Source organism: Peromyscus maniculatus, chromosome 22 (genome assembly GCF_049852395.1).
Source record: "Peromyscus maniculatus bairdii isolate BWxNUB_F1_BW_parent chromosome 22, HU_Pman_BW_mat_3.1, whole genome shotgun sequence".
NCBI classification, from domain to species: Eukaryota; Metazoa; Chordata; class Mammalia; order Rodentia; family Cricetidae; genus Peromyscus; species Peromyscus maniculatus.
The window spans coordinates 56209043-56280329 of NC_134873.1; the positions used below are offsets into that span (position 1 = coordinate 56209043).

The 71287-nt window shown below is 45.6% G+C and overlaps 2 protein-coding genes, 1 non-coding gene and 1 pseudogene across 6 annotated transcripts in view; 1 reads left to right on the forward strand and 3 right to left on the reverse strand.

Moving 5' to 3' along the window:
* Positions 1-2784: 2784 nt before the first annotated feature.
* On the reverse strand, positions 2785-58667 carry Stpg4 (sperm-tail PG-rich repeat containing 4). 2 transcript variants are annotated; one of them, XM_006986487.4, is made up of 7 exons: positions 58157-58667; positions 51215-51274; positions 48508-48765; positions 36191-36255; positions 35903-35957; positions 7119-7223; positions 2785-2927 (listed from the first exon to the last, which is right to left on the reverse strand). In XM_006986487.4, exons 1-7 carry the CDS (start codon positions 58238-58240, stop codon positions 2811-2813), a joined length of 744 nt encoding a protein of 247 aa, XP_006986549.1. In that variant the 5' UTR covers positions 58241-58667; the 3' UTR covers positions 2785-2810. The 2 variants fall into 2 exon arrangements, with proteins under 2 accessions (XP_006986549.1, XP_015860540.1); XM_016005054.3 differs by lacking the exon at positions 51215-51274 and having other exon boundaries at positions 58157-58653.
* On the reverse strand, positions 10599-10783 carry LOC121825212 (U2 spliceosomal RNA). The gene has a single exon (XR_006067342.1). It is a non-coding gene; the product is annotated as a U2 spliceosomal RNA (small nuclear RNA).
* LOC102921781 (large ribosomal subunit protein uL6 pseudogene) lies at positions 42074-42643 on the forward strand (annotated as a pseudogene).
* A 4771-nt stretch (positions 58668-63438) lies between the features above and the next one.
* Calm2 (calmodulin 2) overlaps positions 63439-71287 on the reverse strand; it is a 12608-nt gene continuing 4759 nt past the window's right edge. For all 3 annotated transcript variants that reach the window (XM_006986486.4, XM_042267440.2, XM_076559194.1), the window contains exons 2-6: positions 70897-70927; positions 65591-65734; positions 65407-65513; positions 64859-64994; positions 63439-64045 (exon numbers count right to left, since the gene is read on the reverse strand). In XM_006986486.4, coding sequence (XP_006986548.1) covers positions 64017-64045; positions 64859-64994; positions 65407-65513; positions 65591-65734; positions 70897-70927 — 447 coding nt within the window. In that variant the 3' untranslated portion in view covers positions 63439-64016. The remainder of the gene's footprint in view (positions 64046-64858; positions 64995-65406; positions 65514-65590; positions 65735-70896; positions 70928-71287) is intronic.

The window sequence follows — 71287 nt, forward strand, 5'->3', positions numbered from 1 at the left end:
GCACCCCCTCCATGCCCTCTCCCCCCACTTCAGAGCCACATTTCCTCGGCTCCCTCCCTCAACAAATGTCTGTCCCTGCCTTGGCCCTTTACCCGGATGGTGGTCCTTGCTCCTGACCAGCCTCCCCTTCCTCCCTGCTCATCTCAGCCTGGGTCCCTTGGGTGCTGGACAGGCTTCCCGTCTGCATGTCTTGGCGCTTGACTCTGCTGTCTTCTCCCTCCACTGGACACGTGAGGCAGGTCGCGGTCCTCTGCTGGGCACTGGCAGTGATCTGACGTCTTTCCAAGACTAGAGTTGGTCTTTATATTAGAGCCATCACCTGCATGCGGACATTCTTGGAGCCCCAGACCTCAGAGACCTGCTGGACCTTCTTGGCATAGCTCCTAGACTCCTTCTCAGGCCTGGTTTCCCTTCCTGCCCTGCCAAATTCAATCCCAAGACCCTTCATCTCTGATCCAAGCCTTTCAACCCCAGCACAGCACCCAGCACATAGAAGATACTTAAGGTTTCCGTTGACCTGGAGTCAAAAATGTAGTCATGGGCACTTCATGGGAACATACACACTCATTAATTGATTTTACTATTGGATGCAAACATAAACCTAGATGTCATATGTTATATGATATGTATGTGTGCATATATATGGAACACCCATGTGATTGGTATAGTTTATGCTTCTATAGCCATGATGAACAAAATATGAGATTCAATTAAATACAAGAAAATGATACAATCAAGAGTGAACATGAGATGCCTGAGGTTGCTATAGGTATAACATTGTACACTGGGGTGTTTGTGTATGTGTGTGATATTTGTGCATGTGTGCACACCAGTGTGTACTGACCCACAGGCCCATGCCTGCGTGTGAGGCCATAGGTCAACTTTGAGTGTCTTCCTCTGTCATTCTCTATAGTATTTTTTGAGACAATACTTCTCACTGAGTCTGGAGGTTGCCATTCAGCTAGACTGGCCAGTGAACCCTGGGATCTTCCTGTCCCAGCCTCTTGGCTCTCTCCCCCAGCACCAGAGTTATACACGCACTATCATGTTCAGCTTTTTTATGTGGTTCTGGCACTTTAACCTACTGAGCCATCTCCCTATCCCATAATATGCTGTTTTACTGTGAACTTGCTTTTTTCCTTTTTTTCTTTTTTAATAAGTAAAAGGCATACACTCTAAACTAATGGTAAATGAGCCGAGCTGAGGCTTGGTGATAAAACCCATGCTTATCATACATAAGACCCTGTGTGTGACTCCCAACACATACGCACACGCACACACGCACACGCACATGCACGCGCACACATACACTAGTGCACATACACAAGTTAAACATATAGAAAAATTATACTTGGCAAGAGAAGGGGTAAAGTTGTAATACAATAATCAAACCAGTAATATAGCCATCCATTACCAAGCATTTTGCTCTGTACAATAGCTGTAATGTATCTATGGATAAAATTCCTTCCTGAGGAAGACACAAACAATGTCTACCCCGCCCCTCCTAAGGTCCCAATGACTTTATAATTCTAAAGTTCACGCTGGGAAACCAATGAGTTTATTAGGCTGGCTTACAGAGTAATGGGTGAGGATGGCTGTGGAACAATCCTTTCTACACTATGAACATATATTACTCTCACTGGTTAATAAAAGGCTGATTGGCTGGTAGCTGGGCTGGAAATTAGGTGAGAAAACCAAACAGAATGCTGGGAAGGAGAAGGGTGGGGTCAGGAGTCACCAGCCAGATGCAGAGGAAGCAAGATGAGAGTGTCATACTGAGAAAAGGTACCAAGCCATGTGACTAAACATAGATGAGAATTATGGGCTAATTTAAGTGTAGGAGTTAGTTAGTAATTAGCCTGAGCTATCGGCCGAACATTTATAAGTAATATAAGCCTCTGTGTGGTAATTTGGGAAGCAGCTGCTGGGTATTTGGGAGTTGTTAGCAGGACAGAAACTTCCATGTACAGAGGATTTATGGAGTGAAAGGAGCATGGGTAGCCTTAAGGCAGCCACGCTGGACGGTCTGCAATCAGCATGGATGATGGCTCCTCACTGAGGCCATGTACAACCAGGACCGAGTTGATATAACAACCAGAGTGGCACGGCTGGACACTCGGGTGGCCCACGACCAGGCCTGCCCTTTTAAGGGGACACCAGTAGTCACCAAGCAGATGGTGAAGATGGTGGCCGTTTGTCCAGGAGAATGGTCCTGTGGAACAGTGTCATGCTTGCACATGACAGGCAGGCTAATGGCTTCGTCACCACAAACTTACACTACCTTGTACTACAATGTCATTAGGCCATGGAGGTTTTTCTGCTACACTGTAGTGTCCAGAGGCCTCTGTCATATATGTATCCATCAGTGACCAGGATGTTAGCTGTGATGTGACACATGGCTGAGTCAAACTGTTCTTTTCAGGAGGCTGAAAAAGAAAAAAAGTGCCACCTTTTGGGAGGCTGCCAAGTCTACCTGTGGCTTGAAGCAACCGACCCATAGACGCCTTCAAGGGGATCTGGAGGTCTTCCGACGTTAGTATGATGGAGAAGGCCACGCACCACATAGCCTGGACAGATCGGCCATGCACACTGCTTCAAGGCACAGCCTGGGCCAGCCTCTGGGACAGCTGTCCTCTTGGATTAAGCAGGGCAACTGATGGTTCAGACTAGGACCCTACAGGGTGGTCACCCAGGCAACTGATCTGGGGCCAACCCCCACAAGAAACGGGCAAGATTACAATAGGCAAGATCTTTCTGGACAAAAGAACTTGTTAAAGCTCAAAGTAGCATGGCACCAATATTCTTTTATTTTAAAAGCCAATTGTGTTATTGAAGAAAAGGCTGTGTTCTCTACCCATTTTGGCAATGGTTGGGGACTGCTTAGGGAATTGTCTTGAAGCTGTGTATGCTCCTGGACCCGGTGTTTTCTGAAACAGACAAAAAGAGGGGGTGGAGGTGAATTGACAGTCTCAACTCCCGGTCCGGCTGGTGGATGAGCTAGGGCTGACCCATCCCCTGCGGAGAGAGATGAGGAGTGTGTCTTGGGAACTGAAGGGGCTCCTGTTGGAGTCACTGCGAGGCCGTGACAAGGGCAGGGAAGCCAGAGACCACTGACACCTGTTGGGGGTGAGGGAATGGCCACTCTCTCCAGATACCTCAAAGCGTGATTTCTCCCCGCGGCACTGGCCCAGGCAGTTCCTGTCATAGAGGACGCCATCTCCCCTCTGACTGCTATCCCTGGTCTAGCAGCAAGTGGCTGGGGAGACTGGATTCTGCAACTACATGTCTAAGTCCATAGCCCAGATCGCTTCCCTTGTTCCCACCACGGGCAGTATGATGGAGTGAGGTGTATCTTAGGCCCCTCTATGGACACCATGAGCTCCCATAATTGCCTTCTTTTAACTGTGTGTATGTTTGTGGACATATGCACCAAGGTATGGTTGTGAGCCTCTTAACATGAGTCCTCTGCAAGGAACAGCAAGGGCTCTTAGCCTGAGCCATCTCTCCAGCCTAAGTGCTTGTTTTCAGACATCATGTGTTTGTTTTGTTGAAATTCTTTTTGTTGTTGTTGTTGTTTTGTTTTGTGTTTGAGACAGGGTTTCTCTGTGTAACAGTCCCAGGTGTCCTAGAACTCGCTTTGTAAACCTGGCTGGCCTCGAATTCACAGAGATCCGCCTGCTTCTGCCTCCCGAGTGCTGGGATTAATGGCGTGTACCACCGCCACCTGGCTGTTGAAATTCTTGAACAAAACATTTTATCAAGTATTTAGTCAAAGTCTGTCTTTAAAGCAGAAATGAATATCCTTCCCTCAGACTGAGACCAGTTCTTGGTCTTTGATTCTCATGCTGAAGATACACACACACACACACACACACACACACACACACACACACACACACATTCTTAAAAGCCACAGAGTCATAATCATGGGCCCTTTGAAAGAACATCAGTGTGGTGGCCAAGGGCAGGGCTTTCTGGGCACAGTGGTACACACTTGTAATCCTAGCACTTAGGTGGAGGCAGGAAGGTCATGAGTTCAAGACCCAACTGGACTATACAGTAAGACCTTGTCTTTTTAAAAAAATGAGGAAGAAAGGGGCTTCAGAGGAAGCTCAGTAGTCAAGAAGACTTCCTGTGCAACCAGAAGGGACTGAGATCCCAGCGCGCATGGAACAAGGCGATCATGAGCTTGAATGTGCTCATAACTCCAGAGAGAGAAGGACTTCTGGACTTGCTGGCTGCCTTCTTAGCTGAAAAATGTGAGCTCTACATTCAGGGAGAGACTCTGCTTCAAAAGAATAAGGCAGGGAATGATAGAAACAGACAATGTCCTCTTCCGCCCGCCCCCCATACAGACACACACACACACACACACACACACACACACACACACACACACAAAGAATGAGGAAGGAGGATAGGACAACGATAAGGTTTCCACATCCAGCAGGCCTGGGTTGGAATCCTGGTGCCAATCCCCAGTATGGCCCCAAACCACCAACTCGTCCGGTGGTTTTGCCTGGTAGGGGGACAGAAGGCCCACAGGAGCCCTGCCAAATCAGACAGCGCTCTGCCCGGCCAGCACTCGGCGTCTTGGCTCCATCACTGCTATTCCCTGACCTCACTCCTGGTCACGCCTGCCCTTCCTTGCCGTTCATCCTCTTCCTCTGGGAGGCAGAGGGTGGAAACAGCCTCACCCCTGAGCACGGAGCAGAGCAGTCCGCCTGGTGGGTGACGTCAGCTGCCGGCAAAAGCTGCCTTTTAGAGGCAGGATGTTTGCTCGGCCAAAAGCAAAGGAGCGGCCTGGAAATCTAATCAAGTCCTGGCCACACGTCAAGGGAAGCGGAAGCCTTTATTAGCGCTATTAATGGGGATGCAGTGAGAGTGTGCAGTCCTGGAAGGCCGGCCCACAGAATGCGCACGCGCGCGCGCACACACACACACACACACACACACACACACACACACACACACTCACACACACACACACACACACATACACACACACACACACACACACTCACACTCACACACACACACACACTCACACACAAAACCACACCTCGGAAGGCTGACAGTTGTGGCTCTGTCACCTTGTCTCACACACACACACACACACACACACACACACACACACACACACACCCAGAGATCATCCAATAGGATCCCTTGGCTCTAATTTCACGGTCACCAGGTGACCTTGAAATTTCCCTCTAAGAGGAAGCAGCAGCCCCAGACACCAGCCCCTGCTTGCTGGACACTGTAGTTTCTGGTAATTTTCTCAGTGTTCTTGGCAGTTAGGTTATCATGGGAAAGGTCTGCCCTATAGACCCGGTCGGATGTCTGTTTTGGATTGTGCTGATGCCGCTGAAGTATGGAAGCTCTCCAGCCACTTGTCCATCTGTCTGTAATTACACTGTCTGTCCGCATCACTTCTCCAAGGGTCCCTCTACCAAGTGTGTAGTCCAGCTGCTCTGCAGTTGACAGTCTGAAGGCGACAGCCCTTGCCTTAGGGTCACCTACTCAGCCCCAAATCATGAGTCCATAGCTGAGAGACAGGGCGCAGCTTTGGGGGTGATGGCCCAGCTCAAAGGCACCTCTCCTCAGCCTGTAGGATACCTAAGTAAAGAATCAGGTCAGGAGGCAAAGGGCTAGCCTGGGTGCCTATGGGCAGTGGCTGCCATTGGACTCCTAATTCCTGAAGCCCAAAAGTTGACTCTTGGCTGTCCCCTGAAGGTCCATAAACCTCATCACGTAACAAACATTCTAATTCCAAGGGAAACCTCTGGCTGGCTGGTAACAGACTTCACATATACCAGGAGAGGAAAGGGAGCCTGCCCACTCTTGTGAGAAGGTCCTCATGGATGGTTATACAGCTCATCCCGATCTCTCAGACCAACCATGGGCAAACCCTGACTTGGTCCTCTATACAGACAAAGTCCTTGTAAAAGAGGGACTCCGATATGCAGAATATGCAATAGTCGTTGACCTCGAGGTGCCTGAATCAGGACAGACACCTAGAAACTCAAGGACTCAGTTAGCAGAGCCGATATAGCTCTCACTCAGGCTCTAGATCGGTCCCAAAGAAACAGAGTTAACGTTTACACAGACTCCAGATATGCCTTCCTTGTCCTCCACGCCCATGACACTATTTGGAAGCAAAGAGACCTCCCAAGTACAGCTGGGACCCGACCCCTGTAAAACATCCCCAAGAAATTGTCAGGCGTCTGGATGCAGTCCTCTTACCCACCCAAGTGGCTGTGATGCAGTGCCCTGAGCACCAGGGAGGGATGGCCCAACACCAGATGGAACTAGACAGCTGATTCTGAGGCCAGGAGAGCTGCACGAGACACCTAGAGAGCCCCACCCTTCAGGAAGGGTCCCTGCTGCCTCTCGGGAGAGCCGAATATCCCTCAGAGGAAGTGGCCTTTGCTTGTGTGACAGGGTGGCATCCAGACCCCAGGGGTCCTACAAAGGAACGTCGTGGAGTCCCTACATCAGATCTATCACCCGAGACAGGAAAACACATTATTTTGAGAGGGAGAAACATGTTTCTAGGACAAGGCTTAAGTGAGACAATCCAGCAGGCAGTGCAAGGTGTGAGGTGTGTCAGAAAAGTAATCCCCTGAGCAGATGCCTGCAGCCTCAGGTACCCAGAGACAGAGCATTTTCCCTGGAAAAAACTGACAAGCAGACCCCTCTGCGCCTGGTGGGTCTAACTCCAAACATCTCCCAGCCTTGGTGGACACTTTCACAGCGGGGAAACTTTCCCATGTAAAACAGAAAAGGCCACTGAGGTAATTACAATGTTATTTTCTGGAATAACTCCCAGGCGTGGCCTACCTAAGAGCCTTCAGTGGCCTGCCCTTAAGACAGAAGTAACTAGAGGTTTGACTGAAGCCTTGTGTGACAATCCCCACCTACACAGGTGGAATCCTAAGACCGCCCATCCCCCCCTCACCCCCCCATTCCACCCCCACCCCACAGTGGGGTCCTAAGACCGCCCATCCCCCTCCCCCCCATTCCACCCCCACCACACAGGTGGGATCCTAAGACCGCCCATCCCCCCTCACCCCCCCATTCCCCCCCCAACACACATTCTGTTTTGGAATACTTACTGAGCCGACAGGCAAGAATCGGGGAACCTTAGATCGAAAACAAGAAGTGATGCAGCCCACTGAGGGTGCTTTTAAGTTATATTCACCTGGTCCAGGGCCTTCGTGCTGAAAAATAGTTTAAAAAGGAATGGGGAGAGAGGGGAGAGAGAGGAGAGAGAGAGAGAGAGAGAGAGAGAGAGAGAGAGAGAGAGAGAGAGAGAGAGAGTTCATTTTCACTAACATTTGCTGTATTTTAAAGCATTATTTGCCTTCTACAAATAAACACATGATCAATGATGTGATAGAAAGTTCCCAGCCTGGGGATTGCAGGATTTTGCTGTGGAATCATCCTCTTGTACACTGTTAAAGATTTGTCACTCAAATTGGTTTAATAAAATGCTGATTGATCAGAAGCTGGGCAAGAAGTATAGGTGGGGTGACCAAACTAAGGATGATGGGAAGGAGAAGGGTGGAGTCAGGAGAAACACCAGCCAGCCACCAAGCAAGCAGGATGTGTAGAAAATGAGGTAACAAGCCATGAGACATGTGGCAAAGCATAGAAATATGGGTTAATTTAGGTGCAACAGTTAGCCAGTAACAAGCCTGAGCTATTGGCCAAGCATTTATAAATAATATTAAGTCTCTGTGTGGTAATTTGGAAGAAGCTGCCTGGACGGGGAGTGGGTGGTCAGGATAGGAAAATTCTAACTACAGGATCTTACATGAGTGTGACCTAAAATCATGAGAAACTGGAGTAGCATCAGGCGGTGGTGGCGCACGCCTTTAATCCCAGCACTCGTGAGGCAGAGCCAGGCGGATCTCTGTGAGTTCGAAGCCAGCCTGGGCTACAGAGTGAGTTCCAGGAAAGGTGCCAAAGCTACACAGAGAAACCCTGTCTCTAAAAACCAAAAAAAGAAAAAGAAAAAATAAGAACCCAGAGTAGTAAAGGCAGTAGCTATCTGTCTTACCTACCCCAGGTATATAACCATGAGAGAAGGGAGAGAGACTGAGTGACCTGGGGGTGTGTCTGAGTTAGGGCTTCTATTGCTGTGATGAAAACCCCTGACCTAAAGCCAGTTGGGGAGGAAAGGATTTATTTGGCTTACACTTCTATATCATTGTTCATTATTGAAAGAAGTCAGGACAGGAACTCACACAAGGCAGGAACCTAGAGGCAGGAACTGATGCGGAGGCCATGGAGAGGTGCTGCTTACTGGCTTGATCACCATGGCTTACTCAGTCTGCTTTCCTATAGAACCCAGGACCACCAGCCCAGGGATGGCACCACAGTCTGAGCCCTCCCCCATTGATCACTAATAAAGAAAATGCCGTACAGCCAGATCTTAGGGAGACATTCTCTCAGTCGAGGCTCCCTCCTTTCAGATGACTCTAGCTTGTGTCAAGCTGACGTAAACTGGTCATGCAGGGTGTTTCTCCATGTCCCTGCTAGGATCTCCAGGGCCTGCAGACTCCTGTCCCACACTTAGTCCCCCGTGCATGCGCCCACCTCCAGCCAGTCTGCCCTGCCTGTTGGTCTGACTGTGAGCTGTGAATTGCGGATCAGCTGTTGGCTTTAGAAAGCAAACTGACTCTCCTATGAAGGCATATATCTGTGACTGTGAGTCTGAAAAAGTAGCCCCGGCAATTCACTGGTGCAAGCACAACGCTATTGGGTAAACCCAAATGGCAATCTCAAAAACAGCAAACACTCAGCAGGAAAATTAACAGAAGACAATTCACAAAGGAGGAAATGCAAATATTCAATGAGAGAACTCATTCATAACCGGGTAACTCCCAACGGTAACAGGTAACAGTGGTATTCTTCCCAAATGAAAATGAGGACTGAGTTAGGCTTTCTATTGCTGTGAAGAGACACCATGACCACGGCGACTCTTATCAAGGAAAACATTTAATTGGGGTGGCTCGCTTACAGTTTCAGAGGTTCAGTTCATTATCATCACGGTGGCATGTAGGCAGACGGGGTACTGGAGATGAGAGTCCTTACATCTGGACTCAGAGGCAACAGGAAGTCAACTGACTGTCACACTGAGTGAAGCTTGAGACAAGAGACCTCAAAGCCCGCCCCCATCATCACACACTTCCTCCAGCAAGACCACACCCACTCCAACAAGGCCACGCCTCCTCACAGTGCCACTCCCTTTGAGGGCCATTTTCTTTCAAAACACCACAGAGGTGTTCAAGGACAGAACACTTACATCGCTTGTGTTCTACGAAAAAGAACTGAAAAAGGAGAGGGGATGGGTGTAGAGAAGCCAAGAGGAGAGGAGGAAAATGACCTGAGGGTTAGCAAGCCTGGGCACTCCTGGGGATGGTGGCAGAAGAATAATTTGATCAAAGTCTCTGCAGGGGGCTGGCAGGATCTGCTTTAAAATGCACTCGCTGGTTCAGAGGTGGGGAGGGAGGCAAAGAGGAAGCTGGGGTGGGAGAGCAAGAACCTCTCTCCCACTTTCAAGTAGCTCATCGCCTCAAGGGTGGAGCAGGATCAAAAGCAGAAGTGATTCTTTCTGGCAGAATGTCTTGGCTCTGCTCCTAAAACAAATGAAGGAATGCGTTGACGATGGGAGTGGGGAAATGTCCAGAAGCTAATCGCTGTTGAGCGGGCAGAGGAGGACTCTCCGTAACGTTCAGCCTCACATGTCCACGTATGGATGCTGTTTGGGTTTGGGTTTTTTTTTTGTGTGTGTGGCGCGGGGATCAAACCCAGGGCCTCGTGGCACTGGGTAAGCATCCTGTCACAGCCCTGTTTCCCAAATTATAGGCTGTGAGTTCACAGTATGAAGTTAAAAACAGAATCAAGGGGCTGGAGGGATAGCCCAGTGGTTAGGAGTGCATACTGCAAAGAGATGAGGCAGGAAGAGGAGGAGGGAGAGGAGGAGGAAGAGGAGGAAGAGGAAGAATAATAAAATAAAATAACAGTAAGGAAGAAAGTTCATACTGCCCTTGCAGAAAACCCAGGTTGGGTTCCCAGCCTCAGCATAGGAACTAAGAACTAACTGCCTGTAATTCCAGTTCCAGGGGATCTGATGTCCTCTTCTGGTCTCTCAGGGCACTTGCGCATGTGTGCGCGCACACACAACACACACACACACACACACACACACACACACACACACACGCCTTTCAAAAGGTAAAAATAAATCTTTTAGAAAACGTGTATTCTTTTGACCTAGCCATTCCACAATTAGGTATTTGTCCCAAGAAAGAAAGAATGTGAATTGGATAAATTCCAGCCAGAGATGTTCACAGTGACTTTACTTCCAAAAGCAAAAAAATGGAACTAAACTAAGTGACTAGTGATGTGTTCCTGGTTAAGTAATTTGACTCAGTGTTGTTATGAGTATAAAATAGCTTTTTGTTTTGTTTTTCAAGACAGGTTCTCCATATGTAGACCATGCTTATTTCAAATTCACAGCCCTCTGCCGGCCTCTGAGTGATAAGCATGAGCTACCATGTCCAGTGTTTAAGTTTTCAAGTCCCAGGAAGGAGTACACCATTCTTGGAATCACTGATATGACAGACCAAAGTGTGGGGTGGGCAAACTAGTTCCTATTCCATTCCCCAGCTCCAAGAGTCCAATTACTATATTATCTTCAGGTAGAGGGTACATCAGATATTAAACTGATGTGAACAGATGTTAGACTTGATCTTAGTTAGCTAGAAGGTTTTTCAAGAACAGGATTTCACTGCATAGCCCTGGCTGTCCTGGAACTCGATCTCTAGACCAGGCTGGCCTCGAACTCACAGAGATCCACCTGCCTCTGCCTCCTGAGTCCTGGGATTAAAGGCGTGCATTGCCGCCACCTGGCAATGAGCTAGATTTTCTCATTTCTCTACAACGAACAAAAACACTCTCAAAATAGGAAGACAAAGCATAGCTAGTATGTAGCTAGGTGACTATGAAACTGGATAAAGGAAAGGAGAGAACAGAAGAGCTAAGTCAGTGTGAGGTCAGAATACGGATATGCCGGGTAGAGCCTGCTGTTCAGCAGGACTCTTCCAGGCGGGCCCCGGGGATTTGGCAGAACAGGTGCCTGGACCACAGATCCTCAAGGGATTTATGAGCCAGGCTCCCGTGCCGCTGGTGGGTACAACAGCCGTGCAATTAGGGCTGCCACTCTTAATCATTCTGCCCTGAGAGCAGTCTGTTGCTAACAGCCAGGGACAAGTCTGATCAACAAGGGACAGATGACGGAGGCACTCATTGCCATCAATCACCGCCGAGACGAAACCGCTAACGTCTCAAACTGATGCACGCAGGTGGCAGAGGTCATCTTAGGGAGAAGGCCTCTACATGGTGTCAACTCTGCCTGGGCCTGCGTCGAGGGGCCATGAGCAAAGAAGTAAAAGTCGTGAGAATTTTGCGGTGACCATTTCTTCAACCTTTTCTTTTCCCACTGTGACAATGGAGACTTTCAAGCCAGTTGAGCAGCCGGCCAAAGATGATGCTGCGTGTGGCATCCGTTCTACACCCAGGGCCCTGCCTTTGGCATGAACGGAAATGCGGCATCCTGCCCACTTTTCCCTAAGTGATTTTCTTTCCCTGGGTTGCCAAGTCAGGAATCCCGTGGGAGTCTGAGTGTCAACCCCGATGAGCACTGATGTGTTCCTGTGGCCACCCGGCAGCTGCCCTGCATGGGCGGTCCTCTGAATCACAGGGACTAAGGCTTGAAACGGGAAGAAATTACCGCCACATGTGACAGATGGAATCGTCCAGTGGTAATATTAGGGAAGTGGATATGGTCCCCAAAGCGTATTCCAAAGCCACAGGAATGCCAGGGAAAGCCGTAACTGTGCCAGGTGAGATTGGTCCTGCAACAGCCAGAAAGCAGTTTCAGCGGAGTGCCCCGTCCACCTCCCTCCCATGGGGACAGCAAAGTGCACAGGTGGCTGGAGATGCCATTTCTCAACTGAGTTCAAAGAGGAGGCTTTGAAAGCAAACGTTTGCATTGTGCCCGCCCTTCTAACGTTGAGATTTCTGACGCCTCCCACACTGAGGACTGCCAGATCACCGCATCATAGAAAGCGTCCTGGAGCTTTGGCTTCCCTGGTGTGTGATGTGGTCAGGAAAGGAGGGATGTGCCTCGGCAGAAGCCATCAGCCCCTCTCAGATAGTCAAGAGAAATGGTCCCTAAGCCTTGCTTTCCTTAGGGCCATGCTTTGGGATCTCTGAGTTTCCCAGAACTGACCACTGCAGAGATGTCTTTCTTAGGGTTACTACTGCTGTGATGGAACACATCCACATCACAGTTCACCATCAAAGGAAGTCAGGACAGGAACTCACACAGGGCAGGAACCTGGAGGCAGGAGCTGATGCTGAGGCCATGGTGGAATGCTACTGAACTGGCTTTCTCCCCATGGCTTGCTCAGCCTGCTTTCTTATAGAACCCAGGACCAGCAGCCCAGGGATGGCGCTCTCAGCGAGCAGCACAGGGAACAGCCTGGCTTGAACTGGCCACTAAAGGGCCTCTTACAGCGCAGAAACAAATCCCTGCCTTCTTAATCATACTGCAACTTAAATCCGCTGTTCCAGCCGGGCAGTGGTGGCGCATGCCCTTAGTCCCAGCACTCAGGAGGCAGAGGCAGGTGAATTTCCCTGAGTTCGAGGCCAGCCTGGTCTACAGAGTGAGTTCCAGGACAACTAGGGCTATGCAGAGTAACCCTGTCTTGAAAACAAACAAACAAAAAAAAAATCACTGCTCTTCTTATTAGGAGAACTGAGTCCTAGTTGGCAAGAAAGACATACATTTCTTATTTTCATAGCTTATATTTTAGTGGGGAACATCTGTCTCACTAGAAAAAATATAAAATATTATATATAGTGTATATGTCATGTAAAGGGATGGATGTGATGTCAGAGGACACACTGATATGGTCTCAGGGTCCCCAAGAAGCCCCTTGGAGAGCTGTATCTGATCTGGGATGGACAGAAGGAAGAGGAAGCATTTGTGAGGCCAGACAGCTGCGTTGGCCCAGGAAGGTCAAGGCAGGCCCAAAGGGACAGAGAGGGTATACCGTTCATTTCAACTCTGGCGGATAATCGCCGCATCCGAAAAGTAAATGAAAGCAGTAGCTGCTCTGTGCTAATCTAATTCATGGAAAAGTCCAAAAAACTAGAGGATTAGCAGGCCCGGAAGAGCTTACCTGTGCAAGTTAACCGCTCTCTTCCATTTACCTTTCTGATTCATGTATTGTCCCCAGTGGTTGGAACTGATGCATACATCAAACCCTGGCCAAAGGAAGCTGAGTGGTTAAATCCCCACACACATTCACTATAGCCTGCTGTGTACAAGGTGTTACAGTGAGGGATTCTGGGAGATATCAGAAACGTTAGCGTAGGAACATTGACAACAGGATGCTGTGATCTCATTGCAAGCATGAGACTGATTCCAAGTAAGAGAATAAGAACCAAAGAGCCACAGCAAAGCCAGCTGTGGTGGAAAAGGAGCATACAGACTGAAGAGCCTGCTCAGTCGTGAGAGCACTCGCCACACAATCGTGAGGACTAGAGTTCAGCTTCCCGAATCCCAAATAAATGCTGGTCGGTGTGGCAGACTGCCTGTCATTTCAGCTTCCAAGGGCAGAGATAGGGGATCCCCAGAAGACGCTGGCTAGTGAGACCAGCCACACTGGAGAGCTCTGGATTTCGTGGAGAGACACTGCCTCAATCGATAGGGTGGAAGAATGATCAAAGGAGATGCTTGTCATCCATCTCAGACCTCCACACTGCACACACACGCAAACATATGCACTGCACACACACACACACACACACACACACACACACACGTACACACGCACATGAAAATGGGGGTGGGGAGACACAAAATTTAAAAAAGGAATTGAGAGATAGCATCATGAGACGTTTGTAGGGAGAGGCCATGGAGATGGGGTGGGGCACACAGCAAACTCCATGTGACAGGGGTCTGGGGTTACACCCTGAAGGAAGCAGACTATGGATAGACAGTGAGATAAGGACACAGGAGGAGAGAAAGCTATGCGTCAGTAAAGCAGAGTCTAGTGTTCGAGGCTGGACGGGGCACACCCATGCTAAAATGCAAGAATTTTAATCCTTTTCTTCTACCCAGTGCATCTGTCTCCACAGACCGCACACGCACAGAGTCAGCCAACGGCGGGTCAGAAAGACTGTTTCAAATGTGTCTGCACTGAGCACACGGACTTTTGTCCTTGTGCCCTGAGCGGCACAGGGTCACTGTTCTGGCAGCGTTGCCATTGTCGCAAAGACTCTGGAGATGATTCTCAGGACTGGAGATGGCTTGCAAGTGAGGCGCAGGCATTGTGTTATTTTATACCAGCGGCTTAAGCGTCCACGGAGTCTCATGTCCAAGGTGCTCCAGGAAGAGCAAGAAATAACTGTGTTACATTATACAATTTGATATTTTACTTAAAAATTTAAGGCACATGAGATTATATAATAAATACAGAAGGAAAATAAACTATATGACAAAGTACTTTTGTTTTGTCTTTTGAGACAGGGCTTCTCTGTGTAGCCCTGGCTGTCCTGGAAATTGCTCTGTAGACCAGGCTGGCCTCGAACTCAGAGATCCACCTGCCTCTGCCTCCTGAGTGCTGGGATTAAAGACTTGAGACACCTCTGGCAGGCTACAAAACTTCTAATATAAGATAAATAGCTAAATCTTCCTCTATAATAATCAGTGTGACTTCGTTAAATCCACTTTCGCGACGTCGTCTTTTTACAGAGAGCAGACACATTTCACATCTCGGGTGAGAACTCTCTTTGCCACGACACAGAAGGTGCACATTAATAGACACTTGCATATGCTCCTGTCGGGAGAGACGGTGAGAAAGCAAACAGTCAGCTTCCTCCGTCACAGCTCTGCTGCTTTTTTTGTGTGTGTGCATATGAGCATTGAGAAGGGTATTTACAATTGGATAGCGGATACAAATGCTTAATATCACTGTGGATTGCCAGTCTCTGCCCATCGGCCACTGTGAAGTCTTCTCTTCTGCAGGCGGGTGGGGTTTCTCTCCAGCCTGTTCAGCAGACCCTGTTCCCTATCCCTGCTGCCGCCCCTCCCTGCCAGAGCCTCCTCACATATCTGCTCCCATCTGACCCTCACAACAGCCTGGAGCAGGCGGTACAGTTCCCTCCACCGACCCAGTGAGGAGAGGCTCTGAAAGGCTGGAGCTAGTGACTTAGGACCCAGGCCTAGGAGCACAGCACTGGAAATACAAGCACTTAGATCTAAGCTTCTCCTCTTTAAACTCAAAAGAGCTCAAGCAGCTGGGTGGTGGTGGTGGTGGTGGTGGCGCAAGTCTTTAATCCCAGCGCTTAGGTGGCAGAGGCAGGCAGATCTCTGAGTTCGAGGCCAGCCTGGTCTACAGAGGGAGTTCCAGGACAGCCAGGGCTGCACAGAGAAACTCTGTCCCAAACAAAACAAAACAAAACAAAACCAAAATAAATAAATAAAATGAAAAATAAAAAGAGCTCAAGCCAAGCATGGCAGTGAGTGCCTGTAACCCCAGCATTCAGGAAGCTAAGACAGGTTTTGCCAAGAGTCTGAGGCCAGGCTGGGCTACGTGATGAGTACTAGGTCTGCTAGCGTGGCATAGCGAAAGAAAAATCATTTTTAAAAGCACACAGCCTGTCCTGGTCAGCACTAACTTGGCCCAGCCAAGAGTCTCAACTGAGTAGCTGTCTTTATCCGGTTAGTCTGTGGACCTGTCTACAGAGGACTGTCTTGTCATCATTGATACAGGCCAGCCCAGGCCACTGTAAACAGTGCCACTTCCTGGGCAGGTGGTCCCGGGTTGTATAAGAAAGCTGGCGAGGCCCGAGTCTGAGAGTGAGCCAGCCAGTGGCACCCTCCATAACCTGGAAGTTTCCAACCAATAAATCCTTTCCTCACCTAAGTTGTTTTTGGTCTGAGCGTTTGTTTTATCACAGCAGAAAGGAAGTGAATACGTCATCAGTCCCTGTCTTCCTGGGCACAGGCAACTTTCAGATGTGGCAGGGAGCGGGGAGCGAGATGCTGGGATTCTATAGATTCTGATGGACAAGCTCAGAGGGAGGAGATGTGCCTGCTGGCGGCGGGACTGAAGCAAACCTGCCAGAGGCCAAACACATTTTTTAAAATTAGAATCTGACCGCAGCTCTGAGGTCTGCCTGGGTGATACAGCTTTCGGAACAAGACAGGAAGTGAGGAGGCCTGAGCTTCCGGTTAGGCAGGTAAGCTAAGCTATGCCAGGGGATCACACACCTGGGCAGCCTTAGCAGAGACTGTGAGTTCCAGGCCAGCATGAGATCTGCGATGATAAAACAAGCAGGAGCCACAGGGTTGCTCCAACGACCGCCTTGGTTTGTTTCTCTGGTTATAACTGAAAAGCGCAGACAGCGTAATTTGAGAAAAAAAGGTTTATCTAGCACAACCCTTCCTTGTTTCTAGGGGAACGAGGCAGCCGGAGGGATCTCACTGGTAACTGGGATCTGAATTGGTACTTCTGTCCTGGAACTTTTTCTGCTGGGGTTGGCTGCGGGCAGAAACCATCTCCGCCTGCTGATGCCGTTATCACAGACAAGGCTAACTTCACAGACTCCGCATCGGCAGCAGTGGCATTGGGAGGCCACACACATCTCTCCACGCTGCTGAACTAAGTAGAAAACGACTTCATACAAGTGAAACAGAAGGGAGCCAGAGACCTCAAAAATCTGGAAAAGCCCCTTCCTAGTTTCCATGGCTCTGGCAGGTGTGGATTCCTTTTCTCTGAGAGCACAGAAGCCGTCTGTTTTGTTTCAGTGGTGTGGTAGGAGGGCCAGCATCCCTGGCCCATCCTAAACACGGTCCCTTGTCTTGGGCAAGATGGAGCCTCCCTCTCCACCACCAGCTTACAGATGGACAACTGAGGCAGTCTGGTAGAGAATCCTCTGTTCCTTGGTCATGGTAATTGACCCAAGGGCAGTCACGTGCCCTAATCTGGCCAATCAGAAGAGCCTGCCTTTTCACATCCCCCTGGTTGAGGAGGCAAGATGTGGATGTGGGTCTCCTGTGGCTGTCTTAGCTCCAGAAGGAAAGACGTCTGAAGGATGGGTATGGAGATAAAGCCACACCCAGGCACTGTTCTGGGTACATGCACCAATAAATGCCACCACGGAGTGTCCCCTTTTAAGTTTATGTTGGGATCTCGTCACCACTGCGAGATGTTAATCTATGATATTTGGGGTTTATTAAGGTTTAAATAAGGCCATCAGCATTAAGTCCTCATCCAATGTGACTGCCATTTCCTAAGGGAAAGAGGCTCCTTAGCAAGGATGTCCTCACCAGGTCATGGCCTGAGCTACCTAATGACAGCAGAGACCACATCAGCAACAAGTGCCACCTGACCTTGAACCTCCCAGCCTAAAGAACCGTGATGGGAGGAGGGGACAACCCCACCAGTGAAACCTCGTGTGCTGGCTAGTTTTATGTCAACTTGACACAAGCTAAAGTCACCTGAGAGGCGGGAGCCTCAGTGAAGTTGGTACCAGGATGTTGCTGTGACAGACCCGACCATGTTTTGACGAGGATGTGGAAAGACTTTGGAACTCTGAGCTAGAAGAGCCACTGAGTGCTAAGAGCTCAGTGAGTTGTTCTGTCGGAGCTTTGAGGACAAGAATGCTCTCAGCCGTGCAGACGATGGAGGCCTGGCTTGTGAAACTTCGACAGGAAGCAAAGACCCTACCGGGCCATGTGTGTGGAGAATCTGTGGTGTCTGGTCAGCTGGAGCTGAAGAATCGGCTGTGATGAACAAGAGACCAGAACCAATAAAGTAAGACCTTTGTTTTTCTACTGGGCCATGTGTATGAAGAATCTGTGGTGTCTGGTCAGCTGGAGCCGAAGAGCCAACTGTGATGAACAAGAGACCAGAACCAATAAAGTAAATCTTTTGTTTTCCTGGGACAATTGAGGCTGGTCGGCTGGAGCTGAGAAATTAGTGTCGATTAAGAAGAGACCAGCATCACTGGGGTGAAATCTTCTGGGAAGTTATTTCCTGAAAGTCAGCACACAGAAGCTGTGTGCCAGAGGTGGCCAAGGTTGTATCTCGAGCTGGCAGCTGAACTTGGTAGTGTAAGAGTCACCCAGGTGGTACTGGTTCTGAGGGCATGAAGGGGTCATGGAGAGCAGCTGAGGCTTGGCACCGTGAGAGGCCAGGAGAGGCCATTGGTGAAGGTGCAGCCTCAGTGGCAGTTGAAGACCCAGGATTGAAGGGCCATGCAGGGAGGTTGAGCCTTGGCACCATGAGGAGAGCCTATGAGAAGCTATTGGTGAAAGTGTAGCCCAGCTGCAGCAGAGACCCCAGTATTTTGGAGATGCCAGCACCATGCGATGACCACCAAGAACAGCAGCAGCCATGGAGGGGGGCAGCTAGAGCCTAAAAGACAAGCTGTGTGTGCTGCAGAGTGCTGGGCCAGAGACCTGACCAAGCCCTTTGGAGAAGTCTAGAAGATCGTGAGTGAATCCCAGATAATTGGACAGCGAGTTTTTTACACTGTTGGTAGTTTGGCTTTTCTTTATTCAGATTGTCATTGTGCCCTGCTTCTTCCCTCTTGAAGAAAGTATTTAACTTGATTTTTGGTTTTCACAAGATCCCACAGCTGAAAGGCTTTGAAGTTTTTTTTTCTTTTTTCTTTTGGTTTTTCAAGACAGGGTTTCTCTGTGTAGCTTTGCGCCTTTCCTGGAGCTCACTTGGTAGCCCAGGCTGGCCTCGAACTCACAGAGATCCGCCTGGCTCTGCCTCCCGAGTGCTGGGATTAAAGGCGTGCGCCACCACCGCCCAGCAAGATTGGGTATTTTTAAAAGACAGAACTTTTAATGTGTTTCAATTTGTCAAGACTTTGGACTTTAAAGTTATTCATGTTTTTTAATGTGAGATCTTGGGGATAAATGAGAAGGGAAAGGTTGTGGCTTAACAGTGATGTGTTGGCGTGTCAACTTGACAGGGGGTCAATTGTGCAGCATAGTTCTCTATAAACTTGACAGGAGCTAAAGCCATCTGAGAGAAGGGAGCCTCAATTAAAACAGCGCCTCCACAACAAAGATGCCTCTAACCTGTAAAGCTCCACTTGCCCAAGGGCAGATAAATTCCTGGAATGTGAGGAGGGGGGTGAGGGGGATGGTGAGGGCGGGGATGAGGCGGCGGGGGGGGGGGGGGGGGGGGGGGGGGGAGGTGCTGTTCATGTAAGATAACCAACTGAGTGTTTTCACTTCTGTGAACAGGCTTGGTTACCCTAACTGCACAGGTTAGGTAGGAGGTATGTTACAGGTAGGACGTATGCTTGCCCCTGACTGAAGGACGGTGGGAAGTACATAGCCTTGTGCGGTTGGTCTTTATAAGTCCCTGACTAATGCAATTCGGCGCCATGCTCTGGGAAATTCTGAACATGAACCTGGCCAATCAGTAATTAATAGAGATTGCTTCAAATTTGGCTCCAAAAAAATAAATAAACAAGTAAATGTCTCCATGTGATAGGAGCCTGTAGGCAATTTTCTTAATGATTGATGGAAGAGGGCCCAGCCCATGGTGGGTAGTGCCATCCCTGGGTTGGTGATCCTGGGTTGGTTCTATAAAAAAGCAGGCTGAGCAAGGCAGGGGAAGCCAGCCAGCAAGCAGTACCCTCCATGGCCTCTGCATCAGCTCCTGCCTCCAGGTTCCTACCCTGTGTGAGTTCCTGCCCTCACTGCTTTTGATGATGAACTGTTATATGGAACTGTGAGTGAAATAAGCCCTTGCCTCCCCAAGTTGCTTTTGGACATGTGTGTCATCCCAGCAACAGTACGCCTAAGACCAGTTTCTACCTAACCTTTCCAGTGGTGCTTAGTTCAGCACTAGAAAACAGACCTAGACACCAACTGACCTTTACATTATTTTAGTTTTTGCTCAGGCTAGTTTGGGATGGTTTCTGTCACTTGCAATGAGAAAAAAAGTCCTGTTTCATTCTTCATCTTCTCTCTCCCTATTTTAATCAGATAGTATTATAGGAAAATCACTCAGGAAATGCTTCACACTCACAGCTGGACAGGAAAACACAGCTCTGTGAGGTTAACACCATGGGAAAAGTTGCACAGACTACATTTTCAAGAAAAAAAAATGCCAGCATAGACATTTTATTTTTAAATCCTAGTAGATTTGTGGCTATATTTGAAAATTATTTTTTTCAAAATACGTTATCCACAAGTATGGCTCATCCATGAGCAGCCTGAACTGGGATCTGCCTTAATCACCCTAATTTCCAAGTTCCATCCAAGCAGAAATCAATTTTCTGCTTTATTCAATTGGACCATGTTTATTAATTACTTTCTGTTCCCCGTGGAATTTCAAGCTGTCAGCCTAGTTTTTAACTGAACCCATCCCTTAAATCCAGGAACAGCTGGGAGGAGCCAGCTTTCCTCAATACGGAGGAGGCCACACTCTGAAACTCGCATCCAGGGCATTTTCTCCTAAATGTGGTCAACACAAACAACACAAAACTATCACTTGTCTCTGTGCTCTTCCTGGCTCCCTGATGCTTTCCTTATTCCTCATCAGGCTGTCAGGTTAAATAAAGAAATACAGAAAGGATTGGAAACATGTTTGACATCAAATAGAAAAACCATGGTCCTTGGGCTTCAAATTTGTTTCCACTAACAAGATGTTATCTACTTTCTGTCTTCAAAAATTGTATTCTGAGAAACTGTGAGATATTAGAAAAGAAATAACTACCCCCCAGGCACAGCCTCTCCACAATGCCATCAAAGTAACCAACCACCTTACCAAGTCATAGTATTTCCGCCATGCCAATGAGAGCAGTTTGGCTCATATTTCCTGGTTTTTCATATACATGATCTCTCCCACACTGATCATAATTTATATATTATCTGTATGTTGCATTTTTCTTTTATAAAAAAATTTATTCATTTATTTCTTTAATGTTTGCATGTGTGCTTGAGTGTATGTGTGTGTGCCATGTGCATGTGGTGCTTCTGAAGGCCAGGAGAGGGCATCGGGTCTTCTGGAACCAGAGTTGACAGACAGTTGTAAGTCGCTATGTGGGCGCTAGGAGCCAAACTCTGGTCCTCTGGAAGAGCATCCAGTGCTCTTCATAGCCAAGGCGCCAACTCACCAGGCCTGCCTATTGCATTTGTTTGTTTGTTTGTTTGTTTGTTTGTTTGTTTGTTTGTTTAGAGACAGGGTCTCACTACAAAACCCTGGCTGGCCTGGTACTCACTATGTAGACCAGGCTGGCCTTGAACTCACAGAGATCTGACTCCTGAATGCTGGAATTACTGTCTGCTGCATTTTAACTATACATTGTCATCCAAGTTTGAGACACCATTTTGTAATGTTTACAGTAATCATTTTAATGACTACAAATAGTCTTTTGGGTGGATATGTAAAATTCTTTAAAGGTCAATTCTAAACTAAACTTACTATTATTAGAAACAATTCCTTGATGGTGTATTTGGGTGTTTGGTTTTATTTTCATTTGAGATAGGGTCTTACTTAGATTAGGATGGTCTGGGACTTTTGATGTAGCCAGTGATGGCCTGAAATCTTGACAGCCTGCCCTCCAACTCCCAGGTGCTGAGGTTACAGGCATGAACCTCCATGCCTGGCTCATTTGATGAAATACTTGTATGATTGGCTATTTCTGTATCTGAAAGGAGGATTGTCTCAACATGGAATTAGTGAGGTTGTTTTGGTGTGGGTTTTGGTGCTAGGAATCAAACTCGAGGCCTCCCACATGCCATTGAACTAAACCAGAAGTTCCCGACCTGTGTGTCATCACCCCTTTGGACTGTCAGATGACCCTTTTGCCAGGGTTGTATATCATATCAGATATTTACATTACAATTCATAACAGTAGCAAGATTATAGTTATGAAGTGGCAATGAAATAATTGTATGGTTGGGGCCACCACAACATGGGGAACTGTATTAAAGGGTCTCAGCGTTAGGAAGGTTGAGAACCACTGCTTTAAACCCTGGTTCTCATAGGATGTTTGTTTGTGTATGTGGGGGGGGGTGGTACGAGTGTCTGCATTTATGTACATGTACAACATGCGTGCCTGGTGCTTGCAGGTGCTAGAAAACTGTGTGGATCCCCTGGAACTGGAGTTATAAGCAGTTATGAGCTGCTGTGTGGGTACTGGGAACTGAACCTGGGTCCTCTGCGAGAGCAGCAGGTGCTTTTAGCCACTGAGTCTAGCACTGGTCACATAGCATTTGTTGTTGTTTTGTTTGTTTTCAAGGCAGGGTTTCTCTGTGTAACAGCCCTGGTTGTCCTGGAACCTGCCCTGTAGACCGGGTTGGCCTTGAACTCACAGAGATCCACCTCCCTCTGCCTCCCGAGTGCTGAGATTAAAGGCATGAGTTACCACTACCCAGCTTGGTCATGTAGTTTTTTAAAGCTCAACCCTCAATGCCCAACTGCTTTGCAAAGGGTTGCACTTATGTTCCCTCCTACCAGTGGCAGAGAAGAAAAACTCTGGGTTTCTACATAATAAGGATTTTTTAAAAAAAAAAAAAGAAAATTGGAAGTTTCCTTACCCCCAATTTCCCTAACAGGAATACTAAATAAAACCACCAGTAGTTCCCACATGCCCCAAACAGTTGGACTGAATATCTGGTATGTTTCATGTCCCCATTCTGAAACACAGTCAGGATGGAATACAATTATGATTTTTTTTTTTTTTTTTAAGATCAAGAGTCTTCCTTAGGTCGTTTGCAAAGCCAATGAAATGGTTAAAGAGAAGAAGCTTCCCCGGAGGCCAACAGTGGCCTCACTGGGGTCCCTGATCGGAGTGACGTGGCCTTGGTTCTGGGTGTCTCTCTCTAGCTGCCTTGGTCAGGAGCTGCACTAGCCCTGGGTGTGTGGCGTTTGGTCTTTATCACGGTGCTGAAGCAAATGGTGGCTGCTGAACTTCAGATATGGTCATCTTTCCGAGGGTGGAAAAAGACCCTTTCCTCACGGTACAGCATGTCCGCCGGCATCTACCCAAAAATGCACCTAAAGACCCTCTTTACCTCGGACAAGAGCAGTCGTTCTCACTGCGCCCACACGTGCGCGCTCACGTGGTGCCCGCAAGCGTGTGAGCACAGTGACAATGACTTCTCCATGCAGGGATGACTTTGATTTCCAAGTTCAAATCAATTCACTTTGTTTTCTTTTCAGCTGCCTCCCCCCTCTCCCTCCCTCATTCCTTCCTCCCTCCCTTCCTCCCTTCCTTCCTTGCTTCCACACTTTTTCTCTTTTGAGGTTAGAGATTGAACCCAGGTCCCACTGAATTACAAAAAGATCTCATTAATGCTTTATATATTAAAAAAAAAAAAAGACAAGAAAGTGGAAGGTGGGACTGGGGGTTGGGGAAGGCCGTCATCAGGAGTCGGAGTGGACACATGAGGACAAGGAGACAATAGGTCAAAGTTCATTCTGCACATGTATGGGAATGTCATCATGAAATCCATTGGTTCGTTCACTAATATTTGCTAATTAAAACTTTTTTTAGGGGCTGGAGGCATGGCTCAGTGATTAAGAGCACTGGCTGCTCTTGCAGAGGACCTGACTTCTAATTCCCATCACTCTGTGGCGGCTCACAACTGTCTGTAATTCCCGTCCGAGGTGATCCAATGTCCTTTTCTGGCCTTCACAGGCACTGCACACACATGGTCCACAGACATACATGCAGGCAAAACATCCATACACATCAAATTAAAAAATAAAAAATTAAAACATTTAAAAATTACTCATCAAATATATACATTTTAAGTATCCTTTGAAGGGCTAGGAATACCACTGAAGGCATTTTGTTATTCCCAATTTTGAATTTAAAGCTGTGGCTTCATTTTCTTTAATGATTCAAAGCATTTTGAGCATTGTAACACAAGTTTCACATTACTGAGGCAGATGTTGTTTTAGGTTTTTTCCCTAACAGTTCTACAAGTTAACTTGAAATGTATATGATAGAAAACAAAATAATTATAAAGGAAGAGCAGTTTAAGGTGAACCGTGCCGGGCAGTGGTGGCGCACGCCTTTATTCCCAGCACTCAGGAGGCAGAGGCAGGTGGATGTCTGAGTTCCAGGACAGCCAGGGCTACACAGAGAAACCCTGTCTCAAAAAAAAAAAAAAAAAAAAAAGACAGTACCATCAATAAGAAATGGCCAGTGTGGACCAGGATACAGAGAAAGAAATTGGGAAATATGAATTCAAATATGTTGTCCAATGTATTCATGAATTCACAATGGTAACAGAACAAATAAGTTTGCCCATTATATATATTTAAAAATAAAATCACACAAAATGACCCACTCTGCTTTCATATGTTGTCAATTAGTTCTACTGGGCGGCTCTGAGATTATAATGCTTAGCCGATAAACAAACTCCACTGAGCTCCTCGCAGGCCACATGGAGAGGAGAAACAGCAATGGCGTGCATATTTTATACCTAACTTTGTTCTAAAAAGGAGAAGAGGACCCGGCCAGTGTCTGTGCTGGACTGCCTGAGGTCTACAGGTCAGATTTCTGGTGACCGCAGGTTCCACACACACAGCAAGGCGACAGGCAGCTTGTGCTGAGTCAACAGGGCTCAGGTGGCATTGTGACCTTCGCGTGTAACCGAACCCAAACCCATTTCGGGAGAATTAGAGAGTTAAATGTTTTATAAGCTGCGCACGTGGAAGTGCATGTCTTTAATCCCTTCACTCTGGAGGCAGAAGCGGGTGGATTTCTGTGAGTTTGAGGCCAGAATAGTCCACATAGTAAGTTTCAGGCCAACCCCAAGACTATAAAAAGAGATCCTGTCTTTAAAAAAAAAAGAAAGAAAGAAAAGAAAAGAAATCAAAATTAAAATTTAGAAGGAAATTAAAGAATGTCTGAATCAAAATTCAAATTTAAATCTGTAGCTTAAAAAAGAGAAATATAGATTTCATTCCTCTATTTGACACATTTGAGCATGTATGAAGAGCCGGGTGTGGGGAAGAAAGCCAAGGCACTCTCTTCTTCCCTGAGGCCTCTGGACCAGAAGTGGTTAATAAATGTGCTGACACCAAAATGTTGTATTTTGACCTTTTCTATAAATAAAACCAAAGAATAAAGTAAAATCCCTGAAAAACTTCAGAAAATATACATGTTAGTGTCTCTTTGCAGTAGAGTTTATACAAGTCAACAGTAGCAAAAGAAGACTAAAAATCTCAACCTGGTGACTAACGGGACACAGAGGGATGGTGCCCTTAAACAGTAGGAAGATTTCTCCTCAGTCAGCATATGCCACATCCTCCCGAAAAGAACACTGTGCTGCCTTGAATAAGAGTGGCCCCTGTAGATCATATATCTGAGCCCTTAGTCACCAGGGAGAAGAACTGTTTGCAAGGATTAGAAGGACTAGGAGGTGTGGCCTGATTGGAGGAAGTGTGTCACTGGGGGTGGGCTTTAAGGCTTCAAGAGCCCATGCCAAGCCCGAATCTCTCTCTCCTCTCTCCTCTCTCCTCTCTCCCCTCTCCCCTCTCCTCCCCTCTCCCCTCTCCCCTCTCCCCTCTCCCCTCTCCCCTCTCCCCTCTCCCCTCTCCCCTCTCCCCTCTCCCCTCTCCCCTCTCCCCTCTCCCCTCTCCCCTCTCCCCTCTCTCCCCTCTCCCCTCTCCCCTCTCCCCTCTCCCCTCTCCCCTCTCCCCTCTCCCCTCTCCCCTCTCCCCTCTCCTCCCCTCTCCCCTCTCCCCTCTCCCCTCTCCCCTCTCCCCTCTCCTCTTCTTCTCTTCTTCTCTCTCTCTCTCTCTCTCTCTCTCTCTCTCTCTCTCTCTCTCTCTCCCTCCCTGCCTACAAATCATGATGTAGTCCCAGCATCTCAGCTACTCCAGCACCCGCCATGATGACAATGGACTAAACCTTTGAAACTGGACGCCAGCCCCGATTAAATGCTTTCCTTTGTAAGAGTTGGTCACATGTCTCTTCACAGCAACAGAACTAAGGCCAAAGACTAGCATGGAGAGGAGGGTGTGGCAGGGCACAGTTGCAGTCCCATCACTTGGGAGATGGGGGCAGGAGTTCAGAGGTCATCATCAGCTGTAACCAAGTTGGAGGCCGACCTAGGCTGCATGAACACTTGTCTCAAAAATAAACAAAAGCCTTTCTTCGTGCAACACCAGCACCCGAGGGTGCAGGCAGGCTGACATGTCAGTCAGCTTTTCCCCCCTTGTGTTGAAATGATCATCAAGCGTTACACTGAAAACAAACTATAAAGCCACTTCAAGGTGAAAATGCACATTTGAGCATGAAGTGCAGCAGCATTTCAAGAAGCGATGGACGTGATGACGTACCCAGATCGCAGGAAAAGCCTTTGGTGCATCGTGAGAACTGACAGAGTTAGGTTGGCCAATGAATGATAAAGAGGAGAGAGACCAGATTATCGACACTATTAGTATAAAAGAATGACTTAAAATACTGAAGTATTGAGAGATGCTTTTAGGAAAATATAACTTCAAGGTTTTTTGGGTTTGTGTGTGTGTGTGTGTGTGTGTGTGTGTGTGTGTGTGTGTGTGTGTGTGTGTGTGTGTTTTGTTTTTCCTAAGGCAGAGGGAGGTGGCGGCACACACTTGGGGGGCACCAGAAGGCTGAGATAGGAGAATCATGAGTTCAAGACCAGCCTGGGCTATAGAACCCTGCTCAGAACTAAAGTCAAGTTACTAAACATAGAGATGTGGGCTGGTGAAGACTAGGGGATAACCGCTTGCCACGCAATCCTGAAGACCCGACTTAGTCCCCGGGGCCCATGAAGGCCAGAACTGACTCTCAAAAGCTGTCCTCTGACCTCTGCAGATAGATCACTGCACTCAGGTATCCAGACTCACACACAAATAAATAAAAATTAAGAAAAAAAAAAAAAAGGAGCCGGGCGGTGGTGGCGCACGCCTTTAATCCCAGCACTCAGGAGGCAGAGGCAGGCAGATCTCTGTGAGTTCGAGGCCAGCCTGGGCTACAGAGTGAGTTCCAGGAAAGGTTCCAGAGCTACACAGAGAAGTCCTGCCTCAGAAAAAAAAAAAAATGTTACTATGTTATCATAAAATATCAGAAAAACTGAAACTTATATTCATTCATGTTTACTCTTACACTTTTACTAAGTTTTAAAGTTTGGGCTGGCCAGAAGGCTTTTCAGGTAAGAGAGGCTGCTGCTAAGCCTGTCAGCCTGAGGACCGTCCCCAGGGTCCGTGGAAGGAGAGAACCAACTCCTACGAATGTGACCTGACCCCTGACTGCTACACATGTATGTGCAAGCACACACACTCAAATAAATGTGATTTAAAAAAAATTTTCTGAGACTATGAATTTAAAAAAATACAGTTTGGAAAAAAAAATTGGTAGCAAAAACCTTCTAATGAAAACCAAAAGTCTAGTCCAGGGCCTCTCCAATTTCATTGCCTGAGGCATGTTTTTGTTTTTCTTTTCTAAGAGCACATGACACGGAGCCCAGGAAGGTGCGTGCAGAATTTCGTTGACGCACCACTTAGCTGACCCATCTCATGACTAACTCTCGGAGACAGCTCTCCACGTGTCATCTGGAGAACCTGGAACAGGCTTGCTTAACTCCTGGCTGTCCTCGGGGCAGTGGCGTGGTTCCGTTAGTTCCTGGGGTCTGTTGTAGAGGTTACCTCCTGGCTGGTTCTTTGCATCCGGGGTGTGGCTCTCACGCCTGCCCACTCAACACAGCGGTTCACATCATTCAGCAGTTGTTTGCTAGATGAACATTATTCCTGGCAGGGCCAAGTAACTCCGGGATTTCTCTTTTTGCTTCTTTTCTTCACAGCCGTTTGTTTTACTTGGAGTTAATGGGTGCCTGTTTTTTTTTTTTTCCACTTGCACAGGTTGCTGTGCTTGTTTTCCTACCCCTCCCCCGTGAGGCCAGGTGTGCCCCGATCCCTTTTCCTTAGGAACGGTCCCCTGGGCATGCGCCGCTTTCACCCTCAGTATAAATTGTGGAACTCGCTGCAAAGTGCTCCACCTGGGACATCTCACTGCTCTTTTGGGTCCCGTGACTTCTTTCAGAGTATGTTCATATATCCCCTTCTTCTCCTGGACTTTTTCATCTGTGGACTCTTTTTAAAAAGGCATTTTTGGAGGTCACTGTATGTAGTTTTTTCATGTTTGAAAGTGTTTTGTGGAGGTCAGAGGACAGCCTCAGGTGTTGATCCTCACCTTCCGTGATGGACAGTGTTATGTCAACTTGACACGCGTTAAAGTCATCTGAGAGGAGGGAACCTCAATTAAGACAACGCCTCCGTAAGATCGGGCCATAGGCAAGCCTGTAGGGCATTTCTTAATTAGTGATTAATGGGGAGGACCAGGCCCATGGTGGGTGGTGCCATCCCTGGGCTGGTGGTCCCCGGTTCTATAAGAAAGCAGGCTGAGCAAGCCATGAGGAGCAAGCCAGTAAGCAGCGCCCCTCCATGGTCACGGCATCAGCTCCTGCCTCCAGGTTTCTACCTTGACTTCCTTTGATGATGAACAGTGATATGTAAATGTAAATCAAATAAACCCTTTCCTCCCCAGGTTGCTTTGGTCATGGTGTTTCATCACAGTGGCAGAACCCCTAACTAAGACACCTTCTTGGTTGTTCACTATCCATGTGCCAAACTAACGGACTCACAGGTTTCTGTAGATTCTCGAGTCTCCATCCCAAATCCTGCCTTAGGATGGAGGTAGACTAAAGATGCTCACTGTTGGGCCCAGCTCTACGTGGGCTCTGGGGAACTGAACTCAGATCTTCATGCTTGTGTGGCACATGCTTTATTCACCACCTCATCCCCTCAGCCCTACCATGTTTGAAGATATTTTTATCTTGTCCTCACAGCTGCTTGCTAGCTTGGCTGGACATGGACTCCCAGGCTGACAGCTAACTGTCTCATCTCACTGTGGACAGTAATTGTATTACTGGGAAGTTCTTTCTCTTCTGTTCACAGAATTCTGTCTGACATTTCCATGTCACGTATCTCCATCACCCCTGGAGGTTTATCTCATGTGCCTGACAGAAACTCGGGCACATGGCTTGGATGTTGTGGTGCTTTGAATAGGCACGGCCCCCATAGATGCTTGTGTTTGAATGCTTGGCCGATAGGGAGGGGCACTATTGGGAAGTGTGGCTTTGTTGGAGGAAGGGTGTCACTGTGGAGGTGGGCTTGGAGGCCTCTGATGCTCAAGCTATGCCCAGTGTAGACACAGTCTCCTTCTGCTGCCTGGGGATCAAGATGTAGAAATCTCAGCTCCTTCAGCATCATGTCTGCCTGCATGCTGCCATGCTTCCCGTCATGATGATAATGGATTCTGAAACTGGAAGCCAGCCCCAATTAAATGTTTTCTTTCCTAAGAGTTGCCGTGGTCATGGTGTCTCTTCACAGCAGTAAAACACTAAGACAGATATCCTGAGATCAGCCAACTCCACAACACCTCCGTGTACTTCCTGGGATCAAGTATGTGGTTCTCTTCCCTCTGGTTTCCTGAGATTGTCCCATAGGATAAACTCCATTACGATTTTAAATTACGTCTTTCTTTTTGGTGGTTGGTGGAGTAGAAGGACACTGACTATTGAATCCAGGGTCCTTCACAAGCTAGGCAAATACTGTACCATTCACCTATATGTACATCTTGCCTTGTATATCATTTCTATGTAATCTAAGCCACCCTTGAACTCCTGAACTCAAGCAATTCTCTTGCCTCTGACCCCCAAGTGCCTGGCACTGTAGGCATATGCCACTGTACTAATGCCACCAATCTTTTGCCCAAGGGGAAAATGTCCAGTGGCCGGCATTCCATATGAGGAAGGAGTTAGGTTCCAGAGCAAAGTCCTCTGGATACAGTTTTAGTTAATTCCCTGATGTTGAACTTTACCATCCCTCCAAATATCTAGCTCCCTAATAATGTTAAGGGACAGATGGACACAATCGCAACCACTGGACCCCAGGTCAGCTTCTCCTGCCTGAAGACTGTTGTCGTTCCCTAGACATGATAGCCTACAGCTCATGTTTTTTCGATCATTATAGGCTAGGTTTAAGTCTTAACTCTCCCTTCAATAACCATGTGACTTTAAGCAATGCATCTCCACAAAGAATTTCTGCTTACCAAATAGAGATAAATAAATTCTACCTCCTCAAGTGGTGAGGGGTGAATGAGACAGTGTATGGCTGATACAGAATACCATGCCTAGAGCCAGAAACCAATGCACAGTTAACTCCTGAAGCTCCTTCCAGGGCCGAGTCCCTAACCGTTCTATAACTTTCATGTTAATTTCTACGGAAATTAAACTAAATGATAATGTCAGCCACAGGAAGTTTTTCAGATAAGAAATTGGATTACAATGGCCTAAGTATAAGAGTTTGTGAGTTTATCTGGCTTAAGTTCTTGCATTTGTTGCCGGAAGGTTGGCAGTAAGATCTTCTCACAAGCATTCTGTGCTAGCACACTCACACCACACAAGCATTCTGTGCTTGCACGCTCACACCACACAAGCATTCTGTGCTTGCACGCTCACACCACACAAGCATTCTGTGCTTGCACGCTCACACCACACAAGCATTCTGTGCTTGCACGCTCACACCGCACAAGCATTCTGTGCTAGCACGCTCACACCATAAGCCATTGTCTTCCACACTCACACCATAGGCCATTGTCCTTCCACTGCCGGGGTCAGAGGACTCTGCTCTCGGCAGCTTACAAGTTTATGGGTCCAAAGCGAACCCACAGCCGCTCCAGGAATGTGTTTTCAAGATAGACGTGAATCACAGCCCCAGGCTAATTCTTTGCCTGTGAACATTTTTCCTCAAAGTATTCTTTTCCCTCTTCTGAAGGACAGGATGTTCCAAGTCACCAAAATGATTTTATTCAGAAGATGGAATGGATAAAGTCGTGTCTGAGAAGAGACCAGGGCAAGGACCTCCACCCAAGAAACATTCCGGAATACTTGCAAAGAATGTTAGTCGAGTGTCTTGTGCTATTTTACTACAGAACTGGGGACATAGTGTCTCCACGCCACATTTTAGAAGATCTGAAGCCTCCAAAAAGGAGCCACCTTCAAGTTGAGAAGGAGGGGAAGCAGTGTGTTCTACCAAGAGAGTGGCACGCAGCAAGACATAGCCAAGGTGATGATGAAGGAATGTTCCAGAAAGACCATGCACGAGGCTAGAAAGCATGAGTTTAGACTACAAGAAGACAACAGGATGTTGTGGGTGGGGCGGGGATGCCTCTCCAGAGGAGAAAAACATAAAAGCAACTGAAAAATGATCGGATGCCTTTGAGTGTTTCTGGGAAGAATTTCTTGTTGTTGCATTGCTGTTGGTTTTGTCTTGTGAAGCTGGAGTTCTTAACAAACTAAACTAAATTAAAGCAGTTACTGATGTCAAGAGAATGAAAAGTTCTAGAAGTATATGACTTGACAGGGAGCAAAATCAAAATGTATCAAATGCTGTGTGTGTATGGGGGAGGGGATGGGTTGAGAGCTACAGGATCATATCCCATACAGAGAGAACTGAGAGATCGTGCCTAAATGTTTAAAAACTAGTTGTGTAAGAAATATGGATGAGATTGTAAAATGGTGTGCCACTTTGGCAAAACAGTTTGATGGTTGGTCAAAATGCAAAACATTGTTACTCTGTTACTCAATAATTCTACCCTTAGGAATATATCCTCAAACTACTGAAAATGTGCACCTATGAAACATGTACATGAAGGTTTACAGCAGTGTGTTGCTAATACTAAAAAAGTTAAAACAACTCAAATAGCTATCAAATACTGGAGAGAAATAAAATGTGGCTTATTCATACAATAGAATATTATTAAGACATAAAAATGAATGAGAAACTGACAGATTAAATGACTTTGGTGAACCTTCATAATTTCATTTGTAGATCTTTCCATTTCTAATTTATAAATACATTTGGGGTTATAAATTATAAATGTACTGCCTCCTGTCAACATTGTATACTTCTATTTGATGATTTCTGTGTCAAACATTATATGGAAATGTTTCCAAGTATTTTCTGTATTAACTGTGAATGAATAGAACAAAATAAATTGCCTGTGATGGAAAAAAAAAAAAAAAAAAAAAAAAAAAAAAAAAAAAAGAAATATGGATGAAAATATCAGAAGAAGTAGCTATGGTAATTGAAGATGATCACCCTCAAGGAAGTGGATGTAGGAGGGAGACAGAAAGGGCCTGCTATTATGCTCTGTGGCATCAATGGACATTTGACATTTGACTCATGTGTTATTTTCGGTGAGAATAAAAATATTTTAAGAAATCACATTTGGTTATTTTTTCCCCAGACTAGTTTTTTTACACGGATAAATGTACTATTGGCATTGTGTAATCCTTGTTAGAACGGTCACAGATATGGCTCAGCTGTGAAGACCCGTTATTGCTCTCCCAGAGGACCTGAGTTCTAGTCTCAGCACCAACATCAGGCAGCTCCCAACCAGCTGGAACCCCACTTCTGGGATCTGACACCCTCTTCTGGACTCCATAGATAAACACAAACACAGTAAATAAAAAAATAAATAAAATCTTGTTAAAAAATCGAGTTAATTAATCATTCATAAGTGCATTACCTCCTAGCTATCATTTTTGTATGAAAACAAAGTCTATTTTATTGATGATTTCCAACAGTATAGTGCATTGTTATTAATTAAAGTCACTAAATTACACAGTAATCAGTCAACCTTTCTTTCTCTCTTCTTTCTTTCTTTCTTTTTTAGGTACTGATGATTCAACCTAGGCCCTTTCATATGCCGGGCAAGTGAGATACCATTGAGTTAAATCCACAGTGCCATACAGTAAATTATAGTGTGTGTGTGTGTGTGTGTGTGTGTGTGTGTGTGTGTGTGTGTAAGAATACATATTTAAAGAGATGGACATCTTCTTCTATAGCTTTTTATGAATGAGATAGTCACAATGAAATTCGCAGGTGTCTACTTTATATATGTTGTTAGCGTTTGAACTGGAAATGTCCCCTGCAGGGGGGCACCCTCATGTTTTGGGTGCTCGGTTCCCAGCTTGTGGCACTGTTTTAGAGGCTAGGGAGCCTTTAGGTGGGTCCTGGTTAGTGATTGGATCACAGAGGGGCAGGTCTTTACAGGTCATACTAGCTCACGGCTCTAGGCTACTCCTCTGTTTTCTGGCCTGTGCCATGTGGAGACTCCCACCCCCCCACTACCCACTCCCACAAGTCACTGATGGAGCCACTTCTGTGAATGCGCTGTCCCTGTCGTGATGAACTGAAACCCCTCCGAAACTGTGGGCTCCCTTAAGTTGTCTTGGTGCCTGCAATGTGAAAAGCAGCTAATACAGAAAAATCGGTACTAGAGTGGAGCTGCACACCTTTAGGTCCAGCACTTGGGAGACAGGGGCAGGTGGATCCCTGTTAGCTCACCGAGAGCCTGGTCTAACACAGTTTCAAGCCAGACTACGAAATAAGATCCTGTCTCAAGGGAAAACAACATGGGCTGGAGAGATAGCACAGGTCCTCTACACTTTGGGAGGATTTGGTTCCCAGCACCTACCTGGTAGCCCACAATCATGTATAACTCCAATCCCAGAGGATCCAATGTCCTCTTCTGACCTCTGTGGGCAACAGGCATGCACATGATGCATGCATACACACATGCAGGCAAAACACTCATATGCATAAAATAAATACGTCTAAAACAGTTTTTAAAAAAGTAAAACAACAACAACAAGCACTCCTACCCCACCCCCAAAAAAATATCAGCACTGAGAGTTGGAATCATTGCTGAGGTGAAGCAGGCCCTGTAGTTCCCAGGCTTTGGGGACTGGTTCGTAAAATCAACGTGTGGGAACTTGGACCTGCAGGCTGTAGATGCCCTGGAATCTGTGTGCAGAGCATGATGGGCCATTCCGGTGAGAGTTGGAAACACTGGAATGTGACAGACATGCATACAGTAGACGGGTCTCAGGAGGAAATGAGAATCTGTCAGGAATCAGACTGCGGTCATTTGTGCTACGTTTTGACAAAACAAAAATTAATATTTTAAAAATGGCTCGCGTCCTTCCCATGTCCTGAAAATTGAAGTGAGACCAAATTAAAAAGAAATGGACCGATTAATGTGGAAGAAGAAATTCCGAACAGCAGTCAGGCTATGGCATGGTTGCGGCTGGCTGCTTCTTGCTAGATTTACAATGAGAGAGGGTGAAGAGATGAGCAGGGGGATTTGGAAAACGCGCAGCTTGATGAAAAAAGAAGCGTGAATACAGTTAAAGTTGTAGGCTAGCAAGAACTACCGACAAAGCAGCAGCGGTTAGAGAGACGGGAGACATTTAGGAGAAACCATGCACTTCGCACTGGGACAATAGGAAAGATGCCTTGAGGGCAAGACCCCAACTATTGAGAGAGCCAGGATGCAAAACTACAAAACGCATTCAAAAGACTTCCCGTTTAAAAAGGGCCAGAGCGCTTTGCTGGAAATGGGTACAAAGGGAAATGTTCTTCCAGGTTTAGCCACACCGGCGCTGGGAGGCCAGGGCAGCAACAGTCCATCTGGAGCTGGTAGAAAAGCTTGGTGGTATCTGTACGGCTCTGGTTTTGTGGGCATGCATTCAGCAAAAGCGACGGGTCGGCAAGGCTTGCACCAAGGTTCCGGAGAAGCCGGGCAATGCGCAATGTGTAACAAGGTTGTGTTCCCTGCAGGTAGCCCCTGACGGCTGTGCAGAAAGCTGTGGAAGCGAAGTCTAAGCTGTAATGGAGACATCAGGATGTTGCTGGCGATGCCAAGAATACAAGATGTCTGCCAAGGAAAAGTGCGGGTACCCAGCGGAGATGGACGAGGGTCACACAGGCTGCAAACGTCAAAGCTGTATGAATGCGGAACTCGAACCTGTCAGAGTCCAGACGATTCCACCACATGCCCGATAACGTTTGTTCTGCGGGCTGTGGGCCTCACTTTGGGCTCATTTTTCCTTTTTGTGTCCCCACTCACCCCTTTGGAGAGAGACTCTTTCACTCTGTGCCACTGAACATTGAAAATACATAAACTTGTATTTTTACCCTACTGGGGCCCACAGCTAAGAGTTTGCCCCTGAGTACCCAAAAAGACTCTGGATCTTTGATTGGTGGTGGGATCGCGGAGACTGTCCACGGGGTTGGGACAGGTTAAAGGTAGACTAAATTCACTTTGTGTTCTGAGACGGCCGTGAGTCTCGAGGGCCCAGAACCAGACTGTTATGGCTCGAAAGTCAGTGTCCCTCACAGGCTCATGAATTAGATGCCCAGTCCCCAGCTTGTGCCATTACTTTGAAGGCCGTGGAGCCTTTAGGAGGTAAGGCATGGCTGGGCGAAGCAGGTCCCTGGGGCAGACCTTTGAAGCTTGCACCCACTTCTGGTTCTGGCCCGCTATTTCTGCACCCAAGGTCCGTAATGACATTAGGGTTCACGCTTGGCACTGTACATTCTGTGAATGTGACGGTGATGTGAACAAGCCAGCATTGCATGCTTCCACCACCATGAACTCTGGCTTCCACCACCATGAACTCCGGCTTCCACCACCATGAACTCCACCATGCCTTCCCCACCACGGTGTGCTAAAGTTTCTGAAATTATGAGTCGAAATTAGACCCTCCCCTCACCTAAGTTGCTTTGGGCAGGTATTTTTGTCGCAGTTATGTAGAATGGAACTAACATGTATAGCTGGTATTAACTGCCTTAATCATTCAGTCATCGCTTACTATTATGTGAGCAAAATGATAATACATTAGGAGTAAGCATCAAGTCCGCTTTGCACTAATGCTCTACATTTTACTTACAGGTGTGAAATAGTTCGGTGGGAATCTTTGAACCGCAGAACGAAATACGAAGCTCCTATATGTAAAAATTAATAATAATAATCAATTAAAAATGGTTTTCTAAATCTATTTTTAAGTGAAGATATCTTTGTTAATTTATTGCTCATATCTCATTAAATACTTTAAAACATTAATCTGGATATGAGGTTCACGGTGAGGTTTGAAAGCCACCAGGATCAGTACATGGCCACATATGCAAATATGAGGTCTCGTGTGAGATCCAAAGTAGCTCGATGGGCTAATAGTTACCTGGAAGCAGCCTTGGGAACAGGTGCAGGGAGTATCTCGTACTGTCCTGGGCAAAGCTGGAGTGACTACAGAGAGGGGACAGACACGACGATGACAGGTTAATACAGCTCATAAGCTCACCACATTACCTTCATTCATAACCTTTGATTGTACAGGCACACAACATTTCCCCATGTTTTCTCTACGACTGGAAAAGGTATACTTTCAAAAACGGAGCTTCAAGACAGTCAGCATGTATTCACTTTTCACATATACGAATGGTGTTTGTTTGTTTGTTTGAGACAGGATTTCACTGTGCAACTTTGGCTGTCCTGGGACTCAATATATAGACCAGGCTGGCCTTGAACTCACAGCAATCCACTTGCCTCTGCCACCCCCACCCCCACCAGAGCTGAGTAGGATGGCCCTAACATCTGGTCAAGAAGTGTCTCTAGGATGTAGGCTGTCTTCAAAGATGTAAGTGACCACATACAAGAGCCGTTCCCCCCGCCACGCTTTCTTGCAATACTTGCATATGCAATTTGTCTGAACTTGACCAATATATTATGATCTTTCTGAGGTAACAGTTGTAAGCACTTTTGCCATCTTTTGTGAGCTAGACACAGACTCAAAACAATGCACATGCCAGACTGTCATGTCAAGGACAAGATCAATGGCCTTCACTGAAGAACAGTCAAGCTGTGTGAGAAATCCTGGGGTCCCGCTTGCCTTCCTGTCTATAGAGCTTTGCTCTCTGCATCCTTAAGAACCAGCTCGAGAGCTCTATGCTTGTATTAATCAGACAGGAGAACACGCCCCAGGAAAGCCTCGTTTGGATGGTATTCTTGCTTCCTCCTGGTTTCTATCCTGGATTAAGCAAAAAACCCAAGGCTGAGATAGCAGCACTAGGAGCAGATGCAATGAGAAAGCTTACAGAGTAGGGGTTGTAGCTCAGGAGGCAGGGTGCTTGCTGAGCGTGCACAAAGCCTTGGGTTTGATCCCCAGCACAGCGCAAATTCGATGAGGTTACACAGGCCTGGAATTCCACCACTCAGGAGGTGGAGACAGCTTAAGGGCCAGTCTCATCTACATAGGAAATTTTGGGCCAATGTGGGCTATACAAGACTGTCTTAAAAAAAGAAATAATGAAATAAAAACTGCTGACACTCAGCTCATAACACTGATGATGATGTAATTAGAACCACACAGTAGGTGATCTCCTCAGAGCAGCATCATTCACTGAACACATATTAGGCTTCCTGTATGTCTTTCTATGGCTTCAAAACACAGTTCTCTAGAGCTGAATGATACTCTGTTGTCTGGATGTACCACAGCACATCTTTGTTAACTGCTGAAGAGCTTCCTCGCTGCTTCTAAGACTTGACAATCATGAGCAAAGCTTCTATAACCATCATATGAGTTTGGGGTGTGTGTGTGTGTGTGTGTGTGTGTGTGTGTGTGTGTGTGTGTGTGATTTCAAATCCTATCGGTAATAAGGCATGAAATGGCTGAATCACATGGTAAAGGGATGTAAAACGTTTGAAAAATTGTCTCTAACGTGACTCCACAACTCTGTGTTCCCATTTACTATGGACCAGAGTCCCTGCTGTTCGTACTTGGTGGTGTCTGTGTTCCGGCCTTGGTGGGCAGTGGGATCCCACTCTGGGGTTGATATTTTGATGGTCATTTTCCCGATGACATACAAACTTGTTTGCCATCTGCATATTTTCTTTAATGTCTGCTAGGGTATTTGGCCCATTTTTTAGTGTGTGTGTATGTGTGTGTGTGTGTGTGTGTGTGTGTGTGTGTGTGATTCACGACAAGCTGTGTGCACCATGCGAGTGTGGAGGTCAGAGAACAACTTCCGGGAGTCATGGTGGCAAGTGTCTTAACCACTGAGCCGTCTCCCCAATCTTGAGTCACTTTCTTACCATTGCACTTTAGGAGGGATTTATATGTTATGTTTATTTTATTTTTTTAGACTTTTTTATGTGTGTGAGTATTTTACACACATGTATGTCTGTGGACCATATACACACCTGGTGCCCATGGAGGTCAGAGGTCATTCCCTAGAACTGGAGCTACAGGGAGTTGTGAGCCACGATGTGGGTGCTGGGAATTGAACCTGGGTCCTCTGGAAGAGCAGCCGGTGCTCCTGACCTCTGAGCTGTCTCCCTGGCCCCGACTGATAGTGAGTTTTTTTGTTGTTGCTTTGTTTTGTTTTTATCATGAATGGGGTTGAGTTTTGAAAATGCCTTTTCTCTTTCTAGTGTTCCGTGTTCTTCTCCCCTCTAAGTTCGAGCGTGTTCTGCGCCTCGGTTTTCCTCTCCCCTCTTAGCACGGCCCCTTTAGTGTTTTCTTTAACTATGACTGGTGGTTGCCCTAGAATCTGCAAAGCACATCCCGTACTGAATCCCAGCGTCCTCTCAAAAGACACTATGCCATCTTGTAGACAAAGAAGTGCCCTGTTACACAGGAGGCTGGGGAATTAAAGCCAGGCTCCGGGCTGGAGTAAAATGTTAAGTTTAAAAAGCTGGGTGTGGCGGCGCACACCTTTAATCCCAGCACTCAGGAGGCAGAGACAGGCGGATCTCTGTGAGTTCGAGGCCAGCCTGGTCTCCATGGTAAGTTCTAGGACAGACAGGGCTACATAGAGAGAGCCTGTCTATGTAAAAAAAATTCTCCCCTCCTGAATCTGTGCCATTATCATTCACTGCACTTATAGATAAGCACACACATACATACAGTATTTATGTGTATTATAAATATGCATCACCAGATACAAAGGCAGGTGGATCTCTGAGTTTGAAGCCAGTGAGTTCCAGAACAGCCAGGGCTACACAGAGAGACCCTGTCTCAAACTATCAAAACAACAACAACAACAAAAAAAACCCCAAAAAACAAAAAGAATAAAAAGTAAATTAGAATAGGACCCAGGTGTGATAGTACACACTTGTAACCCCAGCACTCAGAAGGCAAATGAATGAGGAGCATGAATTCAAGGTCAGCCTGGACTACACATCAAGACTCCTCCCCAATAAACAAAAACTAGTCAATAGACAAAAATGAAACAATGAAAACTTTGACCTGGATGTAGTCCTTCAATGGCTCTTCGTTTCAGCAATGTAGAGTTAAGTTTCTGACATATATCATTATGGGGGAGGGTTTCTTTTTCTTTTTTTTTTTTCTTTTCTTTTTTTTCTTTCTTTTTTTTTCTTTTTTTTTCTTTTCTTTTTTTTTTTTTTTTTGGTTTTCAAGACAAGGTTTCTCTGTGTAGCTTTGCACCTTTCCTGGATCTTGCTCTGTAGACCAGGCTGGCCTCGAACTCACAGAGATCCACCTGGCTCTGCCTCCCAAGTGCTGAGATTAAAGGTGTACGCCACCACCACCCGGCTCTTCTTTTTTTTTTTAAACAAACTTCTTTCAAAATGTGATTGTGGCCGGGCGGTGGTGGCGCACGCCTTTAATCCCAGCACTCGGGAGGCAGAGCCAGGCGGATCTCTGTGAGTTCGAGGCCAGCCTGGGCTACCAAGTGAGCTCCAGGAAAGGCGCAAAGCTACACAGAGAAACCCTGTCTCGAAAAAAAAAAAACAAAAAAAAAAAAACCAAAATGTGATTGTGTGTGTGGAATGCCCGTGTGTGTGTGTGTGTGTGTGTGTGTGTGTGTGTGTGTGTGTGTGTGTGTGTGTGAAGAGAGAGAGGGGAGAGAAAGAATACCAGAGGTCAACATCATGTGATTCCTCAGTGGCTCACCATCTTGGTTTTTTGTTTTGTTTTGTTTTGTTTTGTTTTGTTTTGTTTTGTTTTGTTTTGTTTTGTTTTGTTTTGTTTTGTTTTGTTTTGTTTTGTTTTAGACAGGTTCTCCCGATGACTCTCGGGAGCACTGAGTGGCTAGGCAGGCTGGCCAGTGAGCTAACTGCAAGGATGCTCCTGTGTCTGCTCCTAGAACTGGGTTACAGATGTGAGGTTTGTTCCTCACCCGACTCCGAAGCATGGTGCCTGGGGGTCCAAACGCAGGTCCTCTTGCACGTTACCAAAGGAACTACCTCCCTGGCCTCCGACACTTTTTCTAAATGTTTCTTGCAGAGTCTACTAGTGATAAATTTCCTCCATTTTTGTTGATCTAAGATTTTATTTCTCTATCCCTTTTGGAAGGCCGTTTCCTGGGGTCCAGAATTCTAGGTTGGTGGATTTGTTCTCTCTGGACATTTAAACATGCCACCCCAGTCTCTCCTTGCTGGCAAGGTGTCTGCAAAGGAGTTGGGTAGAAGATTTAGCCTGACTTTTTAGTGGATGTTTTCACCTCCAGCTTCTTTCAGAGTTTTTGCTTGGTACCTAATACTGTCTGAGAAACATCTTTTTTTAAAAATAGTTCTTCCCTTCCTTTCACAAGTTCATTCAACACATTTTGTAGAGCTTGGGCACTCTGAAGTTTTTCAATCTTTGTTCTCTTTACTTTTCAGTTTTGGAGGATGTTGCTGAAATATCCCCAAGCTCAGAGTCTTCCTGCGGCCATGTCCACTCTAGCAATAAATCCATGCTTCATCTACTCTACATTTTCTTCCTTTTTAAAAAGATTTATTTAATATGTGTGTGTATTTGTGTGTGTGCATAAGTGTATGAGAGTGTGTGTGCATGAGTGTGAGTGTGTGTGTGAGAGTGTTTGTGTGCATGATTGTGTGTGATGTGTGTATGCATAAGTGTGCGAGAGTGTGTGCATGATTGTGTGTGATGTAAGTGTGTATAAGTGTGTGAGTGTGTGCATGAGTATAGACATGATTGTGTAAGAGTGTTGTACGTGATTGTGTGTGATATAAGAGTGTATATAAGTGTGTGAGTGTATGCATGAGTGTGTGCATGATTGTGTGTGGTGTGTATAAGTGTGTGAGTGTGTGCATGAGTGTGTAAGAGTGTGTGTGCATGATTGTGTGTGTGTGTGATGTAAGTGTGTGTGTGAGTACCTTGTGCATATATCAGGTGACATGTGTGTAGAGGTCAGAGGACAACTTTCAGGAGTCAGTTTTCTTTCCAGCCATGGAATCCAGGGATCCGACTCAGGCTGTTGAATCTTGAGCTCTTGTGATGACTGGACCACCCCCTCCTCATCAGGTACCATCAACTTAGTCTAGAAAGGTTCCAACCTGGCTGTCTCTCCCTAGGCAGTGTCACCAAATCCATGTCCTTGTCCATGACCTGAGCTCCTCACAGGCAACACAAACGCTAATGGAGGCAGGCGCTTCCGGTCGTTTCCCACTTCATTTGTTTGTGATTTTCATAGACATATTCCTAAGCTACGAAGTCAAACCGCGACTCTCTAAACTGGAACATAGGAAGAACGAGAGAGAGCGCCGGACAGGAGAACAGCGTTAGTTGGGATTTTTTTTTTTTTTTCTTTAAAAATGAGCACAATTGAGAAAGTGTGGGGCTCCCACCCTGGAAACAACTCCAGCTCTTCAGAAAGACCAAGGCGGAGTCTCTTTGCCCCCCTTTAGGCCCACTCCCCAAATGGGGGGTCACCAATCATGATTACGCACTTCTCGAGGAAAAGGGGAAATAAACCTCACCCAAGTGTGCACTTATTTTCATTTGCACAAATGGATTAGGCTATAAAATTCATTTACATTTACCTTCTTCATTTAATGATGACTTGGGGGGCTCTCACATCAACGCCTCATTGTTTTTAGTGGGGTGCCTAGTGCCGCCGCATGGATGCGTGGGGATCTAATTAAATGAAGTACAAACAATGCTACTGTGTTATATAAGCACTCGATGAACTAGCGAGACTGTAGATCTCACTAAAGTGAGCATGCTCCCTAGACCACCTAACTCGGTGTCACCACAGTTAAGGCTACTTGTATTTTAAGTATTTCTAGGTTGCTGCTCTTTGCCCCATCTACTTCGAGAATGAAGCCCATTCTCAGTTATCAGAGTATCGTCATTCCAGAAAATGTCAACATCACTCTGAAGGGGCACACAGTCATTGCGAAGGGCCCCAGAGGAACCTTCCAGAGGGACTTCCATCAAACAACGTGGAGCTGAGTCTCCTTGGCAAGAAAAAGAAGAGGCTCCAGGTGGGGTAACAGAAATGGGCTAACAGAAAGGAGCTGGTCACTGACCATCTGCAGTCACGTTCAGAACATGATCAATGATATCACGCTGGGCTTCTGTTACCACATGAGGTCTGTGTATGCTCACTTCTCCATCCATGTCGTTATTCAGGAGAATGGGTCTTTGGTTGAAATCTGAAATTTTGGGGGTGAAAATACGTCCGCAGGGTGCGGATGAGGACAGTTGTTCGTTCTTTCTCTCCAGCCCAGAAGGATGAATTAACCCTTGAAGAAAATGGCATTGAACTTGTTTCAAATTCAGCAGCTCTAATTCAGCAAGCCGCAACAGTTAAAAACAAGGACATGAAAGTTTCGGGGTGGCATCTGTGTGTCTGAAAAGGGAACAGTGAGGCAGGCTGATGAGTAAGACCTAAGTTACCCAGCTCCAGAAACAGGATCCTGAATTATAAGTACGATTTGGGGTGTCTGTGGGGACAATAAAAGACTTGTATTGAAAAAAAAAAGATTTCTAGGTTGCCGAATTGCCTTACAAAACACTCCACCAACTGCTCTTCACATTCGTCATGACGAGGACCTCTCTTTCTTGTCCCCTCCGCACACTGTTTTTGGTCATCAGGGAAACTGTCCCCACTGTCACTATTACTTTGTGACGAATTACTAGCTGAAGCCAAGTGTCCCTTGGTCTTCCGGTCGGTGCTGTAGCTTGTGGTGAGACGCTAGCCCCTGTCCTCTGCCCATCTGGAAACCAGAATGTCTGTTTCAACTGCATGGTAAGAGAACACGGCCTGTTCTCACCCTCGAAGGCAGGTGTGGATGACGCATTGGCCAGCATTTTCTAGAAGCGGTTCATCTTTACGGTAGTGGGTCCACCTTCTTTCGGGGGACAGGCTTTGTGCTCAGTCGCTGGCTGCAGGCTGGACAGTGCCACCACCTTCTCCTAGTCCGTTCATTGTGGAACCACATTCTTTCGGGGTGGGGGGAGCTGACTTGAAGCTATCCTGAATCCCTCCATCATGTTTATTTCAAGCTGGAATGCCTGTACTTAAGTCTCAGGATTCAGATTTCTGTTTGAAATACACCAGGGGCATTTAAGATGTAAGACACGCCCACTCCGCAGGTGGCCTCGGAGCTCGGCACTTCCTGCCTTGGGACAGACGGACAGATTTAGAGCCTTGCCTGTGCCATCCTCAGTAACTCCACATGTGAGGGCGTGGCTGAGTGCGAAAGATCCGTCTGAACATCAGATTTGTCTGCTGTTATGAAAAATGATGTGTAGAGAGTTCAAAATAGTTTGGGAAAGGTTCTGGAAAGCCCTAGTTCCTGCCAGTGATGGGTTAGGTGATTCAGATGAGTTTTCTTAGTACTGGCAACTAAATGGGGGGATAAAATGTTAAAAACAAGGAAGAGCATTTAAATGTGCACAGACATGACATTGCTGATAAGGTAATAGGAATAAGACTCCAAAGGACAGTGAAAAACCAGGGAGATAAAGGCTTTAGCCTGCTGATGTTTGCTGGTACAGACTGAATCAAGCATAATAGTACAGCTGAGTCTGAGGGAACTACAGAGCCCCAGAAGTACCTAGAGGCCAAAACCTGGGCCAACCAATGATAGGGTAGAGTAGTCTAAAAGAACCCCACCCATATGCCTTTGAGACCCCAAAAGGTTAGTTCCTGAGAGCCAGCCTTTCCCACCTCACCCCATTGCCAACGGACTGAAGAGGGCTGCCTTGATATCAAGGGGAATCAGAAAGAGAACCCCACACTTGAGGAAATATAACCCTGGGCTAGTTCTTTGCATAGACTCTGATTAAGGTCTGCATTGCAGAAGTGAGTCATCACCAAAGAAATGGTCCCCTCTGAGCAGGGCCAGCTCAACAGCTCCCCTCAAGTTTCAAAGGAAAAAGTGAACCTTCTCTGGGAGGAAAACAGCCCAGGCCTTGGGGAATTCACAAAAATACATTTTGCAGAGCAAGGAGCAACATGTTGTCACAGATAACCACATGCTGAAAAATCTAAGGACTCCACGAAAGGCCCCTGGGAACTGGAAAAGCGATGTGATGGAGCCACAGAACACAGAGCAGCTTGTGTGGCAAAGGACAGCAGCAGCATTCCTATGGGCCCAGCATGAATTTGCTAAGGAAGAAATTGAGCAAGCAAATTCCACTCCCAACAGGCCTGTCAACCCCCAGGAAAAGTGTTTCGAGGCCACACACATCACAGCGCCGCTACCCAGGGTCAGGAGCCGGAGCACTGCGGTCCACCAGGGACACTTGGCAAGGTTTGGGTTACTAAAACTGGGAGGGAAGGATAGCAATGGCATCTGAGGTGTAGAGGCCAGTGATGACGTGCAGAATAGCCCTCCCACAGGAAGACTTACCCAACACGGCAGGAGTCCTGAGGCTGAGAAACCCTGCAGTCACCTTTCAAGCACAAGAGATCAAAGAGGCAGGGGGACTCAAGGACACATCTGGGCAGGCGATTTCGGAACTGTCGACATGAATTCCGGCCATCACTGACCGGTAGGCGGTGTTCACTACCCGGAGACTGGCTGAGCTCACTCTCCAGGGGGACAGTGCAGATGCGGAAGATCATGAATTCCTGGGCATGCCGAGGTGAACAGGATAGGACAGAGGAGCGGAAATAGTGAAGAAGGCCGAGAAGAAGAACCAAGACGGATTGGAAAGAGGTGTCAGAGAAAGGATGAGAGATAGGGCCCCCCGTAGGAGTGAGGATGTCAACAGACTAAGAAGCCGTTTGATCTCACTGGCTGCGAAGGCCTTAAAAACTGAGACAGTCCCTTGAGAACATGGACACAGCTGCCAGGCACACAGTTAGGCTTAGCCAAGGTGTGGCTTCGCCAAACAAGCCAGAGATGATGACGGTGGAAATGGGGAGGGGGCGTCGTGACTGAGTGTGAAATTTAAGCTTGTGACAGAGAGGAAACACGAGATGGGTGAGAGCAGTGTAAAAAGTGCAAGAATGAGTGAGTTCGGGTGGAATGGGGGCGGGGATGCTAGATGGTGACCGGAGAAGAGTCATCTAATTGACACTATGGGGGGCTGAAATTATGAGTCTTGGAGGAAAAAATCTGAGTGGCTGAGATAGGGATGGAGAAACCAAGAAGCCAGCCAGCCATTTCTATGGGTACTAAAATCACTGTGGGGGCGGGGGGGGGGGGGAGGACAGAGTAAAGGAAGCTGAATTCTTTCAGAAATAAGGGGAGGAACCATGGACCAGTGGGAAAAAGCAGGCAGCGGGGAGAGAGATATCACATTTTTACATCTCAAAATACCAAAAACACAAACAAAAAGCCACCAGTATGGATGAGCTATCCTCTAAAACTGAGACTGCCACACTATTTTAGGAAATGGCATTGATGTACATATACTATGCCTACCCCATCCAAATTCTTCTATCGAGGTTGGCTATTGAAACATCAGAATTTGAACTGTACAGGCGAGCAGACAGATTTCTTCTGTCTCCGTTCTGAACGTATTCTCGGATAGATACCTTCACAGAGGTAAACACCAAACTCCCCGGCTTCTGGAACTTAATCCTTTGTGGGCCGCGGGGAGGGGGAGGAGAAGAGACAAGATGAAGAGACAGGAAGGCCATGTTTGCAGAAGGCTCGTCCGGCCCTCTGGGTAAGCTCAGCTCCTGGGTCTTTTAATTAAGGTTTTCAGTTGGGCCCGGCACAGTTTTCTGTGTGATATTTCCACGGTGAGCCTCTGGCTGGCCCTGGGGGTGGGTGAAGAGCCGGAGAGAAAGCAGGAGGGAGGAAATGGCAGAGAACGAGTTAGGAGTCGAGGTGGCCAGCAGGATTTCACCCGTAGCTCGGTTACCTGATACCAAGTCGTAAAGCCAAGTATAACCCAGGGTATGTATTTGTTCACTGAAGCAAACAGAGTCAGGTTTACCCAAGGAACCTTACGGTCTGCTCTTTTCATAGTCCGGATCAGGGAGGCGTTAGCAAGCAGCTCCATGTCGCATGTGGGTCCACATCCGGCTGGAAGCTTTACGTTCACTTAGCAATCACAACTCTTTCTTGTTTATTTTTGAAGACAAAGGGTTTTTGTTTTGTTTTGAGACAGGATCTCTCTGTGTAGTCCTGGCTGTCCTGGAACTCTCTGTGTAGACCAGGCTCTGTGTAGACCTCAGAGATCCGCCTGTCTCTGCCTGGCTGAAGATAGAGTATTATGTAGCCCAAGCTATCTGGAACTTGAGATCCTCCTGCCTCAGCCTCGGTCTGGAATTAGAGGCGTGTACCACGGTACCCAGCTACAACCTCTTGTGTCCAGCCAGTGGCCTTGAATCTTGAGGACTGATGGTAGCCAGCCTCTCTTCGTTTAAGACATGGAGGCCTGGAAATGAGTGAAGAAACAAGCCAACGTCCCTTGAAGAGACCTACTCATCACACAGCCCTTCAAAAAGGCTATGCAAGGGCCCAGAAGTGCATCCTTTCGGTTCCAGCTGCCAAAACCCTGCCTGCCCCTCTCATTGTGGTAGACGGGAAAGAGGGCTCCATTTGTGGTCAAAACCCTCAGTTAAAAGTGCTGTCTTGAGCAGGGCCTGGTGACGGACACCTTTCGTTCTGGTACCCAGGATGCAGAGGCAGGTGGATCTCTTGAGTTTGAGGCCAGCCTGGTCTACAGAGCTAATTCCAGGACAGGGTTACACAGAGAAACCCTGTCTGAAAAAAAGAAAGAAAAAAAGAAAAGAAAAAAGAAAAGAAACGTCTCTTCAGCCTTCTTCAAGGTTCCCAGCTAAGCGAGTCTGAGGAAGCCTGTGGTAAGCACTGAGTTACATGAGGGGTTGGAGAGATAGCCCAGTGGTTAAGGACACTTGGAGAGGCCCTGAGCTCAGTTCCCAGCACTCATATCCATCAGCTCACAACTGCCTGTAACTCCAGCTCTAGGGGACCTGGCACCTCTGGCCTCTCCTCATGTTCACATACCCACACACAGACACACAATTGTAAATAAATTTTGAAAAAAGAGTCATGTCGTGCAGTGGTGGTGCACGCCTTTAATCCCAGCACTTGGGAGGCAGAGCCAGGGGGATCTCTGTGAGTTCAAGGACAGCCTGGTCTACAGAGCGAGATCCAGGACAGCCAAAACTACACAGAGAAACCCTGTCCCCAAAACCAAACAACAACAACAAAGTCACCTACAAGAAACCATGTTTATCATCAGGGGCCAGCTAAGCCTTACTTAACTGACACTTCCCACCCAGCCTACACTGAGCTCTTCTTCTCCCTGGCGCTCCCTGCCACACTCTTTATCTCAACCCTTGATTGATTTGTCGTGGCTTGTCTTGTTACTGAAGTATTCTGGAGGCTCCCTGCCACACTCTTTATCTCAACCCTTGATTTGTCGTGGCTTGTCTTGTTACTGAACTATTCTGGACCAGAAGCACTTGCCCTTGGCACAGCCTAGTCCCATAAACACAGCAGCGCTCGGCTATCAGTGAACTTTTGGTGGATCTGAGTGGAGTTGGACCCCTCCATGATTACAGACTCAGTTCTGTAAGAAAAAAAAAATTTTTTTTTTTTTTTTTTTTTGATGCTAAGGGTCAAGCAACCAGGGCTTTGTGAGTGGTGAGCTGAGGATCTACCCCTGAGCTGCACTCCAGCCAAGAGAGAGTTTTAAAGGTTATGCTTACACTCTAATAAGGCTGATCAGCAAGAGACAGCACCTTCCGTTTAGAAGAGGCCACCGCATCAACTGCCTCATGAGGCCAGTGTGTGACCCAAGGCCAGATAGATCCAAAGATTCCCCGGGTGAGGGAGCCTGCCAGAATGTGCCTCTGAGCACTCTCCTTGGGTTAAGACCTCACAGGAAAGATCTCACTGGACACATTTGCAAGCCCTTGTTCCATCTTTAGATTTCTCTGGTTTGTGTGTCTGTGTGTGTGTGTGTGTGTGTGTGTGTGTGCGCGTGTGCGCGCGCACGTGCGCAGGCAAGTATATAGACGTGAATACAGATGCCTGAGGAGGCCAGTGGCACTGGATCCCCTGGAGCTGGAGTTACAGAAAGCTGTGAGCTGCTTGACATGGGTGCAGGGAACCGAAACTCGGGTCCTCTGGATGAACAAGTGTTCGGGGTGCTAAGCCATCTTCTGCTTTGTTCAATTGCTGTAGGGAATGAGATATCCTAGGGGTTCCCCTTGGGGGTGGGGTTTATTCCCTGTACCTAACGCACCTTCCCCCAGTGTACGGTCGATCGGCAGCTTTTCCCACAGAACCCCCTCTCTGACCGCCGCTCCTTACCTCGTCTTTGTCAACCAGGGTGGTGGGGTTTGGCCGGGGGCGGTCTTTGAACGAGTAGGAGGCCATCTGCTTCTTCAACAGCTCCAAGAAGTCGGGAGGCTTGTAATGCGGGAGGTCGGTTGGGACTGGATCGTTTCTCTGCACAAGCGGTATCCTTTTCCTTCCTTCGTTTTTAAAGTTGTAGGTTGCTTTCACTGGGTTTAATAGGGACTCTTCAAGAAAAGTCTTGATGTGGTAAGTGCCAGGTATTGGAGTATTCTGTGGGAAATCGACACCGGTTGTGAGACCATGTGCAGCACAGCCATTTCTACGTGGCATTTCTTTGTCTCTGAATTTAAGAAAAAACTCTTATCAATTTTAACAAATACTCTTAATTTATTTATTTTATGTGAATCAGTGTTTTTGTTTTGTTTTGTTTAATTTTGATTTTTGAGACAGGATCTCATTATGTAGTCCTGGTTGGCCTTGAATTCACAGAAATCTGCCTGCCTCTGCCTCCCAAGTGCTATTAGGGTGTGCATCAGAGTTTTATCACATGTGTGTCTGTGCACCACATGCGTGTCCGGTGCACACAGAAGTCAGAATAGGGTGTTGGATCCCTGGAATTGAAATTATAGACAATTTAGAGCTATCACGTAGATGCTGGGAACTGAACCCAGGTCCTCTGCAAGAGCAGCAAGTGCTCTTAACGGCTGAGCCGTCTCTCCAGCCCCTAACAGACATTCTTAGAAACATTTATTTTTATTTGATGCATAAGGGTGTTTGGCCACATTTGTGCAGTGCATACAGAAGCCAGAGCAGGGTGTTGAATCCCTCAGAACTGGGGTTAAGGCAATCGTTAGCCGCCATGTGGGTGCTGGGAATTGAACTCTGGTCCTCTGGAAGAGCAGCCAGTGCTCTTCTTAACTGCTGAGCCATGTCTCCAACCACCCCCACCCCAAACACTCTTGATAGAAGAATATTTCAAAGGCACTGTGATGTTTTCCTTTCTGAAGCAACTGCTGAGCATATAGAAGGGTAACCGCTAAAAGCTACCTTTCAACTCCATTGCAGGCACGGTTAAACCTCAGAACTCTGCAAGTTCAAGGCTAGCCTGGTCTACACAGTGAGTTCCAGACCAGCGAAGGATATAGAGTGAGACCCTATATATATAGTGTGTGTGTGTGGAGAGTGAAGACTGGCATTACCCCGGTGTATATGTGGAGGTCTGAGGACAAAAAGTCCCTCCAGCACATGAGGGCTGGGGATTGAGCACACGTCCTCAGCCTGAGGGGCCAGCACCTTTAGCTGCTGAACCGTCTCTCCAGCCCAAAAGTTAGTCCTTCTTTGACCATGCAGGCCAGTGAGTACAGAGCAGTTTCTTGGATAGCTAAAGGCTCCCCCAAAAGCAGGTATGTTTTTTTTTACTTATTTATTTTTACTTTATGTGCATTGGTGTTTTGTCTGCATGCATGTCTGTGTGAGGGTGTCAGATCTCCTGGAACTCGTGTTACAGACAGTGGTGAGCTGCCACATGGGTGCTGGGAATTGAACCTGGGTCCTCTGGAAGAGCAGCCAGTGCTCTTAACCACTGAGCCATCTCTCCAGTCCCTTTTAACAGCTTTTTATTTTCAGATTTGGGTGTGCTGTTTTTAAGGAGCATTGAGAGTGAGGTGGAATTTAACACCAGCCTCAGGAGGAGAATGAATTAACACAGCACGTGGTCTATAGGCAAAGAAGAGGTCTGGTACTTCCAACCGTGACTGCAGGGTGGCTGAGTGGCTGGAGCTGAAGTGTCAGTGCCTGCTATTCTGTGCCTAGCTTTCCAGCTCATCCCATTTCTTCTGCTAAAATTAATTCAATTGGAATTTGCCTCTATCGTTGAAGCATTTTGATAGAAAATGCCCACAATACAGAAACTGCCCATTCTTTTATAGGCTACCAGCTTGTTTTCATGTACTTTATACACTGACCACCTGGGCTGGCTCGTCTTGACACAGGCTAGACTTATCTGAAAGGAGGGAACCTCAATTGAGAAAATGCCTCCATAAGATCAGGCTGCTGGCAAGTGTGCAGGGCATTTTTTTTAAATTAGTGATTGGTGGAGGAGGGCCCAGCCCCTTGGGGGTGGTGTCATCCCTGGGCTGGTGGTCCTGAGTTCTATAAGAAAGCAGGCTGAGCAAGCCATGATGAGCAAGCCAGTAAGCAGCACCCCTCCACGGCCTCTGCCTCAGCTCCTGCCTCCAGGTTCCTGCCCTGTGTGAGTCCCTGTCCTGGCTTCCTTCAGTGATGAGCAGTGATGTGGACATGTAAGTAAAATAAACCCTTTCCTCCCCAAGCTGCTTTGGTTGTGGTGTTGTGTCACAGCAATGGTCACCCGAAGACACAACGTTAACAGACTGGCTTCTCTGCCATCAGCGATAAAATCTGAAGCCAAATCCCCTCCAACAATAGGTGCGACAGAGACCATGAGATCATGGTTGGCCTTGGCTGGGGACCCAGTAAAGGACCCGGAACCCTAGTTCTAAACTCTCACTATGTCCAACACTTCAAGCTAATTTCTCGTTCCTATGGCCAATCCTAAAGCCATAGGTGGGAAATGTAACCTGTGTAGATCCGAACAAACCATTTTCTCACAGTTAAGTGTTGCCGACTGAAAAAGAAGACTGATTAAAACCTTAACAGGAACAAAAAGAACTTAAATGGGAAGGAGTGGAAATATACACACCGTTAATGTTACCCTCCACCATCCTTCTCTATCAAGAGTTGAACTCTTCCGGATCTGTGTCTATGAGCAAACACAAAATCTGCTTATTTGTTTAGAAGGTGATCTCTTGAAATTATATATGACGTATAAAATATTTACTTGAAGAAACTAAATTGCCTCTACCAAACCTATTTATTAGCTATCATGAAAATGAAAGATACATAATGATATATTTCACCCATACTATTTCCTTAAAGTGTTAAGCTAGTAAGTTATTTTTAAGTATCTCAAAATCCCTTTGGTGAAATTAAAATAAGCATTGCTTGAAGCATGATCCTAATTAATCTTAATCAATAAAAACTCAGAGTCAAATATTAGAGTGAAAGCTGAAAGATCAGAGAAGCAGAGCAGCAGCCACTAGAGACTTCTTACCTCTAGAAATCCTCAGACCAAATTGGGAGGGAGGGAGATCCTGTCTCCACCCACTTTATATTCCTGTCTCCACTTCCAAAGTGCTGGGATCAAAAGCATGAGCCTCCCATGTACTGGGATCAAAGATGTGAGCCTCCCAAGTGCTGGGATTAAAGGCTTATACCACCACTGCCTGGCCTCTATGGTTAACTAGTGGCTAGCTCCACCCTCTGATCTCCAGGCAAGCTTTATTTGTTAGAACATAAACAAAATATCATACAACATTTCCCCTTTTTTGTCCAAATAAAAAGTGAAGGTTTTAGCTAACATAGAAAAACTATATGCAATAAATACAATAATTACATACAAATATATACAGGCAATAATTACATTGACAATGTCTAGTCCATTAGCATTTGACAAATTCAGAGAAAATTCTCCATTATCTATCCTGTCTTGGTGAGTCCAAAGTGTTGTACCTAATTCACGTTCTATTCTAATTTGCATTACTAGACCAAAACTATCTTTTATATCTCTCAACCTTATACACTTTACACCACTTTTATGAGTTTCTGTTCTGAATCTGGTAACAAGGAAAACTGTACCTATAATTATCTGGTCTTCAACTCCATCAGAGACCTGAAAAGGACATATTACCTGAGTAAACAGGAAGTGCAGAGCAAACAACTTCCAAAAATAAGAAGTGACAGAAACAGCTGGCTGCCTGGACAGTCACCCAAGGTTCCTCTGCAATGTTGGGGCATCCATCTTCAGCCTACAGGTCTAGAATATCTGATAGACTTTTCTGTGAAACAGGATTTTTGAAAGACTATCCTGCCTTGTCTTAGCAAAGTTCAGCAGTTACTTTCTTTTCTGTCCTGCTTGTCCAATTTGGACAGCATACTGTCAGCAGTTGAGGCAAGGGCAGTTTCTTGCTCAGTGGCTAACTTTGGCCACAAAAAAGTAAACTCCATATGGCGTTTCTTCAGTGCCCATCATCTTCTCTCAAGTAGATTGGTGCTGCCAGGAGCAGACATGTCTCATTGTCATTAAAAACAAAAAACAAAAAAAACAAAACCTTACATTATTAAAACCTTAAATGAGCTGGGCATGGTGGCACATACCTTTAATCCCAGCATTTGGGAGGCAGAGGCAGACAGATCTCAGAGTCTGAGGCCAGCCTGGTCTACAGAGCGAGTTCTAGGACAGGCTCCAAAGCTACACAGAAGGGGGAAAAAAACCTTAAACGCCATATTCTGTAGATCTCTGAGGTGTTTGAAGACCACTTGCCTATCTAAAATATATGTTTGACCTTGAAAACAAACCTAACATGACTACAAGTTTGATTGTAATAGGTGACTACTAACCTATATTTCTTTATTATCCTAAATAGTTTATAATACTAACTTCCAAGGACTAGAAATTTATATTGCATTGTTAGATAAGCTGTATAGGTACAATACCTTGAACAAGAGTAGAAATGTATGTACAGTATGTTCTAACCAAAATAACCTTAAGTTTGTATCAATATATAAAAATCCATATCAATGTAAAATATGTAAAAATAAGTAGCTGCTTTTTTGGTTTAAAAGTAGATTCAATAATTTACCTTTTTATCCTCTCATTTCTATAACATATATACAGTATAACAAAAATAACCTCAAATTTGTATCAGTATACAAAAATCCAAGCCAATGTAAAAGATTTAAAACTAGTAGTTGCTTTTTGAAAGTAGATTCAATAATCTACCCTTTTATCCTATTTCTATATTACCATTTTTATTTTTAAAATGAGATATCTGAATCTAATCTCCTTTGTTCAGCTTTTTTTCCTGACCATCACCAATAACAACTTGTAACCAACCTCCCCTAAATAATAACAAATATCCATAACCCACTGAACAACCAAAAACCACCCACACCATCTCTTGAGAATGTGAGTGTAGCGTTCTTAAGATTACTTCCTGCTGTCTGGGGGTGACGGCATCTTTAGGGGACCCTGAAAAAAGTATTTGGGATTATTGTCAAGTCCTGAGAGAGCTAGCTATATTGTTTGTTGTCCCATCTCTATGTAGTGGGAAAGTGCACGGCTTGTCTCAAGTCCTGGCTAGGGTAGTCTCTGAGGCTGGATCATCTCAGCTAGCCACTTTGAAATTGTCCTGAGCAGTTTGTAGTCCAAAGTCAATCTTTAGGTGGTGTTTGTCAGCTTAGTTGTGTTACCATAGTCCATGTGGAATCATCGTTGTGGGGGCCCATCATCTTTTTGGAGACTTCAGAGATTGCATTAGGTCAGATTATTCCTTTTCTTCGTAATTTTCCGGGAAGTTCTCCCTTCTTCTTTGGATGCTTATTTGTCCAAAGGTCTTTAAATTCCTCGAGATGGTTGTTTTTATTTTTCTGGAAAGACAAAAACAAAACCCTGCCCCAACCCTAACTTTGGGGAGTTTCCCTTTTGGCAAGTTATATCTGATCAAATGAAAAGCATTTGCTAGTCTTATAAGTTAAATTAGGTTGAGTGGTCATGCTGGTTGATGAACTATCACCTCTTCTAATCAAGAGGTCTCTCTTGTTCTGGTTTCTCCTGAAATTTTTGTTTTATCTTCTAAAGCTGTTCTATCATCCAGAGCAGTATGTTTTTGTTTTTTTTTTACAATAGGCAATAGGTCTTTTAATTGCTCTGGGGAGGAGTTTCCCCCACAGTGACAGGGAATAACTGAACCAAATTTGACATGGGGCCTGCAAGAGCTCCCCCCCCAAGATGTTTCCCAAAGGCAAAGGGTTACCATGTCTATCCCTTGTTGATCTGCATTCATTGGTCCACTGTTGGCCTTTGCCACACCTTCTGCATAATCCAGAAGGGAGGGACCTTCTTTTGGATTATTCCTAGAGAAAACATTGTTTCTAGGAACTCCCTGTCCACAATCCCTTTATAGGTGACCTTGTTTGCCACAATGAAAACACTTGACATTTTTATTTTCCTTCAAGCCTCTGGAAATCACCTCTTCTATCCAAGCATCATCATGGTTATGAAATTTAATTCTGACTGTATCTCAGGTCAATTTCTCTATAGATGCTGATCTTGCCTTTAAAGGCCTAATTATCCTTTTGCATCAAAAATTAGCATTTTCAAAAGCCAAATATTTAATTATTACTTGTCTAGCTTCTGAATTTGGTATCACTCTATTTACAGCTGGAGACAGCCTTTGTAAAAAATCAGTGAAGGTTTCTTTTGGGCCCTGTGTAACTTTTGTAAATGACTTAATTCTCTGACTTCTTCAATTCTGTCCCAAGATTCAAAACTGCTGTATGGCATAGAGCCAGGGTGTGGTCATCATATAGAGACTGTCTTTCTATATCAGCATAATCTCCCTCTCCAAGAAGTTGGTCTTGGGAGATTTCAATACCTCTAGCCCTACACTTCAGTGTTCAATGGTCTTAGCCTCATCTTTCCACTATGTCCTCCACTGTAATTGAGGACCAGGTTCCAATACTGCTGTAACCAAGTCTTTCCAGTCTTGTGGGACATTTCTGTTACTAGTTGACCATAATTTAACATCTGCTTCACAAAAGGTGAATGTATACCATATGAGACTATCACTTCCTTAAATCTCCTCAAATCTAACATTTCCACAGGAATCCTGTCAGCTCTTTCATGGCCTTGGGGGTATCTGTCATTTGGCAGTTGTTCCTGTAAGGTGACTAGATAAATTAAGGTTAGCTGTTTGAAAACCTTGGGCTGTTCCTCTCTAATCTTGTAATGTAATAGGTTGGTTCTCCTTTAAATTCCTCTGTCAGGGTCTGAATATCTCTATGATCTGTTTTAGTAAGTTCTTCTAAAGCCTGTATCTTGGCACTCATATCAACCAACATTTTTAGAGATAAACCAAGAATTATCAAAGGTAATAAGAATTATCAAAATGATAACTAACATTATGTCAATTCCTGTTAAGTTGATTACCCCAGCAGTGGTGGTGCACACCTTTAATCCCAGCACTTGGGAAGCAGAGCCAGGCGGATCTCTGTGAGTTCGAGGCCAGCCTGGTCTACAGAGCGAGTTCCAGGACAGGCTCCAAAACTACACAGAGAAACCCTGTCTCAAAAAAAAAAAAAAAAAAAAAAAAAAAAAGTTCATTATCCTTTCATTTAATTGTTCCATTTTTAAACCATCCATTGTGTGATCATACAGAGACCTAACTCTCTCCACTGTAATAGTTTCCTATTTTTTAACAAGGGAAAAAACTTTTTTTAAAAAACTAATCCTCCCCCCTATAAGAATTCCCAGTTGTCTTACCAAACCTACCGATGATGACGGTGAAGTGTGAGGCTGGCTGCTGCACAGAACAGTAGAAGCTGAGTGGGTGTAAAGGCAGCTACCTAGTGTGGCAGCAGCCCAAGGAGGGGTTCAGGGAAAACCCACGACCCACGGGGGAAAAAAGCCGAAGAGCCAGCCATCTGCATTGGGGGCGGGGGGGGGGGGGGACAGGCCTGTGAAAGCAGCTAACTCCAGAGGCATTTGGGGTCCACATGCCCGTGGCATTGGCTGTAAAGAGGCTGAAACAGAAAAATCCCAAACTCATCCAGAGAGCTTGGAGAAAAAAGGAAAACCTAGCCGGTGAAGTGGTGACTCTGGTGGGAGCCCCTGCGAGCAGCTCTGACGTGTACTAGTAGCTACGAAGCCATGGGCAAGCGATTTTTTCATAATTCATGCCCCCACATTGGGCACCAGATGAAGTGGGATCCTAATTAGTCTTTTTTTTTTTAAGATTTATTTATTTATTATGCATACAGCATGTATGACTGCAGACAAGAAGAGGGCACCATATCTCATTACAGATGGTTGTGAGCTGCCATGTGGGTGCTGGGAATTGAACTCAGGACCTCTGGAAGAGCAGTCAGTGCTCTTAACCTCTGAGCCATCTCTCCAGCCCGATCCTAATTAGTCTTAATCAATAAAAACCTGGAGTTAGATATTAGAGTGAAAGCTGAAAGATCAGAGAAGCAGAGCAGCAGCCACTAGAGATTTCTTACTTCTACAGATCCTCAGACCAAATAGGGGGGTGGTGAGATCCTGTTCCCACCTCCTTATATTCCTGCCTCTGCCTCTGGATTGCTGGGGTCAAAGGTGTGAGCCTCCCAAGTGCTGGGATTAAAGGCTTGTGCCACCACCGCCTGACTTCTAAGGTTAATTAGTGGCTAGCTCCACCCTCTGATCTCCAGGCAAGCTTTATTTGTCAGAACACAAACAAAATATCCTACAATTCCTATTTTACAGAGATGTTCTAAGAACAACAAATGTGACAAAATTTGATGTTAGACCACAGCTCCTTTGCCCAGTGAGAAATCCACATGAGAAAGTTGTTCAACTAATCTTCATGTATTGTGCTTTCTCACAGAAGTATAAAAATATGAACTAGCTGGATGTGGAGGGGTGGTGGTGCACCCACCTAGGCCAGCCTGGTCTGCATAGTGAGCTCCAGGCCAGCCAGGGGGTTACATAATGAGACCCTGTCTCGAGAAGTGGGGAACAGGAAAGGAAGACACACACCCACAACCACACTTACCAAGTCATTGCTTGAGAAATGGTAGATTTTATTTTTAATATCTCATCGGCCGAGTTAAGAAGCAGATGGTTTGGGCATGCCTCAGTTTCCAGTGGGGTTCTTGTCTCCGCAGCAAGTACTCTGTGTGCTGATGAGGACTCCACATTTCCTTCAGCCCCTCTGTCCACAGAACCCAGCTGTGTAGTTTTTCCTCTTGTGCTACTGCAAATCATTAAAATAGCAAACTCTTTCTGTTTGTAATATTCATTATGAAATAAGAATTATCTCAACCAAGAATGGGCCAAAAAGAATAACTGGTAAACATAATGGATGTAATTCAGTCTCTTCTGATTGCAACAACTTCACAAGCTCTATAGTGCTCCAATGAAACATGTACATTTCTCCAGAAGACAAAAGAATTCCCGTGGTTTGATATGCCATGCTATGCATCCGAACCAACCTCTTCCCATCCAGCATGCTCTTTATTAAATTCCTGTTGACTTTTCAGTTGCTCCTTTTGAACTTGGAAAATGTACTCAGGCAGGTCAAGACAGGTTTCTCACATCTCCCTCCAAAGCAGAGAAGTGGGGTGGGCTGATTAGGAGGGGGAAATAGGACCAGTCCGGAAGAGAGGAGCTGTCCGTGTGACTCCGAACATCTGTCGTTTTAAATTCACTTTAAAGGAGAAGATAAATGATAGGCTAAACACCCTCACCCAAATTTATTTTTAAAAGTACTCAACCAGGAGGCAGGGCAGAGGACGTCTGGTAGAATTGCCAACAGTTCCTTTAACAGAAGGAGAAAGGGCAGGAAATCTAATCGCTCTACTGAAGCAAGTAGGTGTGGGGGAAATACAAAAGAAAAAGAAAAGGAAAGATGGAGAGAGAAGGTAAGGCAGGATAAAGAAATCAAATACAACGAAGAAAATCAGGTGCGGGCGCGGGGATGCGGAAGAGGCACCGGGGCTCCGAGAGATGAGGCTGCGGGGGGCCGCAAGGGGCGGACTACCCTACCGAGGTCGAGGCGAGCGGCTCTCCACGCCCCAGGTCTTCTCTTGGTACTGCGGAGGGGTTGATGCCGATGGCTGGCTCGTCCATTGCGACCTCCTCTCTCCCCGGGTCCGGGCTGGCAGCCGGTTGCTAGGAGCCCCGGCCACCCGCCGGTTCCAGGCCTGTGCTGGGAGCCCCGGCCACCCGCCGGTTCTGAGCTTGCGCGCCTAAAAGACCAGTGCAAAGTCCTGCAGGTCACCTCCACTGGTGAGGACAGGGAAGTGATGCCCTGTGCAGGCCTCAGCCAAGCTGACTCAGTGGACATCCTTAGAGACTGTCACGTGTGCGTGTGTCATAAAGTATAGGGGACTGTGAAGTTGCCCGAGTTCTTGGGTATGTGTGTATCTAGGCAGGCTTGCCCGCATCTGATGGTACCCACAATTTCTACCATCCCCTCACAAATTATCCCCAATCCCACATCCTAGAAAGGAAAACAGGTAGGCGCCTTTAGCTTTAAGGTGGGGTTCTTCCTTAACATCCACTTCCGGGGTGAGGTGGGGGGCCATCCGGAACACTAGCTGTGAGAGCAGACCACCCATCTCTTCCGTAGTCCCTTGGCCCGCTGGGCCTCTCTTGGCTGTAGCTTCTCAACCTAGAAAGATTGCTTTTAAAACGGCGTTTTCAACCGTGATTCCTTCTGTGGAGGACCTACTGTGTTCCGAGGACTTCACATACATTACATTTCAGGTCGCCCTCCCAGCAGCGCTGCGACGCCCGTGCTAATTCGTTCCATCTGGAGAATGAGGGCAGCTTCCTTAGTGACACCATCACACTGTCGCTGAAGAATTCAAATCCCGATCTGGCTGCAATGCTCCGCTGCCCTCAACAGCACGAGGCTTCAGTTTCCCATCTCCAACTTTCGGGAGTGAGAGGACTCCATTGTTTCCTAAAACTGACCTCAGTGTGGGCTTGGAGAATTAGCTCCACAGCTAAGATCACTAGCTGCTTTCCCAAAGAACCCCAGTCCAGAGCGCTAGCTGCTTTTCCAGAGAACCGGAGTCCGATTCCCAACACTCACATGGTAGCTCACAACCCATCCAGTAACTCCAATTCCAGGAGATCTGACGCCCTCTGAACCCTGCAGGCGCCAGGCACACACGTGGTGCATACACATACATGCAGGGAAAACAATCATACACAGAAAACAAACTGATCTAAAATTAAATATAGTCTCAGGGCCAGGAGGGCTCTGAGGGGGGAAAAATAGTGCCCGAGGCTGCCTAGCCTGATGGTCTGAGTTTGGTGTCCCTGGGACCCACATGGTGGGCAGAGAACTGACTCTCAGAAGTTGTCCTAAGATCTCTACTTAAATGCTGGGCTGCACATGCACACACACAGAATAACACAAAAACAAAATCGGAACACAAGAAGAACTATTCATAGGAGTGGTTGTATCAGGTACCAATTTATCTTAACAGTGGGACCTTCCAAAAATTGATGTTCACGGCTGGAGAGACTGGTAGCTCACAACTGTAACTCCAGTTCTAGGGGATGTGGCCTCCCCGGGCACCAGGCAAACACATAGTGCAGACATACACGGAGACAAAATACCCATATACAAAAAAGAAATTTTTAAAAACTGATGTTCTTGAATAAAGCATCTTGTGATTTTAAAATGAAAATTGATTTCAATCCCAGGACAGGAACTAAGAACAACTCGGCCAGTTTTAAGATTTGCTTTTCTCTCTATATGTGTGTGTATATGTGACATTGTGTCCATGGCACATGTGAGGACCTTGGTGACATCCGGTCTCCTTCCATTGACACGTGGGTTCTGGGATCTAGCTCAGCAGGCTCATGTGGCCAGCGCGTTGGTTCGTTTTACCTGCTGCGCAGCAGACCAACCCCAGCTCCCCTGGAACTGTGCTGGGAACCTGGAGAAACAAGGATTTCATCTAATTCCTCCAAATCCCTGGGATTCTTCTTTCAGTCTCCTGCAGCCCAGGCCTCCACTTCTCCAAGTGCCAAGGTTATAGACATTCACTACCACACTTGGCTTCAATGTACTATTTTTAAAAGTACCAGAAACCAAGTTTAAAAATGACTGGAGATTGCATGGTTAACATGGAAATAAATGTAACAGGTTAATCAAGTCCACCCCGTGTTCATTTCGTTTTCTTATTTCAGCTGAGGCTGTAAAACTGGCTCAGTAGACTAGGGACTGGGACCCTAGAGACTGAAGAATATGAAGAAGGTACAGAGAAGTCCAGAAACCCACACGAGGTGTTACAGTGAGAAGAGAACCTTCAGAGGGAAGAGAGGTTTACCTCAAAAATAGAAACGCCATGGGTCAATGACTTCAAGGACTTTTACCAATAAAACAAACGGAACATAGCTAAGAAAATATGGCCGGGGCTGGGCCCAAGTCCACTTGCCGAGTTCTTGGCTAGCATGCACGGGTCCTGCGGTTACCCCCAGCATCACATGGCCGGGGGACGTCCTAGTGCATGGGAGGTAGACAAGAGAATGAGGACTTCAAGGAGAAGTTGGAAGAGTTAGAGGCCTGGGACACAGGAGGCAGTCTGCAAGGAAAAACAGAACCAGCCAAAGGCACCACCACTGTACACAGGGCCATGAGGAGTTCTTTTCTGGTTAACAATAGCTTTTAAGACAGAACCACAGATGTTCAATGCTCTTTTCCTAAAATTTCTTGGGAAAATACAGTACTTCCCAATGATAAACTTCATCTCTGAAGGCTGAAGAGTTTGACTCCAAATTATGCCAAATACCTCAGAATGCTTCCAAAGTAACTTTAAAATCCTAAAATGTATACACAATTAAAAATATAGCTGGGCAGTGGTGGCGCACGCCTTTAATCCCAGCACTCGGGAGGCAGAGGCAGAGACGCAGAGAGACGCAGAGAGACGCAGAGAGAGGCAGAGAGAGGCAGAGAGGCAGAGAGGCAGAGGCAGAGAGAGGCAGAGGCAGGACAGGCAAATCTCTGTGAGTTTGAGGCCAGCCTGGGCTACAGAGTAAGTTCCAGGAAAGGCTCCAAAGCTACACAGAGAAACCCTGTCTTGAAAAAAACCATACAATATATGTATTAGAAAGTTTAGGGTTGTTTGTTAATCCAACACAACCAGTTTCCTCTTTTTCAGTTATACTACCCAAATTTAAACTAATCTCCCATGGCAGTTTTTAAAAAAAATTACTAAAAATTGTCAACTCAATGGACTTAAGACTCTCAAATTGAAAAATCACTACCATAAATGGTTAAACAACATTCTGACACAAACGTAATTTCCCAAACCTGAGAGTCGGCTCAGCTATTAAGAGCACTTGCTGCTCTTGCAGATGACCCAGGTTCGGTTCCCAACACCCACATGGCAATTAACTGTTCAGTTCCAGACCTGATGCCCCCTTCTGGCCTCCACAGGTCCTGCATGCACATGATGCACATACACTCATGTAATTCTTTTTTTAAAGTGCTTTACTGGCAGAAATCTGAGAGCAAACACACTATAAATATTAAAGAATTTATTACCATACTCCTGATAAACTAAAACCAGTAACATGGTACAGACTTGGAGATCGTTTAAAATCATAGCCCTGGGTTCAGATACGATCGCTTACAAAGTACTTCCAAAGATTTGAACAGCTGTGATCACAGAAATTATCTGCTCTATACTTCACCTTTTTCATGTCTTCTGCAGTCTATGACTACAGAAAACTAAAACTAAAAACTATGACAATGGCCTTGATCCCCAGGACTGGGGAAAGAAGACACCAGGCATGGTGGTACACACCTGCAATTCCAGCACTGAGAAGGCCAAGGCTGACTGCTGCCAAGTTTGGGTCCAGCCAGCATGTGTACACACACACACACAACCACACACGGTATTCTCCCTTTAACAGCATTCTTGGTTATCTTGTATTATTATCTTGGTATCTTGTATTAAAATTTGACTTCCAGATTGTTACCTGGAGAAATACCATGATTAATTGCCCGTTCTCATTTTCCAGCAGGACCTGGTTTACCATGGTAACACTGGCTGAGCACTTTGGACAAAAGGCCAGAGACTATGCTCGAAGTCACCATTTCACTGGACATTTCCCAAAGGTTAGAAACCGTGATGGCGTCTTACAGGTTAACTGCGGCTCAGACAATAAACCTGAAAATCATTCAGTGTTTGTCAACCCAACAGCCACAGATCGTGAAAGCTAACACCTCAGAAAGAAATGTTCCAGCCAGAAATGCTGCTGAGGAGCCTTTAGAAGTCTACCACCGGTGGAAGGGCCTCAGAAGTGGACACCTGGACACAAAGCTCTCCCCTGAGGACGAGGCCCAGCAGTCAGCAGTGTCTTCTCTTCCCTCCTCCTCCTCTGAACCATGAGGGCGTCACCCGCTGTGTAAAGAGCTGACCCACCCTCTGGGGCAGTCCCGAAACTTGTGGGCCACAGTAAGCACATAACAACTGTTTCACAATCTTTGCTCTGGTTTGCTATGGAATTACGTATTTAAAAGGCAGTTAGAACAAAACCCTTGATAACCGTATCTTAAATAACAGAGAAAGAAATGGGAGAAGCAAGACCTCAAACACAGCTCAGTTAACTGCTTATCTTAGACCCTTTCGGTAGGACATGTTGCAAGCAGATAAGCACAGCTGGAATTCCTAAATTAAGAGAGCACACTGACAAGCTGAGACAGGGAAGGAAGCAAGGCTGAAAAGTGAGTTGGTCCACAAGTTAAGAGAACTCGTTGCTCTTTCTTACAGAGGACCCAGGTTTGGTTACCAGCACCCCCATAGTGGTCTCAACCATCTGTGACTCCAGTTCTGGGGGTCTGGTGCCCTCTTCTGACTGTCGAGGGCACTAGGACATGGTACACACACATACAGGCAACACACACACATAAATGCAAAATTTTTAAATTAAAAAAGATGGTAAACACTAAATGTGTGTGGATGCCAATTCCTTACAAAGGGTTCATTTATTTATTTTTTTCATTTATTTTTTTCTTCTTGTAAACCGTCTCACTGTGGAGTCTGGGCTGGCCTGGAACTCACTCTGTAGACCAGGCTGGCAATTGAACTCAGAAACCCTCCTGCCTCTTGCCTCCCAAGTGCTGGGATTAAAGGGGTGCACCACCACACCAGGCCATAATCTTCCTAAGAGCAAGACAGGAAGTTCCTAGCAGGAGTCCATCCCCAAAGACCACAGCTGAATCACACCAAGGAGAAAGGCTTCCCGCTGTCCCAGAACTATTACACCAATAGGTATTAAATCACTCAGATTCAGAGCAACAATTGGGTAAATTGTAATTTTTTTATTGGAAAACAAATATACAACTTGGAATGGATTTGAGGCAAATTGTGCCATAAGCAGATTTTCTTTAAGTGGCTAAACAAAGTTTAAAAAGCAAGTAACAATAAAAGAAAATGTTTCTGGTACAATACCAGCAGTACAAAAACAGAGTGTACGAGTCCCTGGATAAAACGCCCCTTTTGCAGTAGTGCAACTTGAATACCCATTGTTGACTGTCTGTCCAGTCCACGCTTCCACGGCATGCTGACAGTTCCCAAACGGCTTTAGAAGGCGTAACCCAGATGTTCCCTCACTTGACCAACGCCAGCTAAGTTCAGATGTGCACAAGGGCTTGGATATATCCAGAGTAAGCCACATGCAACATGTTACTTGTTTTCTAAAAGAAGGTTTAAGGACAACGACAGAAGATAAGGGAAGAAAACATGGAGGAATGAAGTCCTAATTACTATACATGCATATTTTCTTGACAGTAGGGGAACCTTTTACAGATAAGTTACAAACAAAGAAAGGCAAATAAACAATTTTGTACAAGAAATTTAACACATTCTGTACAATGTCTTCACTTTGCTGTCATCATTTGTACAAACTCTGAAAAAATAAGAAACAGAGTTATGAGTCAATGGCAAAAGGACAAAAGCAACCCTAACTCTGAACTGCAGTTTCTGTCCCTTCACTGGAATTACACAGTAACAGGAAAGTCAGTTTATGGCCCAAGTTGGAACTTCCGAAATCAATGCATTTGGGATCCTTGAACACGAGCCAGTTAATGCTGGGGCTATGGATGTGGCTCACTGGTACAATGCGTGCTTAGATGGGCAGGCCCAGAGCTCATCACCAGCAACAGGACGAGAAAGCCATCTTGGCTGAGTTTAGACTTGAATTTGGTATCTGCTGGGTCAGCAGTCAATATTGTACCTTCAGTGTGGCAACTGTTTAACTTCTATACGGTTAAATTTACAACTGTTATGTCAGGAAAATACAAGTGAGAAAGTAAAAGGCAAAGATGAACTCCCTTCGAATCCTTTCCACGTCTAAAGCCATGCTCGCTGCAATAGGCATCCTCAAGTTCTGAGTAGTCGACGACACTTTTGAATTCAAACAGTCTCAGACAAGAGTCAGAAAGCAAGCCAGAGCCCAGTCAGATACAAGTCTATTTCACCCACCACCTTCTACAGAAACTGTACTGTTCCACTCAAATGTTAATACCTTATTAAAATGTCCATTTTCTAGGTGCAGAACTGACATTCAAAAGTCTTAGCTGTGATATAGTCTTGTTTTAAATGGCCTAAGTTTAGTGAGAGTTATTTTAGCACCCTCATTTGGGGGGTAAAGATTCCAGCTTTTCAGCTAGGAAGCAGCCTCTCAATTTAAGTTAATCAAGAGTGTGCAACTGTGACTCACCTTCATAGTTTACCTGACCGTCCCCATCGATATCTGCTTCCCTGATCATTTCATCCACCTCCTCATCTGTCAGCTTCTCCCCAAGGTTTGTCATCACATGGCGAAGCTCTGCTGCACTAATATACCCATTACCATCCTACAAAAAGGAGGAAGAGATGTCTGAGGAATATCTGAATTACACTACTAACCAACAATTTCATGTTAGAAGATCACATCAAGTGGGGGCGGTGGTGGCAGATCTTTGTGAGTTCGAGGCCAGTCTGGTCTACAAAGTGAGTTCCAGGACAGCCAGGACTCCACAGAGAAAGTCTGCTGGGGGGTACAGGAAGAATCCACACTGGATTTATAAATGTCATTAAGTAGGATACCCATATATTCCAAAGGCAAGAAGAGCCACGACTTGGAGATCCAAGCTCACATGGATTTCTTAAGAGCATTCACCTAACCCTTCTGTTGGTTTAAACCATCGGAAAAGCCCTCTCCAAAGACTACAGGTAGGTCCCGTTAGCTCCATTTCAGTCTCTGCACATTCAGCCCTTGAACTCTACCTTATCAAACACGCGGAATGCTTCTCTAATTTCCTCTTCGCTGTCTGTATCTTTCATTTTTCTTGCCATCATTGTCAGAAATTCAGGGAAGTCAATTGTGCCATTACCTGAAACAGTTTGTACACACGTCAAGTGCAATGCAAACCCCTCCAGAGCACAACGGCCAGCCCCCCGCTGCACTCACCATCTGCATCTACTTCGTTGATCATGTCCTGGAGCTCTGCTTCTGTGGGGTTCTGCCCCAGAGACCTCATCACAGTCCCCAGCTCCTTTGTGGTTATAGTCCCATCGCCATCCTTGTCAAATAGTGAGAAGGCTTCTTTGAATTCTGTCAGGAAGACCGGAAATCCAAACATGCGCATTAACAATAATAACCAGCCCATAAGATGGACTAACTCATCTGGTGGTGGCGCACACCTTTTATCCCAGCACTCAGGAGGCGGAGGCAGGAGGATCTCTGTGAGTTTGAGGCCAGCCTGGTCTACAGGGTGAGTTCCAGGACAGCCAGGACTACACAGAGAAACCCTGTCTCAAAAACCCAAAAATGATGTACTAACTCTTCAAGAAGGCAAAGATGTACAGTATTTCAAACGGAGCTTCAATTCCTAGTAAGCCAGGTGGAAAAACCTTGTGATAATCTGTCAAAATCTCTGGCCAACCAAATCACTATGTGTTCATACTGAGCTACCTGAGAGTTTTCAAATCTTAGAAAATCCAATCTACAGGTGTTTGGCGGTCCCTTCAAAGGTTAAAGGCATGTCTACAATCAACAAAATGTTGAAGAACGGTATCCATACAACGTCTGTCTGCTGCTGTTTTACTCTGTGCTTTCCAGTTCACCGTCTCTAGACCCCACCTGTGTCTCCAGACTTGTCCACTGACATCCAAGAATGCTCATGAATGCAAAACTTCAAAGTGTATAATCAGGTTAGGTGGAGAGTACCACTACTCACATACATCCCTCTGTATCAACCCACTACTGATACTACTTGTAGCACAAATTCACCAGCTGAAAATTTTCGCTTAACTGACTCATCCAAATGAGAGGTCAAAGTTCACAACTCTCTTGGCTTCCAGAAGAGCATTTTGATTTTCTTCCTGCTTTTCATTAACAAGGCTCTGGTTTTTGACCGTTTTTCTGGTCAAATGTTTCCAGCTCTATCCGTTCACTCTCTAATCATTTCATCTATGCCCACTCACAGCAAATACCTTCGTCTACTCACCTTTCTGATTGCCCAATAAAATAGCTTCCCCTTGGCTGACTTCAAGCAAGATATGTAACAAATAAATTCTGTATTGCCCAGCAACTCCAGGGAAGTCATTTTAAGTGGTCCCCTCTGAAGCCTATAAATAAGTTGTATTAAATGCTACTGATTCTTTTTTCCACTTCTGCAACCAATATTTTGGCTCAAAGCTCCCCCTCATCTTTTGCTTGTACTATTAAAACTGCCTCCTAATTGGGTTCTTTTGTGAAAACTACCCACAATTACCAGATACTAGTACCGTTCTTCAGCATCAAACAATTGTTTAGCTGTTCATTTAGATTAGGCATTACTGACTCATCTGTAGTTACTCACTAGTCTCTCCATGTATACACAGTTCTAGTCCACTTAAATATTACTTATTTCCTGAGGAACTCATCTATTATCAATCAGAAGCTTAATTAGGAATTGACTACAATAATTGAATAATTGTACACAGTACTAACCTAGATCAACCTAATTACTAAACAAATCAAGGTGTTCCCCCTCTAAAGACAGGATTTGATGAGAACTGTCTAATTCACTAATTTATATACTTTTTAAAGTTCTGAGTGCCTTTGTACAAACCTAGAAACAATCAGTGTAGGCACACAGTCTATCTATCACCTACTAAATTATTAAAAGGTTAAAATATTCAGAATGAAGTATTTATTTATATTTTCTACCATCACACACCTGGCTATGATCATTAGTACATAAACCCCCCCAATGTTTAAGATGCAACTAAGCTAAATTGTAGGAAATGGCTAAATTTACAAATTCTAGATCTCAAAGGTTTACAACATCCATAGGCCAGGCCACAGTGGTACACATCTGTAATCCCAGCACTGGGGGAGCTGGGGCAGGAGGACCACGAACTAGAGCCTGGGTCTTATCTCAAATTAAAAAAAAAAAAAAAACAACAACATCATGTTATACCCACTATTTATATACACAAAAAAGGAAATAATGAGATTATTTAAGGGCCAAACTTATATTCATATACTAAAGGCTCTCCATCATCTCGTTTTGTTTTTTCTAGACAGGGTTTCTCTGTACAGCCCTAGCTGTCCTAAAAAACTAGCTCGGTAGACCAGGTAGACATCACTAGAGATCCATCTGCCTCGGCCTCTGCCTCCTGAGTGTTGTAATTAAAGGCATGTGCTTTTGTTGTTAATATTTGAAGGCTTTTTTTTTTTTTAATTTTCTGTGCATTTTTGTTTTGTCTGCATCCATGTCTGTGTGAGGGTGTTGGATCCCCTGGAACTGGAGTTACTGAGAGTTGTGAGCTTCCATGGGGGTGCTGGGAATTGAACCCGGGTCCACTAAGCCATCTCTCCAGCCCCAAGACTATTTTTATGCTAAAGACTCAGAGCTATGAACAACTCCTGTAAGACCTCTATCTCAAAATATGTATTTTGTATCCACCTGCCTTATATATTATAGTTCACTTGCTCTTCAAAACCAGCACAATCTGTATACACACAGAAACATTTTATTCTAAGCCTTAATTCTCATTAATTATCAAAATACAAATCCAAGAGCTAAAATTTAAGTATGCAGTAAAAACACTGAATGTCATAGCTATCTTCTATAGCAGACCTTTGTCATTATGTTCACTACTACTATAAATTGAATAAGAATGTTGTTTTTAATCACATTTGGACATTAAGACTGAGGTAGATTTCATCTTTTTAAAAAGTACCTTTTCCTATAAGTCTTTCAAATGTCAAACAATAAAGTGCAGACTTGTAACAAAATTAACTGGTTACTGATGTCATACTAGGATGGGTATTCTTTAATAAAGTAATTAAATTTTAGTAATTGTTTCAACCTGAACAAAGTAGGGTTTTTCCTAGACCACGTTACTTACTGTTAGAATGTCTAAACAAATCTGCAGTAGTGATGATTACAATATAAGGATAAAAAGAGTTTCAACCATTCACACAATGTTGCACTGTATGTCCCCAGCTGGTCAACCTTTCTTTCTGGAAGGACAAGTAGCCTTTAGACTCCAGAATATTACTGTCTACCAGTCATCTATCAGCTATGAGAAAAAGAAATATTGTGCCTCTAAAGCAGACCTTGAACTTAGGAGGAAGGGCCTTGGCGATATTTGTACCACTGGGATCTATGCAGTATTCTGTATTCTTTTGGTGTTACACAACTCTGAGATAAAATTTACCCTTTCAAAAAACATTTATTTAGTACTTAGCATATATATGCCACCAAGCTCAGCTAGAACTTACCTTGGAAAAATAATTTTCTGGTAATTACAGGAATTTTTTTATAAAAATGCCACAAGTCATTGAAGACTATATCCTACTACACTGACCAGATAAAAAGAAAGCTTTATTAAAAGAACTATGTATTTAGAAGGACCAAATATGGTAGAAACCTTGAATGGATACATTTTCTCTCCTGAAATGTCTGTTGGAGGGACCAATACATCTGGCCAGAATATTGAGAAACAAAGGGCAGATACATGAGACAGTCAAGAGTTTCAGACAGCAAGCATTAGCCCAAGCTAGTCCCCCAAAGAGGGAAAAACACATGAAAAGAGCCGAGAGAAAGAAATCTTGGTAGTTCATGGTGTAATGAGGTTGGGGTTGTTCAGCTTACGTACAGCTGTGACTATTCCACAGCATAACAAATAAAGTGCCACACCTCAACGGAAGTCAAAGAAAGCTCTGCCTCACTGCCTCAACATACACAACAGGTGTACTTCACCACCCCGCAAGAGCAAGCCCTAGATTTCCATGTATATTAAGCAGTTAAACCCCTATTTAAACTTGGTCTTTAATTCAGTAGCTTTCCACTTTACATAGTCATCAAATACTGGGTGATGGCTATTTGAGAACTAGTCATTTCTAACAGTGTCCAGGTTTCTGGATTACAGAAACAGGTGATACAGTTGAGCTTTAAAATGCTCAAGCAGTAGAATAAGCTAGAGCACTCAGGAGGGGAAGGTGGAGGGTCATAAATTCCAAACCAGCTCGTCCTTCAGAGGATGCTCAAGAGCAACCTGAGCGATACAGTTGAACTGTCTCAAAAATCCAAGTGCCAGGGACAGAACCAGTGTTCGAGCACCTGACTGGCATGCAAAAGGCTCTGGGTTCAAGACCAGCACCAGGGAGGGAAAACCAAACTGCCACTGGGTTACTGGGAAAACGGAAACAGTGAAATTAGATACAAGTCTAATGAGGCCGAGCACGGTGGTGATGCCTGTAACCCCGAATTCAGGAGGTAGGACTCAATGAGTTCCAGTCCAGCCAGTACTTCCTAACAGGACCTTGTTTTCGGAACTACATCATTTCAGAACTAGCAGCAGAATAAACCCAAAAGCCCTGGCACAGTTAAATAGCACTGCATAAAGACAGTGGGTTTTATGCCAGAACTTCTTTTCTCTTACAAAGGGTCCATCTCAATCGATATCACAGCTGTTACCACAGCAGCATTTGTGAGAGCTAAGAGTTATAAAAGCTGAAAAGAAACCAGAATATCAGTGACAATCGTTAACTTTTCTTTAGAGAAATGGTTATTCACCAATCGATTATACAGACTGAGTATTGCTTATCTGAAATGCTTGGGATCAGAAATGTTTCATGTGTTATATTATCTTTACACACACCCAAAGTCCACTTTTATACAGTATTTTTGTTGTTCAAGCATTCTGACCACGACCCATCTGCGGATGAAGTAGAATGCACAATCCTTTATTAATGGTGTCATGCTAGCACTCAAGTTTTAGGTTTTGGAGAACACCAGTCTTGTAGGAATTAGGGATTGCTTAATCTGTCCGTAGTTCTAAATGTAAACCACCAACTAATTAAAGTAGGGTAAATTCCATGTCCTTTTTCTGACTCTGTTTCAATTTAATTGAGTTACTGTGTGTGTGTGTGTGTGTGTGTGTGTACTTGCCCCCTTTTGTTATGGTAACTATTTGAAGTTGCATACCTTTTGGACAGTAGTTAAACAACAACAAAAACCCACAAAAAATAAAAATAAAACCTGTATATCTATTCTCATTCTCCCTCTACACACACACACACACACACACACACACACACACACACACTTACATTCACACTTGTCAAAGCCAGTTCAATTACTGTATTTATACTACATTCAATTTGACATCATTAATGACATACATCAAAGTCAATTATTTTATCTAAGGATATTGAGTTTTGCTATTAAATTTATTTAATAAGCCCCAATGGCTATAATCCAGCAGGGTATTTCTTACCTGCAATCTGCTCTTCAGTCAGTTGGTCAGCCTACAAAGAGATCAGAAGGTGGGTTAATGACTTACAAGTATGCAGATGAGCAGTTACAGCTCACGATGTGCTACGATCCCTAGACACAATGGGTAGGCAGAATGTGTACACTTTAAGCAAGGTTAACTCCAAGATTATGCCAAATACCTCAGAATGAACTGAAACTTTAAAAACCTAAAATATATACACAATTAAAACATATCTAGAAATATTAGGACATTTAGAGTTCTTATTTTAAGCAGCAAAATCCTATAAAACCAGTTTCCTTTTTCAGTTAGACTACCACCTCCCGTCTTTTTGGAGACAGGGTTTCTTTGCTTTTCCTTGGCTGTCCCTGAAACTAGCTCTGTAGACCAGGCT

Excerpts from the sequence above, each read along its gene's own strand:
- Stpg4 (XM_006986487.4), bottom strand. The coding sequence starts at position 58,240 with ATGGACGAGCCAGCCATCGGCATCAACCCCTCCGCAGTACCAAGAGAA. Across the intron at positions 35,958-36,190 it reads GTTCCCAAGGCTGCTTCCAG|GAGCTTCGTATTTCGTTCTG; the intron begins GTAACTATTAGC and ends TTTTACATATAG. Across the intron at positions 7,224-35,902 it reads CACCGAACTATTTCACACCT|CACGAAGGCCCTGGACCAGG; the intron begins GTAAGTAAAATG and ends ACTATTTTTCAG.